This window comes from Sarcophilus harrisii, chromosome 3, assembly GCF_902635505.1.
Source record: "Sarcophilus harrisii chromosome 3, mSarHar1.11, whole genome shotgun sequence".
NCBI lineage: Eukaryota > Metazoa > Chordata > Mammalia > Dasyuromorphia > Dasyuridae > Sarcophilus > Sarcophilus harrisii.
The window spans coordinates 316675176-316747264 of record NC_045428.1 but is presented as its reverse complement, the minus strand read 5'-3'; the positions used below and the strand labels follow the sequence as shown (position 1 = coordinate 316747264).

Here is a 72089-nt window from a genome sequence, read left to right as displayed (position 1 = left end):
CTCTCTCCATCTCTCTCTCCCTCCCTGCTTCTCTTTCTTTCTTTCTTTCTTTCTTTCTTTCTTTCTTTCTTTCTTTCTTTCTTTCTTTCCCTCTCTCTTTCTTTCTTTATTTCTCTCTCTCTCTCTCTCTCTCTGTCTCTCTCTCCCTCCCTCCTTTTATCCTTACTTTTAAATTGGAGCCCTGCTTTTCAGGTAGGAGGACTACTCTTTCAGGTTTCTTCTCCTGGATGCTACGAGCCCTCATTGTTTATCTAGTGTTGTACTCATGTCATATTGAGGTACATTAGGTACCCATGTGTATGGTTTTGGCTTAAGGGCTTGGGTGAGAGATTGTTAGCCATTATGGAGACTATAGGGGTCTGGGAGCTTACCTGGTGCTAAGCTGGTGTCCTAGTGGTAGTATCTGGCATATGCTGAGACTAGATGGTGTGTTTCTATGCTTCTTCAGAACGATATTGAAGAAAGGGTGGTTTTGCCCTCTGGGAGATGCCCATTTGCTTAAGGCTATGCTGAAGCGTTTGGGCATCTGGCAGTTGCTGGATTGCTCTTGGCTGAACAGACGATATGGAGGTCTGCCTGCTTCTATTTGACCTGGGTTATACCAGAGCACATGGTGATTCCAAACTCTGCCCATCTCCTCATAAACAAGACAAAACAGCACCTGAGAGCAAATGTAAGGTTGTCAAAACTAACAAGAGCTGAGGCTGAATAATGCTCCTCCTAGGCTAATAACCAGGGAAGACCTAAAGATTCTAGGATGGAAGTTTGGCCTGTTTAATGTGTAAACAACTCCAGGCTATTTCCTCTGAAACAGCAAAAGTGAGTCCTGGAGTTTTTCTGGGTTGGAAAATAGTCCTGGCCCCTGTCACATGAATTTTTACTTCCTAGAGAGTGTGGGAAATCCTTTTGAATCAAGGAAGATTGAAAGAACCTCTGCCTCTGAGGAACCTCAAGCCCAACTGTGCTACTCAGATGCAGCTCTAGGTAAGAAGGAATCAACACAAGCTTGGTGAGTGCAGAAGTTGTGGGGTAAGATGCCACTTGTTGCAGACATTTACAGGAAAGTAGAGTCCTTGGTTCCTAATCTGAGGAGAAAACTGAAGGAAAACCTGTGGCCAAAGACACTGTCCTACCATACCTCTGCATTAGAGGTACTTAAATTAATAACCACTTATTAAAAACATGAACAAATAATAAACAAACAAAAAAGAAACAAACAAATAAAAACAAGAAATAAAGGAGAAAAAAATCCAACAGCAGAAAGTAACTATGGAAAAAGAGAAGGGCAAGGGTCAACTTCAGAAAAGATTGAAGCAAAAAAAAAAAAAAAAGGCTTCTTCTACCTGAAAGAGTAACATTAGTAACATGAAATGGTCACCTGCTCAACAAGAATTCAAAATAGACCTTTACAACTAAATGAGAGATTGTGATGGAAAATACAACCCAAGAAAAATTAGAAGATTATGTAAAGAAAGTCACCGAAGTAGAAAATAAGATCCAGAATATTAAAGAAGAAAATAATTCCTTGGAAACTAGAATTGGGCAAGAAAAAAATCCAACAAAGTTTTGAGAGACTAAAACAAAATTTTAAAAATGAGAAAATAGAACAGAATGTGAGATCCTAGGATAACAGTTTGAACCTTGTGAAATATAAATACCTTAACTCCAGCTGAAACAATAATTGGGAAGCACTGGAGCTAGCTGGGTTGGGAGGTACCTCAGCCCCAACCACAGGATGTTTTATTTCCCAGAGAGTTTGAGTCTAGGAAGATAGAAGGGTCTCTGCCAATAAGGAATACAAAGCACACTGTGCTACTGAGAGTCCCTGGGTGAGAAAGAACAACACACACCCAGAGAGTGCAAAAGCAATGGGGTGAGGATGCTGCTGGCTGTGGGCACTTACAGGAGGATGGAGTTTTTAAGTTCCAATGCCAGGTCAGAGAGAAAAACTGAAGAAAGATCTGAGGCAGAAGCCCCATCCCCATACCTCAGGATTAAAAGTAATTGCATCAAAATTTGCTGCTAATAAAAAAATGAATAGGTAAAGGAGAAAGAACCAAGAAGGGACAAAAAAAAAAAGAGATACTCAAAAACAAGATAATAATAAAGATCAGGAGTAGCATTTATTAGGTTAAAAAAGTAGGCATAATAATCATGACGTTAAACTAAAACAGATTTGATCAAAAGAGAAAAACTAGGAAAATCACTATATATCATGCATACTATTCAATATTTTAGGCTATTTAAAATAACTAGACAATATATAAAGTTGAAATGTTGCCATAACATAGGAAATGATGAGTTAGTGGGTTTAGAAAAATATGGAAAGACTAATAGTTATAAAGGAAGATGTCATCCACCTTCAGAGAAACAGAGAACAAACAAACAGGCATGTTATGGTCACATGCATATATATACCTATATGTGATTATAGATATCTATCAATTAATCTGTTTTAGATAGATAGATAGATAGATAGATAGATAGATATGTTTTTATCCATGCTTAATTGTGGTTTTCTTGGGGTAGACAATGTAATAGCTTTCTGATTAGTCTGCCTTACTAATGTTTCTACCCTATTCAATCCCTTCTCCATTTAGCTGTCAAAACTGGCTTTTTTTTCTTTGTAACTCCCACGATCTAGCCTAAGGTCTTGTACATCATTGGATGCAATCTATGGTTTCATTATTATAGAGAACTCCTTTGAGAGAAATTCTCTTTATCCATGCAAATTCTTATTGACCCTGAAAGTTATAGCCTTGCAGAATTATCTGGGGACACTGAGATTAAATAAGTTTCCCAGAGTTACAGATCCAATATGACTCAGAGTGATAACTAAGTCATGCTGACCTGAAGTTATGCTTTCTTTCCACTACAGTGTAATTCAAATTATACTGCTCCTCATGCCTTTCCCATAGATAAATGTTTGTTGACATGATCTTGAATGTTATTAATGAAATTCTTGAAATGATTGAAGAAAACTCAGAGAACTGAGTAAAACTAGGGGCTAAGATTAAGTATCATGAAAGTTCTACTTTACCGGTATAACTTTATCTTCAGGGCAAAGAGGAATGAATAGTTGAGGCAGTTATCTGAGCCATTGAATACAGATGTGTTTTAATCAACCTATCAATCAATCTGCAACTACTTATTAAGCAATTCCTACGGATGCAGCCCTGTATCTCTAATCTTAAGTGGAAATGGAAACATGATCTGTAAATTAAGAAAACTTTTAATTTATACATGGAAAATTTAATTAACATAAATGGCATAGAAAGTAATATATATATACATATTTGTAATCATATACTTTATTCACTGGCTTCAATGACTGACACAGTATTGTATCTATTATGATAGATGCAAAATATTTACTGAATGAAAGACTAAAGTACCTATGTCATTCAGATTGGACGGTTCATTTAGTGGTTGCCATAAGAAATCAGAAAAAGGATAAATGCAGGATGAATTGGTCAAGAATACCTTCATAAAGCAGTTGCATATTAAACTTAGAATTTGTATATGACTTGGGTTAGTGGGAAGGATAGATGCTCATTTAAGTGGGTAAGAAACAAAGAAATAGGAATTAAAAACCAGAGGTCAATTAAAAGGTCTATCTGACAGATAATGAAGGTAGTATCTTCAAGAAGTAATGACAAATAAATGATATATCATACTTCATAACTCACCTCTGATCTCTATTTTTGGACTGCTCAACTTGAAATGGGTGGTGATATTCATTCTTTTCAATGCACTTGCCATTTTTTACCCTTTTCCCCATTAAAATATCCAATTCTATCAATCACAGATATTATATTGTCACAATACAGACTCCATTAATTTTCTATGTGTCATATATAGTTTAAGAGAGGAAAAAATTATTGAAAATGACAATTCTGGAAAGAAAGAACACAAAGAAGTTTTTCTCCTGTATATCTAGGCTTTTATTCTCTTTTGTCAGTTACTCCTTTGAATAGAGTGCATTCAATTGCCTCCTTTCCTTTTGAAATAATTTCCTGCTTTTAACAAGGTGCATCAAAGCACATTTGATATTAGATATCTATTAGCTTCATGCAATTGCTAAACTTCTATCCAAGCCTTGACCTACCTCTATCTCACAAATTTATCATTCCCCTTTACCAGTCTCTTACCATTCAATGTGATCTTTAGGATCCTTTACTTCCTTCAGGATATAGCTCAAGCATCACCATCTACATTAAATCTTTCCTGATCTTATGAACTGCTATGCCATGCCTCTCAAACCTTCATAGTGTATTATACATAATAGGCACTTAAACATTTGTTGATTGACTGAGGGGCTCTTACCAATTAATAAGAAAGAACTTGAGTCCACATCTACCCATGTATTTTCCATACTTCTCCTGTATCTATCAGAAAGAACACAGGGCTCAGCAGATTTGGGTACAGATTTCTGCTTAGCAAATCCCTTGCTTGTGGCCATTAATGAGTTCACCTATCTGTGAGATATTTTCCACAGATGTAAGATGAGGAAAATAATACTTGCCTCACTTAGCTAACAGAATGGTCTTTAGGATAAAGTGAAATAACAATTATGAGCTTTAAAAAACAGTATTTTACAAATGAATGATTGTGATAATTGAATATTGCCTGATATTCTTCATAATTTTATAATGATTTTAATGAAATTCTAATGAATTTGAATTCTAGGAGTATAGGGATTTAGAATAAGTTTCCCTACTTTTAGGATTTTCTTGAATCCCTTAAGTTTTTAATCTATTAAGTGTAGCCTCTTTTTCAACTTCTTTATATATATTATTTCACTTGATATTCACAATTACCATAGAAGTAGATGCCATTATTAATCCTGTTTTTCAGTTGAGGAAACATATACAGAGAAGTGTACTTAGCCAAGGTCACAAGCAAGTAGTGTTTATGTAAGAATTAGTATTCTCATCACAACTCTGGGAGGAAGATGCTATTATTATTCTCATTTTACTATTGAGAAAACTGGGGCAGACAAATTAAATGACTGCCCTAAGTCACAGAGCTAATAAGCATTTGAAACCGGATTTAAAGTCAGTTTTTCTTGATCCTAGACCCAGCACTCTAACCATTGTACCAACTTGCTATAGTATCCAAAAAAAGGACTCAACTTTATCTCTTAAATTATTTTGCATATCTTATTTTCATGTTATTTGGAAAATTAAGAAGCTAGAGGATAAATTAAAGTTGAGCTCTAATAACTACTCTATGTTTATTTCTATAGCAAAAAGCTGTTCTATAAGTTTAGTTCATTCTTGACTCAGTGTAATAACAAATCCTCACCATGTGTCCTTTTTTTCCTACTGGCCACTTTTTCCCCAGATAAGAATTTTCAATTTCTGTTAATCCAGGGAAGCATCATCCATCTTTGGCTAAAATGTGTACTGGCTTCTAATTCTTGATTTCTGGACATTTCTAAGGGAAATTATTCAAAAGAATATAAAACTATTGTTCCTGGTAACCTGATAACATGTTAAATCATATTTGTGTTTACAGTTTGCTTCTCATGACTAATTATGTAAATATAAAATAACATTTTGATATTCAAAAATGCAAAATATCAGAAGTAGCCATCAGTAGGTTGCTGGAAATAAAAGTGCCCAAACAAACAGAATTTACTATTTTTGAAAATTATAGTTAATTTTTTTAGCCCTAAAATATGTTAGATGTTTCTTTCAATCTAATCATGAGCCAGCTTTTTTTTGCTTCTGATAAGTGGATGTAGGTGTTAGCTGTTTAGCGTTGAACATATGACTAAGCACAGAAATCCAAATCAGATCTTCTGGATTATTCTATCTGCTTAATTTACATATTTGATAATGAGGAAGTTGGGGCAGCCAAGTAAAGATACAATTTCTCTCAAGATTATAATTGGACAAAATAACAGAAAAAATAAATTGAGGATCCATATCCTGAATTTCCAACCAAGTATATGTTGTCCAGAAAACAGTCTTACTCTCACCAAAGAATACTTAAAATATTGTTTAATTGCACAAATAAGGATTTGCTCAAAGTTGATATAAAATGGTTACTCCAAAATATAATTGATTTTCTGGCAATCATTCTTTTCATTGGATGTCTTGGAATATGTCTGTTCTCAGATAGTTACTTCTCTATTATAGATTCACCATGCCTATAGCATGGGTAAGCCTTGGTGTAAAGGGAAAAAGAACCTCACCAATATCTTTAGGACGAAGCCAAGAAAAATAGATCATGATTCAAACACATCCCAATTCACAGTCCTTCCCCAAAAAAACATTTTCCCCTAAGATATACAAAATTGGTTTAAAAAGATAATTTATCTTTTGGCCAAAACTCTTTTGAGAATTAACCCATTCTTGGATTTTTTTTTAAATTCCCATAATTCTACATCTCTGACAGCCTAATAATTAGGATCTTTGGAGAAATCATATGTTCCTTGTAAAGTTTACTAAGGGGAATTAGAAATTGGTTGGTGGTAAATAACAGGTTACTGTTTCATGGTTGCTGAGTTTTTCTCAGGAAAATAGAAAAGGAAAGCCAGACAGGAGGTTGAATATATATAGGCCAATGAATGTCATTAGACCAAAGGTTAATAGAATCCATTGAGCATTAGGGAGTTTTATTCTCTTAAGGAAGAAAATATTGTATTGTGTCTTTTTCTTTAAATGACACACAATTGTTACACTTTCTAAACTATAAGTATGCCTTAAATTTTCTATTCTCAATTCCCTCATCCCCATCAGTAGTGAATACAAAAAGAAAATAAAGGAAAAAGAAAGGCACTACAGGCTTTCTTTTGATCTTTTTATCCTTCTCCATGTACATAAAAACTTTTGAGTAGGTCTGAATTGCTTAAGATCATCTAAACATCCCCTTTCTGTTTCTTAGCCTCTCATAGTGTCCCTCTTCTTTCACTGTCACTCTCTGGTTATAAAGCTCAAACTGCCAGGTAAAGGAGTCAATCTCATTCAGATTTATCCAACAATATTTATTAAATCTCAGCTATGTGAAATTCACTGTTTTAATCACTTGAGATATGAAGACAAAATGCAAAATTGTATTATTATTGCTGCCATTCAGGAGGCATATACTCTATGGGACAGATACAAAATATAACTACATAACAATATTATATTATTAAATTTTATGATAACTTGAGCATGACACCTTGATTAAGTAGAAAACTCTGACATGAAGGTGGTCATGGGAAATGTTTTCTACAAGAAGCCTCCTATTACCTAGAGGTAGCACAGGGATTGAGCCTTCAAGGAAATTTGCCATCCTGAGGAAGAAAGGAGAAATTATTCATTCCATTCTAGGCAAGGAAAACCACATTTGCAAAAGCACAAACCTAAGATATGAAGGCTACATTAAGGAAGCAGGAAGGCTATATTGCCAGGACAATAGAATGAATAAAAGGAAAAAAATCTCTACAAATCTGTAAAGGTAGGCTCAGATCAGCTTGTTAAGGTTTTCAACTACTGAGGGGAGAATTTTGTATCTTCTCCTCAAGGCAAGAGAGAGTCAAAGAAGTTTCTTGAGTAAGTGGGTGATATTGGAGACACATAAGAGAGCTGTGTGGAAGAAGAATTATAGAGGAGAGAGTCCTAAGAAAAGAAATCTAATTATGAGACTGTTGCGATAGCAAAACAAGACAAAGAAAACCTGAATTAGGGCAATTATTTTGCAAAAAGTATAAAAAGAGAAAGGATTCTGGGAAGTAGCGCACTAAATTTGAAACTCTCCAGATTTCATACATACATAAAGTTGCATTTCAAGGTCCAGAATCAAGAGAACTTGGGGCAGAAAAGGGTTTCAGCTGTTAAAACCCAAGAAGAGATGAAGAGCCCAGTGTGAAGTACAAACGTCTTCAGGCTAGCTCCACAGAAATACCAAGTGGGGAATATTATATTCTGTATTAAAGTCAATATCATGAGAGATCTTTAAAGGAGCTGTTTATTAGAGTGGTGAAGATTGAATTCGGATTAAATAATAGTAGATGTAATGTTCTGGTTAGCTTTCTAGAGGGCCTTGGGACCAGCCTTGGTCTCAGCAGAATAATCACCACGAGAACAGTCAGGAATAAAGTCCAAAGTCTTTATTGTCCCCTTCACAGTCTGTGTCTGTCATAGTCTGACCTAGTCTTCTCTGCCAATCTGCCGGTCTGCCAGTCTGATCTTAGTTCAGGAGGCAGGAGATCCATCACAAGGAAGGTTAAAAATAGAATGTCTGTGGTTGACTTTGTCCTCAGTTTAAATACCCAATTACAATTACATCAATTGTAGAATTATTACATCAAAGGCTAAGTACTAAGTATATGTAAACTAGCTAACCATTGTCTCATCAATTCGACTGAGTTAACACCTTGTTTCAAGTATACTTCTTTCAACAATACTTCTCCAAAGTTCTGCCTTCTACAAGTAGATAGTGTGGAAATAGAGGAGATAGAGGAGAAAAAAGAAACACCTCATCTAATCCAGCTTCAGACATTTTAGTAGTTGCATGACAAAGAGCAAATCACTTTGTCATTGTTTTTCTTAATTTCCTCATCTATAAAATGGGAATAATATCTAATTATCAAGATTATTATGAGAATTAAATGAGATAATACTTGTACAATGCTTAGCACAGTGCCTGGGTGGTAGATGAATGTTGGCTATTATTTTAAGGTATCAAATATAGATCACAATGAAGTGATGGACAAACATATAGGCAAATAGCCTGAAGAAGTATCAAGTTCCATGGATGTTTTCTTTTTTTCCTCCTAGGAAAAGGAAGTCTTTCCCATAGCTATAAACTAAAGAAGATGGGGAGTAAATAAAGAAAATAGATTGAAAAGGGGAGAAGGAGAGTTAGGCAGACATACTGACTAACATACAGACAAAGAAATATAAAGAAAAATAGAGATACAGAGAAAGAAAGAGACAGAGACAGAAAAAGAGAGAGTCACAAAGGAAGAGACAATGCAAGAGATGATGACAGAGATACAGTACAAGAAAGGTTAAAAAGACATAGAATGAGATTTAAGTAAATAGTTTAAGTTCACAAGCATTAGAGTTAATCTTGGCAAATTTGTAGACCATGAAATGCTCTGAGACTACAAGGAAAAAGCAGAGATTTAAGGACATAGTGAGGTTTTGAATATGGAGAGAAAATAAAGGCTTATATGATGACCTTGAGGGATGAGTAATCTCAAAATGACAGTTGAAAAATAAATGCATTTAGAAATATTTGGAGACATGCCAGGTAGAAATATTATTGCATAACATATGAAATGATGGCGTTTAGTATGTAATTGAGCTGGAGAAGTATTCCATATGGAAATATGGGTAACAAGATAGAAAAGGCCAGAAAGTGATGATCAAGAGTATGCTGATAGATACCACAGGTCAAATTGGCATACTGTTAATATAGTTAGGTCAAAGTTTATTTTGTTTTTTAGTATAGACACTATAGATCAAAATAATCCAGATTTTGGAAATTCTTTAAAGGAGAGAGAAGCATATATACAACTGTGTGTTTAGATAAGCAAAGATTTGAGACTGGGAAAATCAACAAAAACAGAAAAGAATAAAGTAGTCAACAAAAATTACTTGAATAAATTTGACAGGAACAGAATATCTTCTGTCTTTTTTTATACTTCCTGCTACATAGAGGTGGATAATAACACAATGGTGTAAGTTTGTAGTCAATCAAAGAAAAGTGTTGGTAGGCCTTGATTCTAGTGAGAACAGCATGGGATTGGAGTTTCCAGGGTTTTTTAAAAGACCTAATTACCTTTTCCACCATTTTTACTCTATTCCACAAATTGACAATCAAAAAGTCTGTAAATAAGATTTATATGTATCACATAATCTGAGAGGTAGCTACCAACTTGGAGGTCAAATTCAACATTTCTATAATACCCCTTTAAGTGGTCATTTAACGAATGGTTGAAGCCCTCAAATAAGAGGAGTTCTATTGAATTATTTTGTTCTTCCTTATTAGTTAATTCTACAATCATTTATCAAGCACTTACTATGCATGACACTTTTCTAGTATTTGGTGAACACAATATAAAAGTTAAACAATCCCTGTCCTTAAGGGTCTCACATTCTGAAGGATAAATGTAAAAAATGCTTTAATCAGTTAATATAAAACATACATGAAATAATTATTTAGGAAGGATTTTATCTTGGTTGGTTGTTGTTGTCTTTATCACTCTTTTTTTTTTAATTTTTTTTATTTAATAGCCTTTTATTTACAGGATATATACATGGGTAACTTTACAGCATTAACAATTGCCAAACCTCTTGTTCCAATTTTTCACCTCTTACCCCTCCACCCCCTCCCCTAAATGTCAGGATGACCAGTAGATGTTAAAATATATTAAAATATAACTTAGATACACAATGTCTTTATCACTCTTAAGATGACTTGTCTATAGCTAATTTTGCCTTCCCTTTAAAAGATTTTCAGAATCATGATAACTATCAAGCAATAAATTAATCTTTTCTCTTTTTTTCAGAGAAAAATTTATAATTACCAAATGTTAAAAGTTAAATAATGTAGGAGTTACTTGAGGACATAAAGAAACTTGCATTTATATCATATCACATTGGTTTTTTTAGGCTGTGAGTAGAGGTTGAAAATAACTGCATTTATCTGGCTCCCATTTCAGAGCACCTGTGGTTAAGATAGAAGCACCCAGAAAATCTATAGTGGATCTATTTATTTCATTTTTCTTCAAGATTCTGCATTTCCATTCATAATAGAGAGTTTTATTTTAGTCAACTCAGTTTATATGGGTTCGTTCTCCCTCCCCCCCCCCCCGCCCCGCCATTTGATGGCTTCATCAGAACACTATGAGAAAAGTGACATTTAAATTTCTCTGATTTTTCACTTAGTAGAAAGTGTCTTTGAGGAGTTTTTGCCAGAGGTCTTTCCTTTTCTAAAGGTGTTATTAAGGGCTTTTTTGTTGTTTTCTCAAGATTTCCTATCCAGTTTCTATCTTTCTCACTACTTAATTCCAAATACAGAGTATACTAGATGCAGACCACTATAATCTGTGTCTATATCTCCAATTTTACTGAAGACAAATTCTAGGACAAAGACCATAAGGCTTAACTATGACAAAGCAATGAAGTTAAGGGCCAAGTGAGGCCATAGCAAATAATTAAATCTAGGACAGAATTAAAAGTTCACTCTAGGAGTTGTCAAAACTTAGATGTAAAACACAAAACACAAAGCAGGAATCAGAGTAAAATAAAAGCCATAGGAAACTTATCCTGACTAAAGACAGTAGGAATAAACACATAATACTTGGATATACTTTTAAAAAACAGCTCTTAAAAATGTTTTCACAGATCCAAGATAATTACAAAATACTCAAGATGAAAAATACTATCTTCAGAGAGAAAAAACTGATGAACTCTGAGAGCAATCTGAAGTATATTTATATATATACTTCATATATATATTTATATATATATATATATATATATATATATTTATATAGTTCATTTTCTTTTTGCAACATGGCTAATAAGGAAATATGTTCCTCATGATTTCACATGTACAATTGATATTATATTGTTTGAATTCTCGATAGATTGAGTAAGAACTAAAAGAAAAGAATTGGGAACTCAGAATTTAAAAAAAAAAAAAAGAATGTTAAAATTAAATAAATAATAAGTTTATTTTAATTTTTAAAAAAGTTTTCATATCCACAGTTTCATTTGATCCTATCCATATCTTTTGAAGGCACATTAGGCAGATAGATGAACTGATACTCAAAGATCACAAATCACTTATATTAATTCTTTGAAATATCCTAATGAATCTATGCTCTTCTCTTCAGTTATGTAAATTGAATTCTATCAAACACTTGCTGCTATTTGAGTAAGTTTTGTAGGGTGTCCATGCAAATGTATCTTAAAATGTAGACTATACACATTTTTACATTTATATCTTGTTTTTTTCTGTGTTGATGTATAGACTGATTTCCTTTGAGTGGTCACTGATGCTTTTCCTAGAAGCTCTAAAATATTACTGAAATATTCAGCACAATATATTTTAAAAACAGGAACATTCTAATAATAAATTAGGACCAAATATAGTATCCCAGACATATATGATTCTTGTGACTAGAGTCTGGATCTGGTTAATTGATCAAGTTTGGAGTTCTGAGCTAATAGCTTGTGTTTTTATAGTATTTCAAAGTTTGCAAAGCACTTTAAACCTGAACAGCCACCTTAAAAGTACAGATTACTATTCTCATTTTACATCTGAAGAAATTAAGGCATATAGAGGTTAAGTGACTTGCCCAGAATCACACAAATTGTGTCTAATAAAAGATTTGAACTCAGGCGTTATCTATCATGCTACCTACCATCAGTATGTTAAGGCATTTATTTAATTAATAAATCCAAAATAGTAATCTCAGGAGAGATGAGGGGCGGAGCTGAGCTGCTTAAGGAAAGTTAAATTAGCTCAAGTTGAAAATAGAATTGTTAAGAGCTCCAGTGCTGATTGGTCAATAAACATTTTTTTTTTTTAGTCAACCACCTTCAATATGTTAGTACTATGCTAAGCACTGAAACAGCACTGTGGTTCAGTGTTCAGGGAAAACTAGTATTTCTGGTGTTGAAGGCTGCTCATGATTTTTTAGGGCTGCTTTCCACATTAGCCATGTTGTAAGATAGACAATGAAGAAGAGTACAAAAAATTAAAGTGATAGAAAATATGATTTAATCTGTACTAAGTGTTCATTAGTTCTTTCTCTAGAGTTGGATATTTTTCATCATGTGCCTATATGAATTGCAAATCATTGTACTGATCAGAATAGTTAAGTCTTTCGCAGTTGATCATCATTATAATATTGTTCTCTCTGTGTAATGTTCTTCTGGTTTATTTTGCATCAACTTTCAAGATTTTGCTTTTTCTTAAACCACATACTTAATCATTTTTTCTAACTCAATATTATTCTATCTCATTCATATTCCACAAATTGTTTAGCTAAACATTTTCCAATTGATAGGTATCACTTCACTTTCCAATACTTTGTCCCTATAAAAAGGACTGCTCCAAATAATTTTGTATAACTAGATGTTTATTTTTCTTTTTATTCAACCTCTTTAGGATATAGATTTAGTAGTGGTATTCCTGGATCTGAAAATAATTTTATAGCCTTTTACACATTCAAAATTGTTCTACAAAACAATTAGACCAGTTCATAATTCCCACAACAAGGCTTTTCTATATTTCAAAATTCAATTATTCCACATCCTTTTCAGCACTTGTCATTTTATTTTTCAGTTATGTTAAAAGCATATCTGTGATGTGGGTAGCTGAGAGTTGTTTTACTTTGCATTTATTTATTAATTTTCTTTAATTATTAGTAATTTGTAGCATTTTTTCATATGACAAATAATTTTCCTCCAAAAATTTCCTATTCATGTCCTTGGCTATTTATCAGTTAGAAAATGAATATTTTTAATAAAGCTAATGTTGTGCCACAGTTCCCTTTTATTGTCCTAACTCGGTTTTCCCAAATGTCCTGCCTTGGTTTCCCTGAATTGTTCTGCCTTGGTTCCTAATTGTTCTGTTCAATCCTGCAACTCCATCCTTCCCTCCTAATCACATGATCCAGATAAAGAGAAAGATTTTCTCTTCTATCTTAGACATCATCAGAATATCCAATGCCTCTCCCCATTATGTCATCCCAATTTATTAGAATGTCCCATGCCTCACCCCACCCTGTCAGAACTGGACTGATAGTCCTATTCCTGCCCTCAGTGCTCTGACTTCACTCCTGCCTCAGTCTACCCTTGTAGCTGAACCACCTGCATATATATGTCATTGAGAACTCACATTGGTTGCTGGATTCTTGGAGACGATAGTCTCATTCAACCCTGGGACCAAATCATGGATCCATTTTCAAATCAAATATTAAAAATTCTCTAATCTCTATCTTGCCTCATTTTCTCCAGCTTCACATTATCTTAGTTCCAGAAATATTTGAGAAATAAGACCTTTATCAGAGAAAATTTCTTTCTCTCTTTCCCCCCTCTCTCCATCTCCTCTCTCTTTATTAATAATAAATTCTCTTAATGGCCCAGATTAAAATCTGGGTACTAGTGAAGAAACAGAAAAGTTTAGAGCAAACCTGGGTGACTTCTGTGATGGAGATTAAACAAAACTAAGACAACGATTTATATGACTTGAGCAACATTACAAAGAATCATAATTTTGAAACATTTTAGAACTCTATCAATGTAATTAGAGGATTAAAGATGAAACATGCTACCAATTTTCTATTAGACAGGGGATAGAAATAAAATGCAGAATGAGATATATATGTTTAGACATTGCCAATATGGAACTTTATTTTATCCTGTTATGAAATTTTTATTTTTATTTTTTATTGTTTTTCAGATAAGGAAATAGTGGAAAGAAGAGATAACAAATGCTAATAAAATATTTTTAAAAAATATAGGTGACAAAAATAAAGTTGTCTCCCTCTCAACCACTATTATTTCTCTTTTACTCTGAATCTAAGTATCAAGATATTTGGAGACATCCTGTTTTCCAAGACCCAGAAAGCAAGACAAGCCCTGGGTTTAGCATAACAAAAATCTTTTATGCTTACCCTCTTGATGATCTCATTAAGACAAAATGGATTTTTTGACCAGCACCAGGTATTCACTGGGATGCTTGTGATTTTCATATTAAATGTTAACTATTTAAATTTTATGGAGTGTTCCTCTTTTCCAGGAGATTCTGGAGCTATAGCTGTTATGCTATAGCCAAAATGATCAATCACATCTCCTGATGCTCTGAAGAATTGCTGGGCTTAGTACTGCTAAGTGAACTAAACTGCATACTGTATGCCTCTTCCAAACAAGCTAACTCTGGTTCTATGCCCTGCTGAATGATCACAAGATTCAATTCCTCTTAATATATACATATATATATATATATATATATATATATACATATATATATATATATATATATATATAACTTTTTTGTTGACAGTACATATGCATGGGTAATTTTTATAGCATTATCTTTTGCACTCACTTCTGTTCCAACTTTTTCCTTCCCTCTCTCCACCCCCTCCCATAGATGGCAGGCAGTCTTATACATGTTAAATATGTTATAGTATAACCTAGATACAAAATATGTGTGCAGAACGGAACAGTTCTCTTATTGCACAGAAAGAATTAGATTCAGAAAGTAAAAATAACCTGGGAAGAAAAACAAAAATGTAAACAGTTTACACTCATTTCCCAGTGTTCCTTCTCTGGGTGTAGCTAATTCTGTCCATCATTGATCAATTGGAATGGAATTAGATCTTCTCTTTGTCGAAGAAATCCATTTCCATCATAACATCCTCATATAGTTTTGTTGTTGAAATATATAATGATCTCCTGGTCCTGCTCATTTCACTTAGCATCATTTCATGTAAGTCTCTCCAATCCTGCTATTTTTCAATGTAGGATAAGCAGACAACTTAGAAGGTCAGCAGGAAAATTCTATTGAATGAATGTAGTATAGAAGTACAGGCTAAGCCAGCACATCCCTAGCCCCAGCAAACCAGGAGTGGACATTGGGGTCTCTGAATCAGTTGCAACAGTGGTGGTTTCCAAACCCCCAACACCAAGAATGACTTGAAAGGTCATCAGAAAAAGTTTGTATGAGAGGAGCCCCTAGAAATCAGGAGCAACTACTACCACTCAGTAGTAGTAGCATCAGCATCAGCAGTAGCAACAATAACAACAATAGAAGCAGTGGTGGTGTCAGCAGCTTCCAGAGGTCTCAGCCTGAAGACAGTAAAAGGGTCAGATAGCTGGTCAGGAGATTATGGGGATTCCTTTGCTAGCACTGAGGCAGGACTCAGATCTGGGTTGTAGTGATGGTTCACCTACTTGGAAGAACTGAAAACTTATAGGTCCCTAAAATGATCTCTGAAAACAGCTGCACCATTCATCCTGAAAACATCCCAACTTTTAAAAAGAGCTAAAAGCTGAGTAATACACTGAAGAAATGAGCAAACAAGAAAGAGGGATTCTGACCATAGAAAGTTATCATGATTACAAGGAAGATAAAAACACATTCAGAAAACAACGAAGTCAAAGCTCCTACATCCAAAGCCTCCAAGAAAAAGAAGAATTAGTCTCAAGTCATGGAAGGGCTCAAAAGGGATTTTGAAAACCAAGTAAGAGAGGTAGAGGAAAACTTGAAAAGAGAAATAAGGGTGTTATAAAAAAAAATGCAAAAATGCTAATAAGATGAAGAATGTCTTTAAAAGCAAAATTGGCTTAATGGAAAAGAAAGTAAAAAAGTTAACTGAGGAAAATACCTTAAAAATTAGAACTGAGAAAATCGAAGTTAATGACTTTTTGAGAAATCAAAATTCAATAAAATAAAACAAAAAAGGGAAAAAAGTAAACAATGTGTGGGAAATAAATCCAAGAGAGATGTTAAAATTAAAAGAACTGGAACATCATCTTTCAAGAAATTATCAAGGAAAACTCCCCTGATATTCTAGAAGCAGAGGATAAAATAGAAATTGAGAGATTCCATTGATTACCTTTTGAAAGAAATTCCAAGATGAAAATTCCCAAGAATATTATAGCCAGATTTCAGAACTCCCAAGTCAAGGAGAAAATATTGTAAGCAAAAAGAAAGAAATAATTCAATCATGATGGATCCACGAGATATAGTAGCTTCTTCTACATTAAAGGATAAAAGTGCTTGGAATATGATATTCCAGAGAGCAGTGGAGCTAGGATTACAACCAAGAATCATCAAACCAAAAAAATTGAGTATAATCCTTCAGAGCAAAAGGTGGATACTCAATGAAATAGAAGAGTCTTATAGAAGAAAAGATTACAGGTAACTAGAAAATTTGACTTTTAAATATAGGACTCTGGAGAAGCATAAAGGAGTAACAAGGAAAGGGAAATCATAAAGATCTTAATCAGGTTAATCTATTTACATTCCTACAGGAAATGATGATACTTGTAACTCATAATAACTTTCTCATTATTAGGCCAGTTAGATGGAGTATATATAGACAGAGTGCATAGGTTTGAATTGAATATGAAGAGAGAGGTGGAATAATATAAATTATCTGCCATAAAAGAGGCAAGAAAAAGTTTTTACAACGGAGGGAAAGAGAGAGGAAAGAGGAGAAATGAGTGAATCTTACTCTCATCAGCATTGGCTTAAAAATTAAATAACATACACATTCAATATGGGTACAGGAATCTAAATTATCCCAAGGAAGTAAAAGGGAAAGAGATACAGGAAGGGGGAGGATGATTGAAGACAGGGCATATTGGAGGAAGGGGTGGTCAGAAAAAAAAAAACACTTTTGAAGAGGAACAAGGATAAAAAGAAAGAGAATAAATGGGGGAAAATACAGTTAGTGATAGTAATTGTGTAAAGAATTGTGAAGTAAGTTTCTCTGATGAAGGAGTCATTTGTCAAATGTATAGGGAACTCTGTCAAATTTATAAAAAGTTAAGAGCCACTTCCCAGTTGATAAATGATTAAATGATATAAACTATGGCCAGTAGGCTATAAAATTATGCATACCCTTTGACCTGACAATAGCTCTACTAGGTATATATCCCAAAAGATATTTTTTAATGAAAAGTAACTATATATACAAAAATATTTATATCAGCTCTTTTCTTAGGGCAAGGAATTGGAATTTTAGGGGATGCTGATCAATTGGGAAGTAGTTGAATAAATTGTGATATGTAGTATTATGGAATAGTATTTTTCTATAAGAAATGATGAGCAGGATGCTCTCAGAAAAACCTAGAAAATTTTCCATGTGTACATGAAAAGTGAAATGTACTGTTTACAAAGTAATAGCAACATGGTGGAATAAACATCTGTGAATGACTTTGCTATTCTCAGCAAGACAATGATCCAAAACTACTATGAAAGGCGTGATGAAGAATGCTATTCATACCCAAAGAAATACCTGATTATATCTGAATACAGATTAAAGCTTTTTTTTTTCTTTTGGAGGCTTTTATAGGTGGAAGGGGGGAAGGCAAAATCTATTTCTTTTGCAACATGAATTTTATGTTTTGAATTACTTCAAATGTGCCTTATCAATGGGTGGGGAGGGAAGAAGGGAAAGAATCTGGAAATCAAAGTTTAGAAAAAAACAAATATAAAAAAATTTTACATGTAATTGAGGGAAAATAAAATATTAAATTAAATTTTTAAAGAATCAGTTGAATAACCTGGGAATGGTTAAGATAAAGAAGAGAGGCCTCAATGGAAATATTACATCTTCACATATTTGAAAAGCTGCCTTGTAGCTACAGAAGTGTATTTATTTTATTTTATTTTATTTTTTGTCTACAGAGATCCAAAGGCATAACATGGGAAAGCAGCATAAAGATAAATTACTATGCTACAATTCATGATAGAAAAGAAGAAAGCTAGATAGAATTCATTGTATACCTTCAGTACAGATAGAGAAGGTTTCAGAATTCAGGAAAAAAAGAACAGTTAGGATACAATAGTTTAAAATTCTATAGGAAAAGGCAATGAAAGGGGAATGTGATACAGTCAAGGAAAAAATTTTGATGCTGCAAACACTAATCTCTTCTATGAGAAAAATGAAGGAGGGGTAGGGAATTTTATAAAGACATTTGACATAGCTACACATTCATCGACCAACTCAGATTTAGAAGACATATACAGAAGATGAAAGAAAGGGCAAGTAATAGATGGTGAATACAAAAGAGTCTTGTAAGGATAATGTCAAGAACTCTAAAACTCAAAATAGGCTATGGCTTGCTCTGAATGTTAAGGACAACAAAAGGACTTTATAAAATTTGATAACAGCTGAGTAAAATCAAAGAAATTGTCTGGCTACTACTTGATATAGCTGGAATGATGATATATACAATTATGACTGAACTACTTATATTTTGCTTCTGCAAACTCTGCTAAACACAATTATCCTAAGATTGTGAAGTATGACACAAAATGATTAACAGATTTCTAATTCAAGAATAGTGAAAAATTTGTAAAAAAAAAAAAAAAAATACAGCTGTCCTCAATTCAAGTTGAAAGATCTAATTAAATTGTATCCCAATGCAATAATAATCACAGGTAGTATTTATATAATACATTGATGCTTTAAACTATTATTTAATAGATCCTATCTTAGCCCTTCACATACTCAGAAACATTCATTTCTCTGTGAGTCTTCTCTTTTACAGGCCAAATATGCAAGTTCATTAAATCCTTCTTTTGAAATAATGGCCTCAAAAGCTTTCCCCTTTTTCATTACCTTTTCTAGTCTCTAGATTATTTTTTTTCTTGAATCAAGTGCCCAAAACTAAATGCAATATTTTGGACATGGTCTGAATAGAGCAGAACACACATATGTTACCAGTTCCTTTACTCCTGAAAGCTATGCCTCTTTAGTGCAGACCAAAAACACATTCGATTTTCTGGGTGCTACATCACAATGCTAATATATATTGAATTTTGTATTCAATGGAACCCCAATTTTTTAATTATGCAGAACAATATTTTTCTCATTTTATAATTCAAAAGGTGATTTTAATACATAATGTTTAGCCTTCCCTTAAACTCTGCAGTGATTTGATATGATATGAAATTATATATGATATGAACTCATATGTTCCAAGACAAAACTATTCTAGAGCTTCTACAGATTTCTACATTAAATGTTTTTTGCCTTAATTTGAACAACACAATTAATGAAGTTAAACCTTTAGACATCATAAGAGAGGAAGTAAATGAAGGGAGCAAAAAAGTTTCCAAGAAAAAAGTTCCAATTAAAGGCATATAGGACATATAAGGGCAATAGAATTTTATAGTTAAAGATCCTAGTTAGTAAAGGAGAAATGTTTTCTAGCCACCGAAATTTAGGGAAGGGTGAAAAACAAGAGACATTTTAATCCTTTTCTGGATACAATCTGGCTTGTTTATGATATTTCTAAAATGAAATGACCCAAACTGAGCATAGTGTTACAGATATAGTTAGATAAGAAGAGAATTCAGCAAGACTATAAGTTTACTTGCTCTGGAAACCACTTTTCCCCCCTTAATATAGTTTACTACTACTCTTTCAGTTTTCTTTTTATTTCTTCTTTTTATTGTCTTCTATTTCTTCTTTGTTGTCATTTTATTATCTTTTACATCTTTTTCATCTTCTTTTTCTTCATTATCATCATTATCTTCTTTGTCATCATCTTTTTTTGCTTTTTTCATCATCATGTTATCTTTTTATCATCATTTTCTTCTCCTTGTCCTTTTTCTCCTTTCACTTCTATTACTTCTCCTCTTCCTCCTCCTTTCATTTTTTCTCCCTCACCTTCTTTTCCTTCTTCCATCATTACATGCATTACATCATTACACCCAACATTACATCCATACATTACATTACATTACATCATTACACATTACAAGTGGACCTTCTGTCCACATAGGAGATCATACACTTATATGTAATAATGATTAATTGTAAATGACTTAAATATTCTGGTCAATACAATAAGCCAAGGTAATTCTGAATGATATATAAAGAAAAATGCTATTCATATTCAGAAAAAAACTGGTGAAATTTAAATGTAGACTGAAACATACATTTTTCACTTTCTTTAGTTTTCTTTTCTTTCTTTTTCTGCAATAGAAGTAACTGGAAATAAAATGCTGTATAATTTTATATGTATAATTCACATTTCTTACCTTCAAAATTGGTAATGGTGGGGTAAAAGGGAAAGATAATAATTCAATTTTTTCAAAATAAATGCTAAAATTAAATATGTAATATTTTAAATGAAAGCTTTGATGTTTAAAAATGTGAAAATTTAATTGGGAAAGAGTTCTCTTTCTTATTAGAACTGCTGAGAAAACTTAAGAGGAATTTAACGGAAATCAGGTATAGACTAATATCTTACATTATAAAGAAATCAAAATATATACCTGATCTGCTTTAATATACAGATCAGGTATATAATTTGATTTCTCACACTGTTGAGGTTCAGAAGGAACCTCATAAAGTTTATGGTCACAAATCTGTGTCATGGTGTGCCTCAGAAGAATTTGCAGGCTTGAGCTCATCTCCAGTCAAGGAGCAAAGTTTATTGTAATTGTAATGCCAGTTGGAGCAGGCTAAGTTCCAAAAGAATTTAGCAAAGGACCAAGAGCAAAAAGATAGATATATAGGACAGTTAGACAAGAGCTTCATGTTACTTATTTGTTAATGGTGATCTATTCACTATTGTCTCAAGAACTTGGTTATCACTGACCAATAAATTATTGGTCTGTTGGTCAGTAATGCTTGTAGAATTATTCTAATACCAGAAGACTTTAAAATCATTTACAGGCATATTGTTAGAACAATAGCCCTCTACGGTTGGAGGGAACCTCAAGATCACTAATTCTAAAGCCAGAATATTTAAGAATTATTGACAAATTGTTAGAACAAAAGTACTCTTAGATGGGAGGGGAACCTTCTTACTGCCATTTCCCCTAAAAGCTATATTCCATCAAGACCATTATTTTTCAGGTGAACAGAAACAGATATCTTTTACAGATATGACTAGAAATGAAAGTCTAACCTAAACAAAAATTAAATACTATTGTAAAAAGTAAAATAGATAATTTCAAGGACATAAGATTGAAGATCATATGCACCAACAAATTTAAAACAACTAGAATAATTTTTAAAAATTCTCATTTTGGGTAAAGTTTGTGCACCAAACATCATGAATAAGGGTCTGATAGCTATGCAATATGAGGGCTAATACAAATGCAAGTATATGTAGATAGACATACAGATAGATGACAGATAAATAGATGACAGAAACTACCTAGATAGATAATATATTGGTAGATAATGACATAGATATAAGTATCAAAAGCCATTTTGCAAAGTTATTAAAAGAAAAAATTAAAATTAGGAATTAAATGAAAAATTACTCATAAACACTTTTGATTAGAAAAAGTGAATATAAATAACTCTAATGCTTTTACTCATACAAAGAAAATTGGGAAAGACAAAAGGTAGAAATACTGCCATAAGGGTTGTGTAAAAACAGGGATATTAATACACAGTTGGAAAACAATTTGGAATTGACACAGAGTTGACCAAAATGACTACAGTTTTTGATGCAGAAATCTTATTCCTATATACATATTTGAAAGAAGACTCACATATAAGGAAAAAGCCCTACAGATATCAAAATAATTTAAGTTATACTTTTGATAGTGTCAGCTTACTGGAAACAAAGACACTTGTTTTTGTCTTTTTTTTTTTCTGAGGCAATTGGGGTTAATTGACTTGCTCAGGGTCATACAGCCAGAAAGTGTTAAGTGTCTGAGGCCAAATTTGAACAAAGGTCCTTCTGACTTCAGGACAGGTGCTCTATCTACTATACCAACTAGCTGCCCACACTGGTCATTTGGAAAACAGCTAACAAGTTGAGATTCATAAATGTGATGAAATATTATTGCGATGATAACAATGATGAATATAGAGAATAATAATATTTCCATCACTTGATGGGAAGATTAATATGAGCTAACACAAAATGAACTAAATAAAACTAGGGAAAATATAAATTAATGATTATAACAGTGAAAACAAAAAACAACAATAGTAACTGAAAGCTACATAATTATAATGACCAAGATCCCCCCACTAAAAAAAAGAAGGGATATAAGAATAAGCATCTTCTTTGAAGAGATCTAAGTCTGTAGATAAAAACAGTCATTTACTTACAGATGTGGTTGAAGTTATTGTTAGTTTTGCCAAATTTTCTCTTTTTCTCTTTATTATAAGGGATAGTTTTCTAGCTGAGGGGAAAGAGAAAAACATATTAGACAGTGAAAATGATATAAAACCAATTGTTAGTAATTTTTAATTAATTGTAAGCCAGTCCATATTATAAGTTTGCTCTTTGATCACTAATTATGAATCAGAGAATTTCAGAGACTACAGGTTCTTAGCCACTATCTAGTCCAATCCATTTCTTAACAAGGACTTTTTGTTCAACACATCCAACAAAAGTTTGCCCATTATTTGCTTGAAGAACACTAATAATGAAAATACACCCCCACCAGAGGAAGCTCATTCCACCTTTAGTGATATTTTAATTTAATTTAATATTTAATTTCTGGTACTAAGACTGTATTTTCCTCTTTGTCATTGCTCTTAGTGCTATTCTTTGTGACCATGCCAAATAAGTCTGATTTGTTTTCCAGGAGGTTACCTTGTAAACCCCTAAAAGAAAACTTTTATGCCTGCCTTAAGTCTTTTTTTTTCCTCCAATATTAAAAATACCTTCAACTGATCCTTACTTGGAACAATCTCAAGAACTTTCATTAACCTGGTCACCACTTTCCCTTTTTTCCCTAGCTTATCAATTGCCTTCATAAAATATGATTCTTAAAAACTGAGCATAATACTTCAAATGTGGATTTTTGTAGGAAGAGTGCAATACGAACAATGTCTCCTTATTCCTAGAGACTGTTTCTCTTCCTGAATCCACAAAGGTTATTCACTTTCTTGGCTGTTATATTATACTGTTCCTCCTACAGAACTTGTGATACAATAAAAATCCCAAACTTTTTTTATTCTAGTTCTATGGTGCATTAAGAAACTTGATATCCAAATATTTTTAATTTAATGTGACATAGTAAAATGGGATCTGATTAAAGCCCTAAGAAATGTTTCCATATGGAAAGATTAATATTATCTTTTGATATCTATTTTGGCTGATTATCATATATATATATATATATATATATATATATATACACACATGTACAGATACAGGTATATACTTATATATTAAAATACAGTATATATATATATATATGTGTGTGTGTTTATAAATATATATATATTTATATACAATATATATATTGTATATATACAATACAATATACAAATATATATAGTTCATTCCTGTACTTGATTTCATAGGAAATTATATACCAATTTACATTTTTCCCATCTCATTTTTGTATGTTAATTTTTATATGTGACTTTACACTTATCTCTATTATACTTCATTTTATTATATTAAACCCCAACACTTTGATATCCTTTTGGCTCCTGAATTTTTTCTTTCATTGTTAAGTATTCATCCTGATTTTGTGAGAAAGATGGATCATGTTCTTTTCAAATGTGACTAGTTACCTCTCTACCAGTTTTCTAATCTTGAATTTCCATAGCTAATTTGTTTCTATAAAACAAGCCTCATCTATAAATAACTTGATTTCTCTCTCTCCTCTCTCCCCACCCCCCCCCCCAACAATGCAATGCCCAAATTCTAGATGCATGTTTATTCCATTAACCCAAACCAGTCCCACTAAATCAGAAGACTGGAAAAAACCTACTGCCTTGCTAGCTGTAGAGTGAGGCAGTGTTTGAATAGCAATGTTTACTGTGTGGTTTTAAAATAAGAGGAAGTTTTTAATAGAGCTAAGGAGTAAAGCCTAATAACTCTTTAGCTTACACTAAAAGAAAAAAAAAGACTAGAAATCCAGTGTTTGGGGGGGTAGGGAAAGAGGGGTCTTGGAAGCAGCCCAATTTGCCACCCCATCTTTGATTTCTCAGTTCTCCATTATTTAGGCACTGGGGTTGTAGTCACATTGTGTATGCTTAACAAATAAATGCTTTCAGTGAACATCATTCAATTCCTGCCTCCTGCTAAGGGTTTTGGAAGTGTAATACATCACAGAATCAAAATGACTTTCACTAAAAATTCATGCTGTTTAAATCACACCAAATGTTATATTGAGCTGTAGCATACATAATTCATGTGTCATTAACGGTGCCTACTAGTCCTTAGCTTCATGGCATACCAATGAAGGGGATGCAGAGATATGTTGCTGCTACCTGCCTTCACTTACATTTCTTTTTCCAAAGAAATTTGACACTGAAGACTTGCAGCAATTCAATGAACAGCAACAATAGACTGGCCTGAGGACCTAATCCTTCAGAAATGGCCTGGGAATCTGGAAGCCAGCTGTTGCACAACATGGAAACTTTGTCTTCCCTATTCTACCATATGAAAATGTATGATTTAAAAAAAGGGGCACAAGACAAAACAAAACAAAACAAAAAGGCAGAATCAATACATCTTTTGTTTTGTGAAACTCCATAAAACCTGCATTTAGAATGATGTTTGACAGGAACCCCAGGGGTGTGATATGATGCAATCCATGAAGTCACTGTCTCAGCAAAATTCTTGTTTGTTTAGTTTCATCTCTGGTGCCTTATTTTTCATCATCAGAATACCCCCTGGGGTGTGTTCACTGCTACCAGGGCAGTCAACCTTCTATAATAACTCATATGAGATTGATAGACAATGTAAGAATAGGGTAAGGAAAAAGTCTATTCAGGAATTTATAATGCAACCCATAGTCTATTATGGAAGCTCTGCATTCACACTGACCCAAAGTCAATCTTAGTAATGAAATAATGAAATACTTTCTGTAGCTCATGTCTCTATCCAGAAAATCTTCTGATTGGGACTACTTTGTTTCTTTGTTTTTTAGTTTTTATCTGGCTGTTTCAGTTCCCTTGCAAACGCCAAGGAAACAAAGCATCAAACAAAAAACAAATTAATTTCATAAATCCAATCAATCAAAAAGCATTTACTAGGAATTGGCTATGTATGCCTGGCATCTTAGTATATATTTATTCACAAATACAAAGAAAAAAATCCCTATTTACAGGAACTTTCATTTTAATTGAGCAGTCTATATATACAAAGATGTACGTATGTGTGTGCACATTTATATCTATATATCATAAATATAAAGTGATTGCATATAAATAAGTACAAATTACTTAATATGAAATAATTTGGAAACATGGCAGTGATAGCTAGAGAGTAGAAGGAAAGGGATCAAAAAAGACTTTCTCAATATGATGCTACTTGAACTCTTTCTAATAGGAAATGAGAAACTATGAGAGAGGCAGTGAAAAGATTCTGCTTTCTAGATCTGAGATACAACCATTACAAAGGTATTGAGACAGAAAATAGAAGGTTATGATTGAAGAACAGAGAAAAGAATAGTTCAATTCTATCATAGATTGTGGAAGAAAAAGTACTGCCCAATGAGGTTGGAAAGATGTGTTGGGACCAGATTGTGGTCTGTTTAGCTTACAAGGGAGTGTATTTCATTATCGAGTTTTAAAAAAAAAGCCATTGAACCTGACTGAGCAGGAGAATCATATGATAAGTTCCAAAGTTATGGAAAGTTACTTCGGCAGCACTCTTTATGGTAGACTGGAATAATCAGTGAATGAGGATTTGAATCAGGAGGGCCAAACAGAAGGTTTTTGAAATAATCCTGGGAAGAAATGACGAGAGCTTGAATTAAATTGCTACCTATGTAAATACAGAGAAAAGGTCTGATGTGAGAGATATGTTAGAGGTAAAACCAGCAAGATTTAGAAATTGACATTCCATTGGCACTGACATTTGGCAATTGATATCTCAGATGAGGAATTGAAGATAATGCGAATGTTATGAAATTAGGAGCCTGAAAGAATGATAGTGCCTTTGAAAGAAATTGGGGAATTTGGAAAAGGGTAAAATGTGGAGAAGGGTGATAAAATGAGTTCAATTCAGCTTTGGATATCCTGAATTTCAGATATCTCTGGAACATCTGATTTGAAATAACTAATAAATAACTGGAGTTGCATGAATCTCAGGGGAGATTCAAGTGCTTCATTTGTGGATATGTTTATGATCTGTTTAAAGATGGTAGCTAATTTATGGGAGCTAATGAAGTTGTAGAGAGAACATTGTAGAAGGAAGAGAGAGGAGGGTCCAGGACAGAATTTTAGGGAACATCCACAATTAGAAGTGATGAAGATAATGAGCAAGAAAAATTGAGATGGAAAAGAGGGATTAGGCAGATAGCAGGAGAATCACAAAACAAAAATGAAAAGAATATCTAGAAGAACATAGCCAATAGTGTTAAATGCAGGTGAAAAGAGAAGAAGACTGAGAGGGAAAGAATTAGATTTGGTAATTAAGAGATCATTGATAACTTTGGGAAGATCTATTTCAGTTTAATGAGTTTAGAGTCAAATTCCAAAGGATTGAGGAGTAAGAGAAGAAAAGGAGAAAGTAGAGGTAGTGAGTATAAAAATATTTCTCTGGCAGTTAACCTGAGAAATGGAGAGACATAGAATGCACAACATATAAAGCCATAGATAGTCAAGAATACTTTTCTTTTTAGTAAACTCACCTACTAAAGTTTTTCATCTAAACTTATTCATTGCTGTTAATGTCACCATGATGACATTCAGAGCCTCACTCTTAATGAGAGAAGTAATAAAGGGCCACTTAAAGAGTCTAGACATCAAGTTCTCTGGTGTGTTATACTTTCCTATAAGAAACTGTTTAGCCACTCCCAATTTATGGCATCAACTTACCAAATAAGGAAAGAATTCAAGGTGGATAAAAATTTGACTTTCTCTCATATCTATTTAGCTCACATGAATGAAAGTACTACTTGTATACAAAATATAGTTTTCTCATCATAAACCTGTGCCTCATTGTTCCTACATCTTAGTCTCTACGGTTCCCAATTTCAATAAGATTTTTAGCTTAGTCTAAGAATACCTCCATAATTAATTCTGTTTCATTCATCTATTGCCAGAAAACATTCCTATAGTTTCTGACTTTGTCCAAGAGAACTCCTAGTTCCTCTTTGATTTCTACTGTGTCTAGCATATTTGGCCTCTATCAAAAGTACTCCCATCATGACTACTATTGCTTCCTGCCATTGCTTCTAGAGCTACTTAGAAAAGTATTGGAGCTCTGGGAAATTATGGTTATTATTGCTTTTGTTTGCTTCATTTTTGAAGAGGACCACTGATATCACTTGGCTATGTCTTAACTTCCATATGAATCAGATTTAAATGAAAATGGCAAGGACTTAACAGAAATAAAGGGGATTAAGAAGTGGCAAAACTACACACACACACACACACACACACACACACACACACACAAACTATGGAGAAAAGGTCTTAAACATTACAACTAACCAAAGTGGTAGGGATTGTGATCTAGAGAGTCAGATATCCTAGAGAATAAATTCAAGTGGGCCTTAGGAAACAGGACTAGCAATAAGGTTAGTGGATGTGATAAAATTCTAGCTGCACTAAATATCATAAAATATGTTTTTATAGTGCTACACTCAGCAAGTCAGAAAATCTGAGAATCTCAATAGTGTCTATTAGATTAGAAAAAGATCATTTTGTTCTGATCTTAAAGAAGGTCATTGCCAAGAAATGTTAAAATTTCCAAATTTAACAATTAACAATTAACCAAACAATTGAACTCACATGCCAGCTTATGTTTTAGCTTCTGTAAAAACAAAACAAAACAAAACAAACTTTAGCAATATGTGAATCAAGAATTCCTAGAATAGCAGAATAATTTTTGTCATTATTTTTATTGAAGCTTTTTATATTCCAAATATATACATAAATAATTTTCAAATTCATCCTTCCAAAACCTTGTGTTCAAAATTTTTCCCTCCCTTCCCTTCACCCCCTCCCTTAGATGGCAAGGAGTCTAATATATGTTAACCATATGCAATTCTTCTATATATATTTCCACAATTATCATACTGCACAAGAAAAATCAAATCAAAAAGAAAAAATTAGAAAACAAAATGCAAGCAAACAAAAAGAGTGAAAATATTATGCTGTGATCCACACTCAGTCCCCACAGTCCTCTCTCAGGGTGCAGATGGCTCCCTTCAGCATAAGACCATTAGAAATGGCCTGAATCATCTCATTGTTGAAAAGAGCTGTGTCCATCAGAATTGATGATAGTATAATCTTGCTGTTGCTATATATAATGATCTCCTGATTCTGCTCACTTCACTTAGCATCAGTTCATATTAGTCACTCCAGGACTTTCTGAAATCATCTTGCTGATTGTTTCTTATAGAAAAATAATATTCCATAACATTCATATGTAATAACTTATTCAGTCATTCTCCAACTGATGGGCATCCACTCAGTTTCCAGTTTCTTATCACTACAAAAAGGGCTGCCACAAACATGTTTGGACATGTGAGTAACTCTCCCTCCTTGATGATCTCTTTGGGATATAGGGCTAGTAAAGAAAGTGGTGGATCAAAAGGGCACAGTATGCCCTTTGGGCATAGTTACAAATTGCTGCCCAGAATGGTTGAATAAGTTCACAACTCCTCCAACAATACATTAGTGTCCCAATTTTCCCACATCCCCTGCAACACTCATCATTATTAACTCAGAGCTGTCTTAATTTCCATTTCTCTGATCAATAGTGATTTAAAGGATCTTTTCTTGTGACTAGAAATGGTTTCAATTTCTTCATCTGAAAATAGTCTGTTCATATCCTTTGAACATTTACCAACTGGAGACTGGCTTGAATTCTTACACATTTGAGATAATTCTCCTTGAAAATTAAATCTTTCCCCAGTTTATTGCTTCCCTTCTAATCTTGTCTGCATTGGTTTTGTTTGTACAAAAATTCCTAACTTAATATAATCAAAACAACACATTTTTCATTTCATAATGTACTCCAGTTCTTCTTTGGCTACAAATTCCTTCCTTCTCCACAGATTTGAGAGGTAGATTATACTTTGTTCTTCTAATTTGCTTAGAACGTCACTCTTTATGTCTAAATTATGAACCCATTTTGACTTTATCTTGGTATAGGGTGTTAGATGTGAGTCAATACCTAGTTTCTACCATAATGTTTTTCAATTTTCTCAACATTTTTTGTCAGATAGTGAGTTTTTACCCCAGAAGCTAGAGTCTTTGGGCTTATCAAACACTAGATTGCTAAAGTAATTGACTATGGTATCTTGTTTCTTTGCTAGTACAAAATCATTTTGATGACCACTGCTTTTTAATATATTTTTAGGTATGGTACAGCTAGGCCACTTAAATTTGTTTTTTTTTTTTTTTCATTAATACCCCTGAATTTCTTGACCTTTTGTACTTCCAGATAAATTTAGTTATTATTTTTTTCCAACTCCTTTGTAAAATAATTTCTTGAGAGTTTGATTGGTATGGCACTAAATAAGTAGATTAATTTAAATAAAATTATCATTTTTATTCTATCAGTTCAGCCTACACATGAGCACTTCATATTTTTTCAATTGATTAGATCTGACTTTATTTGTATGGAAAGTGTTTTATAATTATGTTTATATAGTTCCTGACTTTTCTTTGGAAGGTAGACTCCCAAATGTGTTATATTACCTACACGTGTTTTAAATGGAATTTCTCTTTGTATCTCTTGCTGTTGGACTTTGTTGGTTTCTGCTAGTTTGCTCAGGGTTGGTTGCTAATGATTTATATGGATTTATTTTGTATCCTTTAACTTTTTCTAAAGTTGTAAATTGTTTCTAATAGTTTTTTTAGTTGATTTTCTAGGATTCCGTAAGTATGACATCATATCATCTGCAAAGAGTGATAATTTGGTTTCCTCATTACCTAGTCTAATTCATTTAATCTCTTTTCCTTCTCTTATTACAAAAGCTAATACAATATTGAGTAGTAATGGTAACAGTGGGCAACGTTATTTTACCCCTATCTTATTGGGAATGGTTCTAGTTTGTCCTCATTACATATGATTCTTGCTGATAATTTTAAATAGATGTTATTAATTATTTTAAGGAAAACTCCATTTCTTCTTATACTTTCTAGTGCTTTTTATAAGAATGTGTATTGGATTTCATCAAATGTTTTTTTTTTGCATCTATTGAGATAATCACATGATTTTTGTTAGTTTGGTTATTGATATAGTCAAAAATACTAAGAGTTTTTGCAATATTGAATAAGTCCTTCCTTCCTAGAATTCCTAAATCCTACTTAGTCATAGTGTATTATCCTGGGGATAATTTTTTGCTATCTTTTTGCCAATATTTTATGTAAGATTTTTGCATCAATATGCATTAGGGAAATTAGCCTATAATTTTCTTTTTCTGTTTTGACCCTACTTGGTTTAGGTATCAGCACTATATCTGTGTCATAAAAGAATTTGGAGAACTCCTTCTTTCCCTATTTTTCCAAATAGTTTGCATAATATTTTAATTAATCATTCTTTAAATGTTTGGTAGAATTCACATATAAATCCATCTGGCCCTGGGGATTTTTTTTAAGAATTTGATTAATAGCTTGTTATATTTTTGTTAAATGAGAGTATTTAAATAACTTATTTCATCTTCTGTCAATCTGTACAATCTATGTAAGTATTTATCAATTTCACTTAGATTATAAGATTTATTGAAATATAATTGGACAAAACAGCTCTTAATTATAACTCCAATTTCCTTTTCATTGATGGAAAGTTTTCTGTTGAGGGCCACAGATAGTAGGGAACTCTGGAAGAGGCATAAAACCTTTTCATCCAGTAAGGAAACCTGCTGACACGTCTGATTTGGCTCCCCATTTTCTGAAAATGGGGTGTGACAAGTTATATTATATTTGAAGCAGAGTTTTGCTGATGTGACAAGGAAACTTTTGCACATAATAGCAAGTTGTTTGTGTGGTCACACATATACAATATATTATAGTTGGTGCATGTGCAGTGTCCTATAGTTGGCACATGCACATGTGCAGTATCCTATTGTTATGTAAGCACATCACATGGGCATAAGATATATAGGGTTTAGGGTTTCCTTAAGTAAATAGGCTCCTGCTTGAATAGCCTCCTGAGTCCTACATCTTCACTCTTCACCCAAAATCAGGGCTCAGGCTATTATTGAAGTCCTCCTATGAGCAGATCTGGACATGTCATGCCCAATGTGGGGCATGAAGCAGTTTGACTGATGTGAAGAGTGTGAGTTTGGGTGGGGAATCCCCAGTAGCCAGAAACAAGGTAAGTATAAATAGGCAGTGAGAAAATGTGGCACATGTCTCTGTGGCTCCCTAAGGAGTGGATGTTGGAGCCAGAGAAGTGGGAGATAGTGGAGAATAACTAACTGAATACTATGGACCCTAGCTCAATCTCTGAGCACACATTCCTTATGCACAAGGTAAAAAAAATTTCTTTGAGAGATCTTACATATTATCAAGAAAAGAGGGTTTTTAGTATAGGGTGCCAAACAAAGTAGGATAAAGAAAAGAAACATAAACATGGTGCCAGAAACTTTAAAGAGTGTGGCATGTCAAACAAAGACAAAGACAAAGATGGCACTAGGACATGGAATTTTCCTATTTCTCAACCTGCCTCCACTTGACCCTATGCTTGTGCCCTGGTATATCCCCCACTTCCTGACCCATTACTTTTTCATCCTCCTCCACTGACTCCACATTCAAGGGCAAGAGAAGGAAAAACAGGAAGAATGGTGGTACCATCAACACTGCTGGCACCACCATCTTATCGTCCTCCCATGTCTTGATTACAGGAGGCCCTGGTTAAGGCAAGGGAGGAAGAATGGAATACATTTGAATTGAGAATGGAAGCATACTTTGTAATTGAAGAATCAGACCTTAATGGGCCCCCAGGTCTAATCAGGAGAAGACATATCCCTTTTGATCTAGAAGTTATCAAAAATCTGAAAAAGGCTTGCACTCTCTATGGGCCTACATCACCTTATGTTAGAATGCTGTTAAAGAATTTGGCTTATGAAATTCTAACCCCTAATAGAAAAAGTATTTTTACAACCTGGACAGATCCTGTTGAGACTTTCTGAGTATAGTGCGTTCTGTAGAGCAGAAATCCAAGGAAATAGGCAGCCTGGAATCCTTATGCAGACACTTTAATGCAGACTAATTACCCTCCGGCAGTATATGAGCAAATTACTTCTGCTGCTACCAAAGCATTGGGCACTCTCCCAGGAAAACAAGATAAAGGGGAAACATTCATGAAAATAGTGCAAGGTCCCAACAAATACTTTGGCTGACTGTGTTTTATCCACATTACTGTGGATACCATCTTAGGATTTACTTTTGTAGTACCTGCAGCAAAAGAGGCAACCCAGGTGGCCACTGAATTCCTTACACAGACCTTTGCAGTTAAGGGACCAGATAAGTTAACAGCTTGGGGAAGAGGGTTTCCTTGTATCTCTACAGATGAAGAAGGAATCTTATGGGTGCTGACATACATAACCACCTTGTCCATTGGAGAGAGATGGAAAAACAGAAGACCCAGGAAATATCATGTGGTTCCATCTTTGACTATGGCCACTACTTTAAAAGTAAGGCTGTTAACCCTAGATGTATAACAATTGAACTTCAAACCTGCAGAAATTATTGGATTCCATGGCACATGAAGTAATAGACAATAGATTGACTTTGGGCTATTTTTTGGATGCTAGAAGAGGTATATGTGTGGTTGTGAATTCCTCTTGTATGTATATCAATAACTAGTAACAGGTGACCAAAAAATATATACCACCTAAATGAGGCAGCTCAGTGGATGAGAGACACAAGACAATAATTATTTCCTATACCTTCCTTCTGGGACTCTTCAAAGTCCCAGAAGGGGACTCTTGGAATTTATATCATCTTATTTATTCATATTGTTTGTTATATTACTACTTGCCTGTGTGATCCCCCCATTCTGAAATTTGGTTTCTGCTGTTTCATGGATTTAACCATTGACAGATACCTGCTCCAATTAAAACAAAAGAAAGGGAGAGATGTTGAGGGCCACAGATAGTGGGGAACCCTGGGCAAGGCATGAAAGTCCAGTAAGAGTTTGTGTCTCATTTGGTGCCCCTTCCCCCTAACAGTGTCTCGGTCTTTAAGTCAAGGGGCATGACAATCTGTATTGTACTTAAATCAGGGTTATGCTGATGTGACAAGGAAACATCTGCACATGATAGTAAATATTTATATGGTCACACAAGCACAGCATCTTTTGGTTGGCACATGCATGGTATTCTATAGCTAGTGCATGAGCAGTATCCTATGGTTATATAGGTGTATTAATGGGCATAGGGTATATAAGGTTGAGAATTTTCTTGAATAAATGGATTCCTGCTTGAATATCCTTCTGAGTCCCACCACTTCACTCCTCAACAAAGATCAGGGCTCAGGCTGGTACCAAAGTATTCCCATGAGCAGATCTGGACAGTTTTCCCTTTTCATTATTGATACTAACAATTTTAATTTCTTCTTTCCTTTTTCTAATCAAATTAATTAAAGGTTTATATTGTTGTTTTTTTCATGAAACTAATGCTTAGTTTTGTCTATTAATTCAATAGTTATATTCCTTTCAATTTTATTAATCTCCCCTTTCATTTTCAGAATTTCAAATTTGTTAAATCTGGAGACTTTTAATTTCTTCTTTGTCTACCTATTTTAGTTGCATGCCCAATCCATTGATCTTCTCTTTCTCTATTTTATGTAAGTAAATATTTAGACATGTAAAACTTCCCCTAAAACTGCTTTGGCTGCATCCCATAAAGTTTTTGTATGCAGTCTCAATATTGTCATTGTTTTGAATGAAATTATTGATTGTGTCTATGATTTGTTGTTTTGCCCACTCATTCTTTAAAATAAGATTATATAGTTTCCAATTAATTTTTGATTTATTTCCCCCTGACCTTTTATTGCATGTAACTTTTATTGCATCATGATCTGCAAAAGAAGCATTTACTATTTCTGCCTTTCTTCATTTGATTGCAAGGTTGTTATACCCCAATACATAGTGGCTTTTACACAATACAATATGGTGGCTTTTAGTATGCTGTTGCTCAGTTTATTGATAGAGATGATTTGGTTTATGGTATCTGGGGAGGTTGAGGTGGTTACAGCTGTTGAGTTGTTTGATTCATTGGGTAATTATTGTGTAGGTCAGTATTGGAATGGGGTGTCTTTGTTGTATGGTTGTGGAGGTTGGGCTATGGTAGTATTAGGTTGGATTTTATTTATTACTATTTTAGTAGTTTTAGAAGTTATTCATGTTCTTTAGTTATAGGATTAGGAGGATTAGTGTTATAGAGATTATAAAGGAAAAGAAGTAAGATTTAATAAGTCCTTTTTGAATAGAAGTAATAGCGGAAGATATGGAACTATGTAAGTTAGCTTGGCCTTTTGGTCTGGTTTTTTCATATCATCCTAGATGAATTAGTATGGTAGCGATGTGTTGACCTATTTGTAGACTTGCCAGGGGGTTTAGTCGGTGGAAAATGTGTGTGAAATATCCAAGTATATTTGAGAAGTTGTGGGTATGGATTAGAGGTACGATTGGCATTTTATTAGTTAGCATGTTTAGTTCAATTGAGATTAGGATGCCTGCAATAGTTACTATTAGGGCTGAGATTTTTGTTAAGGTGGGTATTGTTATGGGAATTATTGTGGTAGGAGAGATGTTCATTGTGAGTAGGAAGCCTGTGAAGATACTCCCGAGGGCTAGTCGTATAATAGGATTGGTTATGTTAGGGTTGTTTTCGGCTATTGGAGAAAGAGGTAGGAATCGTGGCTCATTTAGGAGGGCAAAGTGAACTACACGTATGCTGTAGAAGGCTGTAAGTATAGTGGCAATGAGTGTTAAGCACAGGGCTCAGGTGTTTACGTCAATTTCTGTATAGGTTCCATGTACTGCCAAGAAAAAAACATATTCCTTTCTGTCTCCATTCAGTTTTCTCCAAAGGTCTATCATGCCTAACTTTTCTAGAATTCTATTCACCTTCTTAACTTCTTTTTCATTTATTTTGTTTTGATTTATCTAATTCTGAGAGAGCAAAATTGAGATTCTCCACTAGTATAGTTTTGCTATCTAGTTCTTTTTGCAGCTCTCTTAAGTTCTCCTCTAGGAATTTGGATGCTATAGCATTTGGTGCATATGTGTGTGTGTGTGTGTGTGTGTGTGAATGTGTGTGTATTTATAAACACATATACATATGTATATACATATATGTATATGAAGTATAATATTACTTCATTATCTATGGTACTCTTTAGATTTAATTAATTAATTAGATTATTTAATTAATTAACTAGATTAATTAAGAGAAATTAGTGTAATTTCTCTTGTCTTTTAATTAGATCTCCTTTTGCTTTTGCTTGATCTGAGATCAGAATTGCTATAACCCTGCTTTTTCACTTCAGCTGAAGTATAATAAATTCTGCTCCAGCCTTTTACCTTTATTCTGAATATATCACTCTGCTTTACATGTGTTTCTTGTAAACAACACATTGTAGAGTTCTAGCTTTTAATCCAGTCTGCTATCTGATTCCATTTTATGGAAAAGTTTGTGTCATTCACATTCACAGTTAAAATTTCAAACCCTGTATTTCCTCTCATTTTGTTTTCCTCCAGTTATACTTTTCTCTTTCCTTCTCCCTTTTCCTCCTCCCCAGTATTTTGCTTCTTACCACTCCCTTTCTCAAACCACCCTCACCTTTTACAGCCCCTCCCCCTTTCTTATACCTTTCCCCTTCTATTTCTTTTCTCCTTTCTATTAGCCTCCCCCTTTCCTTTCCCTTTTCCCTTTTCCTTCCTTCTTTTCTAAAGGGTGAGACAAGCTTCTCTGTGAAGTTTAATGTGTTTGATATTTTCTCTTTGAGCCAAATCTGATGAGAATAAGATTCATACAGCACTTATCCCCCTCTCTTCTTTCCCTTGATTGTAATAGATGTTTTTTGCCTCTTCATGAGATGTGATTTACTATATTTTAACTCCATTTTCCTCCTCTCCCAGTACAATCCCCTTTCCTCTTCTAGTGTTTTTTTTTTTGTATCATCACATAAAATCAAATTATAAGTGTAAAACAGATACAAATCTCAAGAACTAAACATATCATTTTTCCATAATAGGGAAATAACCTTTTTAACTTTTAAAAGAAACAGTTTTATCTTTCCTTTTTACCTTTATATGCTTCTCTTAACTTTTGTATTTAAAGATCAAATTTTTCTTTCAGTTCTGGTCTTTTCATAAGAAATAAATGAAATTCCCCTATTTTATTGAATCTCTATCTTTTTTCCTAAAAGATAATGCTTAATTTTGCTAGATAGTTGATAGTTGATTCTGTAATCCACGTTCCTTTGTCTTTCAGAATGTCAGATTTCATGTTCTTCGATCCTTTAAATTGGAATCTGCTAAGTGTGGAGTAATCCTGATTGTGGCCTTTCCATATTAGAATTCTTTCTTTCTAGCTGCTTGCAAAATTTTCTCCTTGAATTCTGAAATTTAGCTGTGATAGACCTTTGAGTTTTCATTTTGGGGTCTCTTTCAAGAAGTGATTGGTAAATTCTTTCAATGGCTATGTTACCTTTTGATTCTAGGACATCAGGGCAGTTTTCTTTAACAATTTCCTGAAATGTCTAGGCTCTTTTTTTCAATCATGCTTTTCAGGTAGTCCAATAATTTTTAGACTGTCTCTCTTGGATCTATTTTCCAAGTTAGTTGTTTTTCCAATAAGGCATTTTACATTTTTCTCTATTTTTCATTTTTTTTTTGGTTTTGTTTTACAGATTCTTGATATCTTATTAAGTCATTTACTTCCATTTGTTCAATTCTAATTTATGCGGAAGTTATTTTCTTCAGTTTGCCTTTTTATCTCCTTTTGCAACTTTTATTGAGTTGTTTTGCTCATTGGATTTTTTTCCATTTCACTAATTCTGTTTTTGAACAATTTGGTTTCTTTTTCAAATCAATTTTGTAAGGGAATATGCTTTTTCCATTTCCTCAAATCTATTTTGTAAGGAGTTATATGATTTTTCTATTTCACTAACTCTGTTTTTAAGGAGTTTTCTTCAGTTAATTTCTGTTTCCTTTTCCAAAATCTCCTGGAAAATTCTCACTTTCTTTTCACATTTTTCCTCCAAATCTCTTTTAAGATCCTTTTTGAATTCTTCCAAGATTGTCTTGGGTAATGGAGACCAACTCATATCACCCTTTGCATCTTCATCTGGAGATGCTTTGCCTTTGGTATCTTCAGGATTTGAGGACTCTCCATAAAAACTATCTATGATCAGAGTTGTTTTTGCTTTTTTGCTCATTTTTAAAAGATTGAGGTCTGCTCTTAGGGCAAAGGGAGATTGCCCCAAGGTTCCTCTACAGATGACAACAACTTTATGCTGCTCTGGGCTGGTGCTGCTAATTCTTTCTGGTACTGGGTAGGCTTGGCTAAGTACCTTATTACTAAGGGGTTCAGAGGCTCCCTGTTTTCCTTTTATATTTGTTTTGGTTGACTGACAGCTAATCTGCTGATCCACTGGCTTATGAATTTGTACAGAGTAGCCAACACTGTTATATTTTGGTTAAGAATCTCCTGGTAGATTTCTTGGTGGCATTCTGTTCTCAGCTGCCTCCTCCCAATCCCCAATCCCCACCCAATTGAAACAGACCCTTTGCTGAAGTTCTTGCAAAATATCTTATGCTGGAAATTCATTACACTCCAAATTTGTTACATTTGTGGGTTCTGTCAATCCAAACCCAGTTCAGAGGCTTGATCTGGTGTTGATCTGAGGGATGGAAAGAAAAGCTCAGATTAAGATATGTCTACTTTCCACCATCTTGCCTCAGACCTGCAGGCTGATTTTCAATGAGGCAGAGAACTGGAAACCAAACTGCCAGTATTTGATGGATTGTGGAGAAAATAAGGGTATTCCAGAAAAAAAATATCAACTTTTGCAAAATTGACTACATTAAAACTTTTGTGTAGATCACAATACCAGATCATTTTACTTGTTTTTTGAGGATTCTGTATACAGGCCAAGAAGTTAGAACCAAATGTTGAACAACTGATTGGTTTAAGATTGGGAAAGATATAGAAGATTTTATATTGTCACCTTATCTATTTAAATTATATGCAGATTACATCTTGAAAAATGCCAAGCTGGATGAATTAAAACCAGAATTAAGGTTTCCCAGAGAAACATGAACAATCTTAGATATTCAGATATCATTCTGATGGCAGAAAATGAAGATGATTTAAGAAAACTTTTGATCAAGGTGAAAGAGAAAGTGCAAAATCTATCTTGAAGATTAACATTAAAAAAACAAGATCTTAGTGAATGATCCCATAACTTCTTGGAAAATAAAAAGATAATAAATGAAAGAAGTGTCTGATTTTATATTCTTGGGCTCAAAGATCACTGAAAGCAGGAAAAGCTAAATAAAAGATGTTTACCCTGGGAGGAAATCTATGGCAAATTTGGATAGCATATTAAAAATCAAAGATGTCACCTTTCTGACAAAGATCTATGTAGTCAAAGCTTTGGTTTTGCTAGTGGCAGTGTATGGCAATGAGAGTTGAACTATATAGAAAGCTAAGTGCCACAGAATCTATGTTTGAATTGTGCTGCTGGAAAAGACTTTTAAGAGTTCCTTGAACAACAAGGAGATCAAAATAATCAATATTTAAATTAATTCAGGCTATTTCCAAGAAGGTCAAATAATGAAGCTGAAGCTCATAGGGAAAGACTCTGATGTTGAGAAACATTAAAGGTAAAAGAAAAAGAGGATGGAAGATAGATAGTCTCATGGAAACAATGAAAATTAACTTGGACAGATTTTGAGAGACATTGGAAAATATGCTTTGGTCTATGAGATCAAAAAGAGACAGACATGACTGAAACAACAACCACAACAACAAAGAGTCGCCCAAATTTTTCAGCCTCACTTTTTCTTCCAGATTCATCAAAGTCTAAGATCAAGAGAAAAATCAAAATAATTGGTGATGGTCCAGGATGCAGTGGATGACCCCAGTATTAACATTATTGAAAATTATATAAACCAAGTAAATATGCCTTAGAGCTATTTAGCACTTTTTTTTTCAAATCTTATGAAAGAGCCTAATCAGACAACTATGATAATTTACCATTTATCTTTCTCAAATCATATTCAAAGATTTGTATCTGAAAGTCAAGAATGAATTTCATTTACTTCTCTCTTATTTTAAGTACTAGAGATATGTGGTCTTTCCTTTCTCATATAATCAGCAATACCTGCTGAGTCTTTTTGGTTGTCATTTTCTCACAGTCCTTTCCAGTTACTATCCTTCTCTCTAAAAGATGCAATTGAGAGTTAGAAATTCCTTCCAGCAAGCCTGTGGCAATAGTACCTGTTTATGTCCCTATCTGCACTATATGGTATACTAGAAAGAGTGCCACACCCAGAAGCAGGAAAACTTATCTGTCTATGTTCAAATCTTGTTTAGACACTTACTAACTGAATGACCCTGTTTAATATCCAAACTAGCTGCCTGGAGGGCCTCAGGATCAGTCAGAGTCAGGATAAATCAAAATTATTGGTCTTTAGAGGGAGAAGTGAAGGAAGCAGGCAAGCTGCCACGTGGCTTGCCAAACATGTATCCTGGATTCTGGAGTCCGGATTATCCAGCCTCTCTCCTCCCTGTCTTGCAGCCAAGTGGCTCTGACCTCTTTCCCTCAGCCCTCCAATCCTTGCCTAGGATTATCTCACTACCCCATCACATTACCATATCATCTAAGTATATGCTTGTGAGCCATTATCTCACATCCAATAGATAATTAGCCTTCAGTGATCTGCTGTCTGATTCAAACATACTTTTTCAGAGTTTCAGCCCTCTACAGGGGTAGGGAAAGGAGGGATTTTACATCTATGGGCTCTGATAAAGACCTCGTTTCTAAAATATACAGAAAATTGACTCAGATTTATAAGAATTCAAGCCAATTCTCCAATTGATAAGTGGTCAAAAGATATCACACACACGCCTCCTTCAGCAATGAAGAGATAGTCCAAAACCAATCTATTGTCTATTACTTCACATGTCAGGGAACCCAATGATCCTTGCAAGTTTTTAAAGTTCTGCAACAGTCTTACAGAATCCAATGATTCCTGCAGATTTTGAAGTCTTGCAATGGTCTTATCATGTCTCAGGGAATCCAATGATTCCTGGGGCATTTCAAGGTGAACAATTTTTGATGTCCATGAGTCAACTGCCATGCTCTTTCAGTGGTGGACACAATCAGTTATGGAACCACCCAATGTTTCTTGGATCTTCTCCTTATTTCAAGGGTCTTCTCCATCTTTCCAATTCACAAGGTGAATATGGCTCATTGACACCCATCTGATTCTCTCTCAATTTGTAGAGATAAAAGCAAACCCTCTTCCCCAAGCAGTTAACCTATCTGGTCCCTTCCGTTCACCACTTTCTGGATCTCTCCACATCACCTGGAGATTATCTAAAGATAGTGAAGCTGCTCGCACTGGGCACAGCCCTTCCAGTGGGTTATAAAACCTGTCTATTGAAGCCAGTGCATCTTTATCAAAAATCAAGAAGTTAACTGTATAAAGAGCTAAATTTAGAAGTTCTCTAGGGTTACCTGTGGCTCCCCCTTTCTTTTGTAGTTGGTGGAGTGTCTTGATGTCTCTGTTTCTCCTCTCTACTATTGCCTATCCTTAAGAATTAAAGGGTATGCCAGTGGTGTGTAGAATCTTATACTGTGTACAAAAGTGTGCAAAATGTTTAGAAGTATATGCATGTCCATTATCTGTTTTTATTGCTAGTGGCACATCCATAATTGCAAATGCTTATATAAGGAATTCAATGACAACTCAGGCTGTCTCTTTTGCTGCTGGTATTGCAAAGGTGAATCCTGAAAAGGTGTCTACTACAACATGGATAAAAGACAGACAACCAAAAGATTTATAATGGGTGACATCCATTTGGCAAATTTCATTGGGTCTCAAACCAGGAGGGTTCTTCCCTGGAGGAAGCATAGGAACGTGGGAAGGAAGGCAAGCTATACAGGCTTTTACTATGCTCCTAGCATCCTCTTTTGTTATCCCAAATTGTAAACATAAAGCTCTAGCTGCCTGATGATATTTAGAATGAGATTCTTGGGCTGCCTGAAATAAAGGAGTATTGGCCAACATGGTTAGAAGGCTATCTGCCTTTGAATTACCATCAAAAATAGGACCTGGAAGTCCACTATGTGAATGGACATGCAAGATATAAATCTTACCTGGATGCTTTCTCACTTGCTCTTGAAGTTCCTTAAAGAGCTGAAAAATATTAGAAGCTACAAATTTTATTTGGGCTGTGGCAAATCTTTGTACCACACCTACTGAATAGGCCGAATCAGATATTATATTTATATCTTCTGGATAATAAGTATTATCTTGCTGTCTTGCTTTCCTGGAAGGGTTCCCCATACTTTGATAACAGCAGAAGCAATTTGCTCATATGCTACTATGGGGTAATTAGTCTGTGCTGAAGTGTCTGCATAACAACCTACACCTGTTAGCTGGTCACAGGTGATTTGCATATTAACTCCAGTTTGCCTATTTAGTTGGGCTTGTATCCTATAGAGTTTACTATGCTCAGAAAGCCACAAAAAATTTTGTTCCGGTTATAAACATGTCCTTGCTATAAATTCCCAGTCACTTGGGGCTAAAATAAAATGACATCTTAACATAAGATAATGGAGACCCATAAAGAGTACAAGCCTTTTTCAGATCTTTGATAATTTCTAGATTAAAAGGAGTGTTATCTTCTTTTGTCTTGACCTGAAGAGTTAAGCTGTTCAATCCACAGGATAAATTTCTATTCTTAAATCAGCTGTATTCTGTTTTTCCTCTTTGGCTTTAAGTAGCACCTTTTGCAATCAAGAGTTATAGGGGTGGTAGTTGCCCGAGGGGGAGATGTTGGTAATATCACTGCCCTTCCCACTCCTTCTCCTCCCTCCACCCAGGAAGGTGAAGTTGATGGGGGAGGTTCAAGAGCCTGCTCTTTTGTAGGTGGAGACGAAGGTGGGCTACTGTGAGAGTGAAAATCATCACTCTTTAAGTTCATTTAACTCCCCATGCCTTTTGGTGATATTTTAATTGCCCTCTCCCTCCTCTTCCTCTTTCTTTTTTCTAGAATTTGAGGGATTCTTTAATGCCAATTGTATTATGTTGTATCTATAGAATGTTTCCTTAGAAAATGAATCAAGACCAATATCATTGTAATATTTACATACTTGATCTCCTACTAGTTTCTAATTATCTGAAGAACCAAGGAGAACTGCATTCGAATTTTTCCAAGAGTCCACCAATCTGCTCCCAAGTTACAAGCAAACCTTGCCTAATTATTAGTCTAAGTATGCTTTCCATAGAGCTCCCTCATGGTAGGGGTAGGGGAGAATTTTTTCCTAATATCTGCCCCATTTCAGCTAGACCTTGGCAAAGTTCCCTGTTTGTCTATTTTAATACTCACCCTATTTCCTGATCACAGGGATTTCTTCACTGAAATTATGGTCCTTGGTCCACATTGGGATGCCAAATTTAATGTCTGAGCTAGGGCCTCAGGATCAGTCAGAGTCAGGATAAATCAAACTTCTTGGTCTTTAGAGGGAAAAGTGAAGGAGGCAGGCAAGCTGCCATATAGCTTGCCAAAGATGTGTTCTGGATTCTGGAGGCTGGAGTCTCCAGTCTCTTTCCTCATCCTGCACCTAAGTGAGACTCACCTCTCTCCCTCAACCCTCCAGTCCTTGCCTATGATTACCTCACTACTACCCATTCAGCAGGCACCAGTGGTGAAGAGAGCCATGGCATTACTATATCATCTAAGTATATGCTTATAGACCCATTATCTCTCATCCAATGGATAATTATCCTTAAGTGTTCTGATTAAAGCATACCTTTTCAGAGTTTCAGCCCTCTACAACCCTCTATGCTTTTTTCTCATCTATAAAATGAGCTGAGAAGGAAAAAGCAAATGACTCCAATTTTTTTGCCAAGAAAACTCTCAAATGGTTTCACAAAAAGTGAACTGAAACCAACTGAACAACAATTGGACAATAGAATCTGGGAAGAATTTTCTAAAAGAAAGTTGGCCCTTAGACTAGCATAAGCTTTTGCATATCTGTTTCTGATCCACAATGTTTTATTTCCAATGAATCCATTAATAAACTTAACTATAGACTCTACATTGCCATCTTTTTTCTCTCTACATTGTGTCCCTATATCCCTATCTCCCTATCTCCCTTAGGTGGGCTTCTCTCTTCCCTACCCTGAGAACTACCAGTAGCTTCTACATAAAGGCTACAAAGGTCTGACAATATTAGAAACTAGATATTTTATTAGTTTTCAAATAATTTAGAATGTGACACATTGGTATGAGTCATCCTCACTTTTGTGTAAGTGATTTAAACTTTTAGCATTATAACAACTCTGTAAGATAAGTAGAGTGAACATTATTATAGTGATTGTGCAGATAAAGACACTCAGGTTCAGATAAAATGCCACTCCTCAATAAGTCTTTTTTAAAAACCATCAAACCCTATGCTCATTTTTATAAACATTTTGAAAATCTTAAATTATTACTTTAAAAACTACAGAATACCAAGAAACACTATTTTGGGGAGAAAATAATATAAAAGGATACTGAAACGCTTCATTTCTTTTACCTGCTACTTCATCTGCCCCATTTGGCTGAATCATTTCACCAAATAATCTTTAACCATTCTAAAACCCACTTCTCTGGCTTTTTTTCCTCAGTTAAAAAAAACTAGTTTTTATTTTTGGACTGCCTCAGCTGTATTCATGATTTCCACCACAAACCCTCCCTTGTGAATCTCTAGTATTCTTTCTGCTGAAGTCCCTAGTCTTTTCTCTTCCTCTAATTTCTCTAAAATCTGATGTTTTCTCTGGAAAAAACCTTGGATTCAAGCATATGTTGATGCTTAAAATATTTATTACTTAAAATGATGGCACTAAGCATAGTCTCTACATAGTAAGTGTTCAATAAATATTTATTAAATTATTTACTGATTGGTGAAAGATTTGCATTCTAACATTTACTATCCTAAATATCCTCTCCTTGTTTTTACATGTTTTATACATTCTCATACATTCTTTCTATATCCACAGGCCTATGCATTCCAAAAGGCAGCTGGGAGCTCACCAGGGATATACAGGTTGATGTTTAACAACTGGAATACAAAACACACTTTTAAGTGTAATCTCCATTATTGACATTTTAATCGCAGATTTCTTTGGTCTAGACAATCAACAAAATAATAAATCAAGGCTTGATATGTAGGATTTAGAAGTTATAAATGCTCATACTGAATATTTAAGGATCTCTATTCCCTAGTTAGCTTCTCACTATTTCTTGTGATCTACATAGCACATTTTCCCCTTTCCTTTTTAAGAGACCCCCTAGTTCCTTTTCCCAGAGTCAGGGATATGCACTTAATTCTCTAGAATGTTTCTATCTTCACTATCCCACTGCCACCCAGTATTTCAATTCAATAGAATAGATTAGTCTTAATTGTCAGGGGTGGAATTCTGATCCTTCTTGTTAAATAAATTCAGAATAGTGACTCCAGTGTAAATTATACATTTCACAGTATTAAAATGAATAGTCTTTGCCTGCAAGAAGCTTAGGTTCTAGGAGGAAGAAAACAACATGCATGCAGCTAATTAACAACCATATAAAAGACTGCTTTAATTTAATTAAAATAAGAGAAATGCACATCAAAACTTCTCTGAAGCTTCCAAAGATGACTATGGAAAGTATAGAAATATTCAGTGTTGGTGAGCTTCCAAAAATAAAGGCATACCAAAATGCTGGTGGTGAAACTGTGAATTGTTCTAGCCAATCTGGAAAGTAATTTGAAATTATACTTTGAAAATAAAAGGTACATTATTTGTCTCAGAGTTCCCACAATTAGACATAAAACCAAAAGAGACAAAAAAACCAAACAAATAGAAAGTTCTCATTTCCATGAATATATCTATAGAAGTATTTTTTTTTTATTTATAGTACCAAAGGATTAGAAACAAAATAAATTCCCATCATTTGGGGAATGGCTAAACAAATTGTGGTTCATGAAAGTAATATATTACAATACCATGAGGAGGAAAAAAGTATGAAGAATTTAGAGAAATATGAAATGATTGAAGATGAAGTAAATACAATTAGGAAAACTGTATACACACTCATGAAAACTGTAACTGTATAACCATAAATGGAAATTACCCCTTTCCTCTCCACACCAAAACACACACACATAGTTTAATGCTTTATAATTATAATGACCAAGCTTTGTCCTGCACAAAAGATGAAAATCATTTTTTTCTTTATTTCTTTACAGAAGTGGGAAGCTATGGAATACTTCATATTCCATCAAACTTGGTTGATGTATTTGTATTGCTGACTGGATTTCTGTTTCTTTTTATTTTTTATTCTTTGTGATAAGGGATGGTTCATTGGATAAGAAAAGAAGAAAAATCTATATCTATCTACAGATATATATCTATATAAATTGTGTATATGTGAGTATATGTGTACATATATGTGTATATACAGTTAAATAAAGAGAAAGGAGGGAAAATGATTATGCAAATTTTGTATTTTAAAAATAATTCAAAGGAGGAGATGATAGAAACAAAGGAAAATGTAAAAAAATTTTTCTAGGAAAATTTGGGGGAGAAAATATTAATGTTCATTTTTATAAGCTAACAGGCAATACTGGATCAATAAATTCTTCCAGTGGGATATACATATGTATATACATGCACACACATATATATGCGTTTCAAGTTCTGGCTCATAACATCTCCCACTTTCTTTTGATTTAGAACATAAGGTAGTCATGACCTCCCTGACTTCTCAAGGAGGTGAGAACCCCAAAAAGAAGATGATCACGCCTTCCCTGACTGCTCAAAAAAGAAGTGAAAACACCATAAAAAGAAGGTGGTCATGCCCTCCCTGACATCTCAGGAAGGGAGATGAAAACACCAAAGGAAATAGGAAATCAAATCAGATTAGTGGGTTTCTAAAGGGGTTCACTTGAAACGGGTATACATAAATCCATCCATATAGAAGGTATTACACATAATTACATAAAATACATAAGCACATAGCAATATAACATAGGCTAGTAGTAATGTAACAAATAACATGAATCAACATGAGAATTTATATATGTCCATAAGTCCTAGAAATAGTCCAAAAGGAATCCACTGTCCATTAGTTCATGTGCCAGGAATCCAATAATTCCTGTAAACTCTGAAATACTGTAATAGTCTCATCAACAATTTTTCATCTCAAGGAATCCAATGATTCCTGAAAATTTTAAAAGTTCTTTTAACAGTCTCATTGTCAGCCATGCTCTTTCAGTGTCAGATGTTCCTTAAATCTTCTCTTTTGTTTTGAGGTTTTTCTTTTTTTCTATTTCTCTCTGATGGACAAGGTGATGGACAAGGGGCTCATTGGCACCCATCTGATTCCTTCTCCACCTGTAGAGATACAAGCAAACCCTCTTCCCCAAGCAGTTAACTTGTCTGGTCCCTTCCATTCACCACTTAATGGATCTCTCCACATCACCTGGCAATTACATTGGAGCTATTTGCACTGGACACTGCCCTGTGGGGTAAAAAGGCCTGTATTCTCCCCAGCCCTTGATGCTATCTCATTGCTTTTCTGTTGGTTGATCATGTAATCTCTTTGTGCAATGTACATAAATATAGAGATAGATATAGAGAAACAGATATATATTAATGCTAAATGAAATGATCAAAATCAGGAGATTATTATACATGGTAAAGATTATACAATGATCAACTCTGATGGACGTGGCTCTCTTCAGCAATGAAATGATTCAAACTAGTCCCAATTGCTCAGTAATCAAGAGAATCAGTTACACCCAGAGGGAGAACTATGGGAAATGAGTGTGGACCACAACACAGCATTTACACTCTTTCTGTTATTGTTTGCTTGCATTTTTGTTTTTTTCTCAGGTTTTTTTTTCTTTCTTTCTTGATCCTATTTTTCTTGTGCAGCAAGATAACTGTATAAATATGTATACATATATTGGATTTAACATATACTTTAACATATTTAACATGTATTGGACCTGCCATTTAGAGGAAGGGGTGGGGGGAAGCAGGGGAAAAGATGGAACAGAAGTTTTGTAAGGGTCAATGTTGAACAATTACCCATGCAAATGTTTTGTAAATAAAAAGCTATAATAATAACAAAATCATTATTAAGAAGTCACAGTAACAGTTTAAAAAGTACAAAACATTTAAAAATAAATCTGATAAAACTGATGCAAACAGAGCCAAGAAAATAAAATACATGACTACACCAATGTAAATGAAAAGAAAAAGCACCACAAAACAATAAAAATGAATGCTGCAAAATCAAAAAATAAAAATAGCTTGCTGCAAAAGCAGAAAATTTAAAAATCACTTCTTCCCTTTCCTTTGCTTGTGTCTCATTGGACAAGTATGAAATGTTGAATATTTTATCAGATTTTTTTCAATACATTAGCCAGCTTTATTTACTCTTCCCTTTTTAAAAAAATCTTTGTTTTAATGATGGTCCTCTGAAAGGATGGAAATGGGGGAGGGGAATTAAGCAATATAATGATGAAATATATTTTAAAAATTTACTTTTCAAAAGAAATATAATCTTTTATACTTTTTTGGCAAGGAGACAGGCTGTCTCTTCTCTAGAAATAGGGAAGAAAAAGATAAGACTATATGAATTATGCTGTAGTAACTTTATAGCTGTAGAGAAAAGAATAAACTTACAATGTAGTTTAGACCATTTTCCTCTAACAATTTCAATACTTTCATTTTTGCTGGTTTTCCAAAATCTAGTTTGTATCCACTCCAACCCATTATATACATGACTGAATGTGAATTTTCTAAATACCCAGTTATCACTCAGCAGTTCAAAAAAAACTTTCAATAATTTGCTTATCATGTATTTGTTGCTTTAAACCTGAAAGGTCTTGAATTGATTAATGGAAGAGAAAGTCAATTGAGCATGATTTGAGAAAAGAAATAAAGTTATCCATGTAGATTTTATAGACTATCTCACTTCTCCTCTAATGACAGAATAGGAGGAATGTGTTTAAACCAGGCCACCAAAAAAGTAGAGTTAAGTCAGTGTTAAGTTGAAGAAAATCATTGTTATGACTATATAAATGAAAATATTTGCTTTTTTCTTGGCAAGAAAAATCTTTATTTTTTGTATTTGATTACGATCATCATTACGTCCCTCTGCTTCATAATTGCTCTGATCTTTTTTCCTAGGAAAGAAGAATCTAGTCAAGCACATTCTATATAAAATTTCTTCAAGATACTTCTAATGATGGGTTAGGAGATGGAAATATCAAGACAAAACATAGCTTCCAACAGAAAAATATATTTGCATCTGTTTAAACATAGATTGTGGTTAGATAAGAGGTATTTATTTCTCTCAGCAGTATATTATTTTTGTTTTTATTGATGATTTTTATTACTATATTATATTAATTTCCAAAAATATTGCCTTCTTCCTCTCTCCAGGGAACCATCCCTTATAAGAAAGCTGAAAACTAAAAGAAAGGGGGAAAGGGGGAACAATTCGCAAAAAAACATCTAGTGCACCAACTATGTTTGATGATATATGTAATATTCCACATCCATGGACTCTCTTCTACTTCTTCAAAGAAGGGAATTAGGAATATCTTTCCAATTTTTGTCTAGGGACAAATTTGATCCTCATAATTACACAATGTTCAACTTTAACTGTGAGAGCTGCCATTTAAATGCACTGAGCTTTACTTTCTCCTATTCTCCTTATCCTCCATTTCCTACCTCCTCTTGAAGATATAAATAGTTAACATAGATTTATTAAGTCAGATGTACTATTTTCTGTGAATGCAAAATACAATTCTTTTTTTTTCCAGTTTTGAAGAGCAACAATCTTTGCCTATGAGTCATATGTTCTCTGACATTTGGTTAAAAAAAAATAGGGCAATGGAATATTATGCTAACACCAGGGGACCAGGTTTCAAAGTGGCGCCCGAAGATTTAGCTATGCCATTTCTATTAACATCAATGACAGGCCATGTGGCTAAATCCCCTCATGCTGTGCTTCAAATTTTCCCACAGAGCCTATGTGGGGGTGGGAACTGGACAAGTGAGACTGTCATTCATTATGTATAAAGCATTAAGGGTTTATGGAGTTATTTCTCCAGAGTGGATCTCAAGCCAGTCTGGGGGATTATATTGCTTGGCATTAAACCTCCGTTGGTATTACATTGATTTGATTATCTAGTAAATAGAGATTGAAGACTCTTTCTAAAGATTTCATAGCTCTTCAGAGTCAGTGCCTCACACTAATCTGAGCACATAGTAGGTGCTCAATAAAGGCTTATTGATTATCAATTGAGTAGACTTCTGATAGAAAAAGTGAACATTCTAAACTTTTTATATCCTATGCAGTTTGGAGCCCATTTGCTACTGGAGAATCCAACTCCAGCCACATAGCTCCAGAAAACTGCTATTTACTCTGAGAAATTGTCATTTTATTGAAATTGATCTTTTTTCCAATTAAAAAAAAATCTGTTTTCTTTCTTTCCCTCTTCCTTAAATTACAAATGTGAGTAACTCGATATTGTCTACCATTTTAATGAAATGTAATTTTTTTAAAGATTTCGTTATTACTAGCAAAGGAAAATCAAAATTATCTCTGGCTAGGGACTCGCAGACATCAGAGTGAATAAGGAAGAGCCCACTGTTAAATTTTCATGTGGAATATTTACACTTTGGAAATTCTCAAAAGCTATAAAAACAGGGCTTTACTTTACTATTTTGTTGTTTGTCTAGACAAAAAAATGGTGGAGAAAATGTAGATGTGCCAATTTGTAGAAGTTTGTATAAATTCTTGAATGTATAGGAATTACAGATTAAACTTAAAAGTATGCCAGGAAAACATCCCCCCAGGAGCCAGTTGCTAAACATTTACCACAACATCTCTGATAAGGGTCCAATATAGTTTTCATAGGGGAAAGAAGGTTTTGTTTTTCACTAATCTGGACATATTGGATCCTAATATAATATACCTCTACAAAACTTCTGCAGCGTGGCCTCAGAACTGAGCTGATTTAAACCCTTTGAAAATTAAGTGGCTACATTTAAGATTAAATTTGAAACAAGGACTTATGTATCAAAGAAATGTGGTAAGTATGGTTTCCTGATAAAGAATTTTAAAGTATTTCAAAATCTATTATACTTTATTCCAACTTTTCTAAAGCAAAAATTACAACAAAATGGTAGAGTTCATATTTAAGTCAATAAATTTGATTGTTTTACCCTGCCCCAATTAATTTGCACAAAATCTTGTCTATAGTTATAGTCCTTGAGCTCTAGACTTGTTTAAGGCAATAAGTGGAAGAAAGAGAAGTGTGGTATAGTAAAAAGGGGTCTTAGATTGGTTTCAGTAGGCCAGGCTTTTAATCTTGTCTTTGTTTCTAACATATAATGGAATAATACATAATTAGTTAATTTTTTCAGCTCTAAGGCAATCTCCTGATTGCCCAGGATATCTCACAAAATTTATAGGAGAGTCAGAAAAAATGTGAAAGTAGATATGGCAGTGCAATGATTGAAATTGCTTTGAAACAAAATATTAAACATAAATTTAATAGAATAGGATGATCCATTTTTATGCACAATAATGTTCTTATGGAAGGAAGGAAAATTACATTCACTTCACTAAGGGTTATGCTTCAGAAAATCCCATGGATGCTTTTTTTTTTTTTTCCTTTTCACTCTAGAAACAGAATTAATGCAGGAAAGTGAGTACCAACTAAGGGACAAAACTTCAATCTTGAGTGAAGAAGTGATTGGATACAAGAATTTTTTTTTAACATTCTCCTCCCCTATCTTTCTACTCCATTTTCTTAATTTGTTATAACTCTGTTTATCAGAAGAGATGTTTGGGTATAAACTAAAAGAAAAACACCATTCCTTTCCTAGCAATAATTACAAAAACAAGGAATCAAATACTAGTGTTTCTTTCTTTGTATCTGTCATCATTTTTTTCATTTCACATTCTGGGTGATTTTGTCTGTACTATTTCCTTGCTCAACAGGGTTCTTCACATTTAAGAAAGAGAGGACTTTGGGAGGAAATAGAATAATGATTGCTATAATCAAATGAAATATTCTAAATGACACATTGATTGCTGCTCTATAATAAAATTTTTCTACTCAATTATATAGCAATTTGACCTTGTAGTCCTGAAAAAAGGAGCAAGGGAATTCTTTATGCTTGCATACTTGTATGATCTACAAAACAGTACTCGGGAACTTTTTTTAATACATGTGTTATTGTATCTCTGAGAATCAGGTGATGATAATGATGGTGGGAATAGTGATAACTTGAAGATAGTTTACACACAAAAAAAAAAATACTTCATGGTTAAAGAAATATATATATATATATACACATATATGCAGAAAAAGTGAGAGACAGAGAGAGAGAGACAGAGACAGACAGACAGACAGACAGAGAGACAGAGAGAAAATGTGTCTCAGACCACTGGGTGACACAATGCATAGACTGCTAGATCTGTACTGAGGAAGACTTGAGTCTAATTTAACCTCAGATATATGCTTGATTCTAAGCAAGTCACTTAACTTTTCAACTTCACTGTCAAATGGAAATAAGAGACGCACCTGCCATCCAGGTAATTATGTGAATCAAATGAGAACATATATAATGTACTTTACAAACCTTAAAAGTTCTGCATAAATACTCTACCTATTTGAATGCTGATGCAATGTGTGTGTGTGTGTGTGTGTGTGTGTGTGTGTGTGTGTGTTGATGATGTTATTGCTATATGCTAGGCTAAGAGCCACATTCAATAGTTTCAACTACTACACACCATCCTTGGCTCGTATCTGTGTTTATTCTCCCTCTGGGTTCAGTGGCTATTAAAAGGCATATTTTGTGATACTTTCAAAAATTAGCTCAAATTGTAAGGCCTTCTCTGTCTCGATCTCTCTGTCTCTTCCTTCTCTCTCCTTCCCTTCCTCCCTTCCCCCATCTCCCTTCCTCCCCCTCCTCCTCCTCCTTCTTCTCTTACTCCTCCTCCTCTTCTTCTCTTTCTTATCTTCCTCTTCCTCCTCCTCCTTTTTTCCTCCTTCTCTTACTCCTCCTCTTCTTCTTCTCCTTCTTATCTTCCTCTTCCTCCTCCTTATCTTCCTCCTCCTTTCCTACTCCTTCTTCTCTTAATCCTTCTCCTCTTCTTCTCCTTCTCCTCCTCCTCCTCCTCTTCCTCTTCCTTCTCCTCCTCTTCTTCCTCTCTCCTACTCCCTCTCTTCCCCTCTCTCTTTTTCTCTCCCTTCTACCCCCCTCCCCCTCCCCCCTTTTCCTCTCCCTCCTTTAATATTCCTGCCCTCTCCTCTCCCTCCTCCCTTCCTCCTCCCCTCTATCTCTCACTTACACAGGGATCTCATTGCTAGTAATTGTGTTAAACTAGATTTGAATTCAGGTCCTTTTGACTTCAGAGAAGTCACCATTATGACCCCCACCTGGCTCTCAGAGATACAAAAACATGTGTGTGAAGAAAAGTTCCTGGATACTCTTTCATAAATCATACAAATATGCAAATACAAAATAGGCATAGAAAATAAATATAACAAATAATAGATTGAAATATTGGGTATTGATTATTTTTCCTCTTTCCTACCCACCCATTCTTCCAGTTATTCTGAGGGCAACAGAAGTAAAGGGGATTAAGATTTTAAATTTGAGTTAGGATTTTCTCAGTAAGACACTGAGAAAACAGAAGAATGTATTGTATTCTGTCTGTTCTCAACAAATGTTGCTACAAGTCAGCAGTCTTACCTGCTCCTGAGATCTTCACCCTCTTCAATTGTCTTCAGCCCACTTCTGTTCTAATAAGTACCTTTTTCTGTAATCAGTATTCTTGTCTCCTCTTAATATCCTTACAGAGGCCAATGCAAGTCATTGTTCCTCACTCTTGTTCCTTACCTCTAAGTCAAAAGATTAGGATAGAAGTCTCTTCAAGTCCAAAGGCACAGTAAGCTCAATGACAGTAGAAAAATGTAGGCCCATATATATTTCAATTCACCAAATCTCTGGGATTCTCAATCCTTCAATATCTCTCTGACCTTTTACCCTCAAAAGACTTTATGCTACCAGAAAATCTACATCTGGAAATATACTGCATAATTCCTGAGTCTTGACATTATAATTTGGGTCATCTAAGAATTTGACTTTTCACATGGTAAATACATCTATTAAGTTTAGTAAACATTATTAAGCAATAAATTTGTACAGAGCACTGTGTTAGGTGTTCAAGTTGATAAAATGTTTAGGTAAGGCATCATCTCTGCCCTCATGGAGATTTAAATCTAATATGGATACTTACCACATTCATAAATAACTTTAGTACTTTCAATCCTTTAAGGATCCATTATTTTATTGATACAGGCTCACTGCCTTCCATAACCACTACCCATGTAGAATATATACTATCCAATGACTTTGTACTTGAAACTGAATGTTCCACTAAATATTTCTCTTAACCTCTCTCAGTCTCAGTTTCCTAATCTGTAAATAGGTATTCCAACAATGGTTAACACATATTTATTCAGCACCTGCTATGGCATCTGTGCTAGGTATTTTGGTGGATAAAAAAAAATAAAGTAGGAATCCTTGAACTATCTACCTTAAATCAAAATAGATAATGTGCATCAATTACTTTGAATAGTATGAAGTGTTATACAAATATGGACCATTATTACTATCATAAACATTAATTCCACTTCTGGCAGTATTTTCTTCCCTCTCCTCTTCACATTTGACCTTAATTTCAACATCTAAAACTTTCCATGACTACATAGAAAGAGTAAGTCAGTTTTGTTCCTTTTCTTCCCTCTTCCCTCTATCTCTTTATTTTAATTTGCTCTTTTTCTAGCTTTTTTAGTTGCAAGCCTAATTCATTGACCTTCTAATTTATGCAAGTAAGCCTCTAGAAATTTAAAATTTCTTCGTACATTTTGGTATGATGTCTCATTATGTCATTCTCTTGAGTGAAATTATTAATTGTTTCTATGATTTGCTATTTCACCCAATCATTCTTTAGGATGAGATTATTTGGTTTCCAATTATTTATTGGTCTATTTTCCCCTGTCTTTTTATTGAATATAATTTTCATTGCACTGTGATCTGAAAAGGATGCATTTACTATTCCTGCCTTTCTGCATTTGAATTTGAGGTCTTTATGTCATAATATATGGTCAGTTTTTGTATAGGTTCCATGAACTGACCAAAAGAAAATGTATTCCTTTCTGTTTCCATTTAGTTTTTTCCAATGATCTATCATACCCAACTTTTCTAGTATTCTATTTCCCTCTTTAATTGCTTTCTTATTTATTTTGTGGTTTGATTTATCTAGTTCTGAGAGTGCCAGGTTGAGATCTCCCACTATTATAGTTTTGCTATTTCTTCTTGCAGCTCTATTAACTTCTTCTTTAAGAATTTAGATGCTACACCACTTGGTGCATATATGTTTAATATTTATATTGCTTCATTATCTATGTTATCCTTTAGCAATATATAGTACCCTTCCTTAACTCTTTTAATTAGATCAATTTTTGCTTTTGCTTGATCTGAGATCAGGATAGCTACTCCTACTTTTTTGATTTCACCTGAAGCACAATAGATTCTGCTCCAGCCTTTTACTTTTACTCTGTATGGATCATGCTTCTTCAAATGTGTTTCTGTAAACAACATATTGTAGGATTCTGACTTTTAATCTAGTCTGCTATCTGCCTCCATTTTATGATGGAGTTTACTCCATTCACATTTATGGTTAAAATGACTAATTCTGTATTTCCTGCCATCTTATTAACCCCCGATTATGATTTTCTCTTTTCTTTCTCCCTTACCCCCCTCTCCAGTATTAAACTTGCACCACTTGCCTCACACAGCCCTCTCTCCTTAGGATCCCTCCCTTTCCCCCACTTTAGAGTCTCTCCCATTTACTTAAACCTTTTCCTTACAATTTCTGTATTATTTTCTATTTAGCTTACTCCTTCCCTTTTCACTTTTCCCCTCCCACTTTTCAATGACATGGGAGAAGTTTCTCTGTACATCAAATATGTCTAATATTATTCTCTTTAAGCCAATTCTGATGAGAGTAAGATACATGCTATGTTCATCCCCCTCCCTTCTTTCCCTCAGATACAGTAGGTTTTCTTTGCCTCTTCGTGAGATGTAGTACCCCCACTTTACCCTCTTTTTGATACAATTTCCTTTCCACCTCTAGTTTCTATATTATATTTTTATATTATAACAATAAAACCAAATTATACATGTATTCTTTGTGTATACTCATAACAGAAATATAGTTCCCAAATTGTTTTACCTTTTTATGTTTCTCTTGAGTTCTATATTTAGAGGTCAAACTTTTTGTTTAGTTTTGGTTTTTTCATCAGAAATAGATGGAATTCACCTATTTCATTGAATGTCCATCTTATGCCCTGGAAAAAAATGCTCATTTTGGCTGGGTAAGTTATTCTCGGCTGCATACCAAATTCCTTAGCCTTTCAGAATATCAGATTCCAGGCCTTTTGATTCTTTAATGTTGATGCTGCTAGCCTGAGTAATCCTTATTGTGGCTCCTTTGTATTTGAATTGTTTTTTCCTAGATGCTTGTAGTACTTTTTCCTTGGTCTGATAGTTCTAGAATTTAGCCACAATATTTCTTGGAGCTTTGATTTTGGAGTCTCTTTCAGTAGGCAATCAATGAATTCTTTCAATGTCTATTTTATCCTCTATTTCTATAACATCTGGGCAGTTCTCTTTGATGATTTCCTTAAAACAAATAGTGTCTAGGCTCTTTTTTTCATCATCATTTTCAGGAAGTCCAATAATCCTCAGATTATCTCTCCTAGATCCATTTTCCAGGTCTGTTGTTTTCTCAAGTAGGTATTTAACATTTTTTCTATTTTTTTTTCATTTTGTGGTTTTGCTTGATTGATTCTTGATGTCTCCTTGAGTCATTCATTTCCATTTCTTCCATTCTGATTTTTAATGAATTATTTTCTTCATTTTTTATTTCTTTCTGTAATTGTCCAATTGAGTTTTTAAATGAGTTGTTTTGTTCTGTGGATTTTTTTTCCATTTCACCAATTTTATTTTTTAGAGAGCTATTTTCTTTTTTCCAATTCACTAATTCTGTTTTTCAAGAAGTCGATTTCTTTATCCCCCTCTATCTTTTAATGAGTAGGATGACTTATCCAGACTCTCTTGCAAAGCTTCTCTTTCCTTTACCCATTTTTCTTCTAGCTCTCTTGTAAGAACCTTCATAATTTCTTCTATGAGAGCCTTGTATGGTGGGGATCAGATCATATCCCTCTTTGGAGTTTCATCTAGAGACAATCTGTTTTTAATTTCCTCAGGGCTTGAAGTCTGCTCTCTATCAGTTTAGAAGCTATCTATCTTTAGAGTCCACATTAACTTTTTACTCATTTTGACCAAAAAGAAACAAAAAAGCAAAACAAAACAAATAAACAAACAAACAAAAAACCTGCAGTCTGCTTTGGGGGCAGTGTGGTATTACCAAGCTTCCTCTATAGACCACAGGAAGTAGCAAGGCTCTGTGATCAGTGGTTGCACTCTGAGATCATGCTGAGTCACTCTGAATGTTGGGTGTGTGTGGCCAGGTCTTGAAAGACTCTAGTGTTTTGGGGTTATAGTCTTTACTCCCTGCATTTATATCTTCTCTGCTGATCTGCTGGCTTGCTGCCAGAACAAAGTAGCTATACTGTGGTAGAGTTCTCCCCACAATTTTTCCAAGACTGAGACCACACCCTGCCCCCTTCCAGTCTGCTCAGTGTGAGCTGCCTTCTGTGCTCTCACTGCCCACTTGCCTGATGCTGTGCCTTGTCTAATGATCCCCACTCATAAGCAAAAACAGACCTTTTCCGGCGAATTTCGAGAATATCTTCTGTTGGTAATGTGTTGTACTCCCAATATTGGTGGGTTTTGACAGTCAAGCATTAATTCCAAGACCTTTCATAAAAGAAGTAGTCTGAGGTTAAGGAAGAGCTTATGGACACATGTGTCTTCTCTGCCATCTTGCTGTCCCCATCTCCTTATTTTAATAGGAACTTGGTAACCTCTATATAATTTTGCTTCCTGTATTGCCCTCCACCACAGGAGGTTTTTCAGATTTTTTTCAGGTCAATGAGCAAAGAAGAGTTAGCCTATTTGTTACTATCCATTGCCATCTCCAGACTATTGATGCAATTCAATCATCATTATTCTTATTTTCTATTGGAGCCCATCTCAACTATTTAAAGAACCTTTTCTATGAATGAACTTGAAATCCATTGCACTGATTTAAACTTTCTTCTTCATTCTCATTGGCATTGTCTATTGTCTTCTTTGGTTCATACCCATTTTACTAATTGATATCAATGATAGTTCATCATTTTCCTTTTTTTTTTTTTGAAGACTTTAATATCCACATTGATGAACTTCAATTCTGAGATCTTCACCATCTTCTCGCCTCCATTACTCCTTACTCCATAGCCTTCTCATTTTATTTGTTGGGAATTGAAATAACCAGTGATCTGGTAAGTAATTCTGAAAGCTTCATATACATATTTCAGTCTCTGGTGATATCCTGTCATCTCTCTCCATTATAGAATGTATTAGCTGGATTCTAGGTATTGGATATAGTGAATACTATGTTTTGTAAAGTGTCTGATGCCAGATGGGTAAGAGGATAATATGTCTATGAGTATTTGAAGTTTCTATAACATAAAATACTATCAATTATTCTTTACATTATACAAAAATTTGAAATATGGTGAATAATATGGATCACTTGACTTTTATTTCTGTCCTAGGCAATGCTCAGTAATTCCACATTACTAAGGTGTATTGCTGTGTACCCCATAGTTAGAAACTCCAGGACATAGGATGACTGATATTACAAATATTCCTGCTGTGTATCCTTTTGATCTACTTAATAAATCATACTAATGAACCTGCTGTGATAAGTGTCATGGTGATTTCTTCAACACAAATCCCAGAATCAGAAAACAATCAGCTTGACTGATCCAAGACATAGGCTCAGAGATAGAGGGCTGATAGAGAGTTTAGAGTCAATCCTATCCATTTTAGAGAGGAAGAATATGTGGCCTATAGAGAATAGATAACTTGTAAACACAAGTAATAAGTGGCACAGTCTGAATTTGACCCCAGATACTCTGATTTTAAAGACAGCATTCTTTCCACTGCACCATGTTACACTCACTTTGATCTAGGAGTTCTGCTTTTGAAAGACTAACAATAAAGACATATTCTTTGGTTACTATCTCTATTATCTGTTATAAGCCCCTCATTTTCCATAGAAGAACCTGTTATCCAAGACTGTTTAATCATTTCCCCAATATAAAAATTATTAAAAATCAAAGTCGTGATAAGAATTTTCTGAGTCCATTGATTCTTCAACTCCACTGTGCTTTGGAGACTAACAGTGTCCAAAGGGACTGTGGTTCCTTGGGAAGCCATGGTCTGATTCTAAAGAGCCTGTGGACTAACCCTAAAACTGTGTATAGCCAACCATTTAGAGAGTAAGAAGATGGATGATATCTCACTTTGCCCACAAGCATCTTTAATACGTCTTGTCTTCAATGCAATCACATCTTATCTTCTCCCCCTAAACTATCTTAATCCTATGCCTTCTTCTCCTATACAACTTCTCAATGTTCCCTATGCAACTCAGTATCATCCCATCAGGGCAGTTTTATAACAGCAGCTATATTATTATTATAGAAAAGAACATATTACTTGTCCAAGTATATCTGTTTTCTGCCCCCCCACCATATATTAAACTGAGGCACTAGCAAGAATTTATTAGAAGGTTGAATTAAGGGGCAAGGACTGGTGAGTGAAAGTCCTTCTCACCTCCCATCCCCATAGGATGAATAGGCAAAGATGAAGCATGAACTTCATCAAGGATTTTAATATTTTAACTTTACCCCAAAATACATCTTTCTTCCAAACCACCCTGTTACTGTTGAGGGTATCATCAGCTTTCTAGTAATACAAGTTTATAAGCTCTAACCACATATATCCAGTTCACTGTCAAATCTTAACATCTACACTACATTTTTCACATTGTTTCCCTTCTTTCTTCTCATATGGCAACTGCAACAGTTACGGCTATCATCAGTTCTCACCTGGATAATTCAATAACCTCTTCATCAGTCCCTTGATTCATCTCTCCTTTAATCTATTTTCTTTTTTTATTATTATAGCTTTTTATTGATAGAACATATGCATGGGTAATTTTTCAACATTGTCCCTTGCACTCACTTCTGTTCTAACTTTTCCCCTTCCCTCCCCTAGAGAGCAGGCAGTCTCACACATGTCAAACATGTTAAAGCATATCTTAAATACAATATATGTAGACAGATTGTAGACAGATCCATACAGTTCTCTTGTGCAACAAGAAAAATCATATTCAGAAGGTAAAAATAACCTGGGAAGAAAAATAAAAATGAAAGTAGTCCACATTCAATTACCAGTGTTGTTTCTTGGGGTTTAGCTGATTCTGTCGATCATTGATCAATTGGAACTGAATTAGATCTTCTCATTGTCAAAGATATGCACTTCCATCAGAATATATCCTCATATAGCATTGTTATTGAAGTGTATAGAAGTGTTCTCCTGGTTCTGCTCATTTCACTTAGTATCAGTTCATGTAAGTCTCTCCAAGCTTCTCTGTATTCATCCTGCTGGTCATTTCTTGCAGAACAATAATATTCCATAGCATTCATATACCACAATTTACCCAATCATTCTCCGCTTGATGGGCATCCATTCAATTTCCAGTTTCTAGTCACTACAAAAAAGGCTGCCACAAACATTTTGGAAAATACATGTCCCTTTCCCTTCTTTAATATCTCTTTGGGATATAAGCCCAGTAGTAACACTACTGGATCAAAGGGTATACACAGTTTGATAAATTTGGGGACATAATTCCAGATTGCTTTCCAGAATGGTTGGATCCATTCACAACTCCAGCAACACTGCATCAGTGTCCCAGTCCCTCATCCCCTTCAACATTTGTCATTATATTTTCCTATCATTTTAGCCAATCTGAGAGGTGTGTAGTGTTCTCTCAAAGTTGTCTTAGTTTGCATTTCTCTGATCAATAGTGATTTGGAACACCCTTTCTTATGAGTAGAAATAATTTCAATTTCATCATCTGAAAATTGTCTGTTCATATCCTTTGACCATTAATCAATTAGAGCATGGCTTGATTTCTTATAAATTAGAGTCAATTCTCTATATATTTTGGATATGAGGCCTTTATCAGAACCTTTGAATATAAAAATGTTTTCCCAGTTTATTGCTTCCCTTCTAATCTTGTCTGCATTAGTTTTGTTTGTACAAAAACTTTTTAATTTAATATAATCAATATTTTCTATTTTATGATCAATAATGATTTCTAGTTCTTCTTTGATCACAAATTCCTTCCTCCTCCACAGGTCTGAGAGGTAAACAAACCTATGTTCTTCTAATTTATTTGTATTCTCATTCTTTATGTCTAGATCATGAACCCGTTTTGACCTTATCTTGGTATATGGTGTTAAGTGTGGGTCAATACTTAGTTTCTGTCATACTAGTTTCCAATTTTCCCAGCAGTTTTTGTCAAACAGTGAATTCTTATCTCAAAAGTTGGGATATTTGGGTTTGTCAAACACTAGTTTGACTAGTTTGACTATTTTGTCATTTAAACCTAACCTATTCCACTGATCAGCTAGTCTATTTTTTAGCCAATACCAAATGGTTTTGGTGACCACTGCTTTATAATATAGTTTTAGATCAGGTACATCTAGGTCACCTTCGTTTTATTTTTTTCATTAGTTCCCTTGAAATTCTTGACATTTTGTTCTTCCAGATGAATTTTGTTGTTATTTTTTTCTAGGTCATTAAAATAGTTTCTTGAGAGCACTAAATAAATAGATTAGGTTAGGTAGTATTGTCATCTTTATTATATTCACTTGGCCTATCAAAGAGCACTTAATATTTTTCCAATTGTTTAAATCTGACTTTATTTGTGTGGAAAGTGTTTTGCAGTTTTGCTCATATAGTTCCTGACTTTCCTTTGGCAAATAGATTCCCAAATATTTTCTGCTATCGACAGTTATTTTAAATGGAATTTCTCTTTGTATCTCCTACTGTTGGATTTTGCTGGTGACACATAAAAATGCTGAGGATTTATGTGAATTTATTTTGTATCCTGCAACTTTGGTAAAGTTGTGAATTATTTCTAATAGCTTTTTAGTAGAATCTCTAGGGTTCTCTAAGAATGCTATCATATCATCTGCAAAGAGTGATCATTTGGTTTCCTCATTACTTACTCTAATTCCTTTTATCTCTTTCACAACTCTTATTGCCGAAACTCGCATTTCTAATACAGTATTGAATAGTAATAGTTTAGTGGGCAACCTTGTTTCACTCCTGATCGTACTGGGAATGGTTCCAGTTTATCCCCATTACATATGATGATTACTAATGGTTTTAAATAGATGCTCCTGACTATTTTAAGGAAAAGTCCATTTATTCCTATACCTTCAAGTCTTTTTAAAAGGAATGGATGTTAGATTTTATCAAATGCTGTTTCTCCATCTATTGAGATGATCATTTTTTTTGTTAATTTGGTTATTGATATAGTCAATTATGCTAATAGTTTTCCTAATATTGAACCTGGTATAAATCCTACTTCGTCATGGTGTATTATCCTGGGGATGATTTTCTATAATGTTTTTGCTAATATTTTATTTAAGATTTTTGCATCAATATTAATTAGGGAATCTGGTGTATAATTTTCTTTCTTGGTTTTCAACCTACCTGATTTAGGTATCAGGACCATATGGGTCTGTGTCATAAAAGGAATTTGGTAGTATTCCTTCAATCACTATTTTTTCAAAAAGCTTATATAGCATTGGAGTTATTTGTTCTTTAAATATATGGTAGAATTGACATGTAAACCCATCTGGTCCTGGGGATTTTTTCTTAGGGAGTTCATTAATAGCTTGTTCTATTTCTTTTTCTAAAATGGGACTGTTTACTTCCTCCTCTGTTAATCTGGGCAAGCTATATTTTTGAAGTTATTCTTGCATTTCATTTAAATTATAGAATTTATTGGCATAAATTTGGGCAAAGTAACTCCTAATTACTTCTGTAATTTCTTCTTCATTAGTGGCAAGTTTTCCCTTTTCATTTTTAAGACAATCAGTGTGATTTCCCCCTTTCCTTTTTCTAATTAAAATTTACTAGGGATTTATCTATTTGTTAATCTCTCCTTTTAGTTTTAAAATTTCAAGTTTAATGTTTGACTAGGGGGTTTTAATTTGCTCCTTTTCTAGCTTTTTTTGCTTGCAAGCCCAATTCATTGATCTTCTCTTTTTCTAATTTATGCAAGTAGGCCTCTAGAGATATAAAATTTCCCCTTATTACCACTTTGGCTACATCCCGCACATTTTGGTATGATGCCTCGGTATTGTCATTTTCTTGGGTGAAATTATTAATTATGTCTATGATTTGCTGTTTCACCCAATCATTCTTTAGGATGAGATTATATAATTTCCAATTTGTTTTTGGTCTATTTTCCCCTGGCTTTTTGTTGAATGTAATTTTCATTGCACTGTGATCTGAAAAGGATGCATTTACTATTTCTGCCTTTCTGCATTTGAATCTGAGTTCTTTATGTCATAATATATGGTCAAATTTTGTATAGGTTCTGTAATGGGCTGAGGCTTGAGCTGATGCACTGAGGTCCCAAGCACGTGAGGCTAAATAGTAATTGGACTATACTCTATTAATATATATGCTTAGAGAAAGAATAGCCCCCGCCCACTCTCTGTGCAAGTCCGGATGTGTTGTATAGGAAATGATGATTTTGGTGGGTGGAGGTACAGGGGCAAAAAGAGAGGCTGGAGAGATTGCTGGCTGGGTTCAGTTCTGGTGGCTGCTGTCTTGTGGCTTCTGGTCTGGCTAGCTTCTTGACTCAGTTCCCTTTTACCTCTGATCCCCTTCTACCTCTGATTCTTCTTCATCTCTACTGAGAATAAAAGATTGAAGATTTTCCCCTAAACTGAATTCCTGACTCTGGCTGATTTTAAAATGCGTGATCTTCACAAGGTTCCATGAACTGCTGAGAAGAAAGTATACTCCTTTCTGTCTCCATATAGTTTTCTCCAAAGAGCTATCATATCTAACTTTTATATTATTTTATTTACCTCTTTGACTTCTTTCTTATTTATTTTGTGGGTTGATTTATCTAATTCTGAGAGTGCCAGGTTGAGGTATCCCACTATTATAGTTTTGCTGTCTATTTCTTCTTACAGCTTTCTTAATTTCTCCTTTAAGAATTTAGATGCTACATCACTTGATGTATATATGTTTAATATTGATATTGCTTCATTATCTATGCCACCCTTTAGAAAGATATAGTGTCCTTCCTTATCTCTTTTAATTAGATCAATTTTTGCTTTTGCTTGATCTGAGATCAGGACAGCTACCCCTGCTTTTTTGACTTTACCTGAATCACAAAAGATTCTGCTCCAACCCTTTACCTTTACTCTGTATGTATTGCCCTGTTTCAAGTGTGTTTGCTGTAAACAACATATTGTAGGATTGTGGTTTTTGATCCAGTCTGCTACCTACCGCCGCTTTATGGAGGGCATTACCCCATTCACATTTATGGTTAAAATTACTAATTCTGTATTTCCTGTCATCTTCTTAACCCCAGCTTTTGCTTTTCTCCTTTCCTTCACTGTTACTCCCCCCCCCCACATTAAACTTGTTAGCACCACTTGCTTCTTCCCTTTTTAGGATCCCTTCCCCCCCACCCTAGAATTCCTTCTTTTTTCTTACCCCTTTTCCTCACACTTAGCTTCTTTCCACTTAGCTTACTCTTTCCCTTTTCACTTTTCCCCTCTGACTTTTCAATGACGTGGGAGAAGTTTCTCTGTAAATCAAATATATCTAATATTTTTCTCTTTAAGTTAATTCTGATGACAGTAAGATATACACTATGTTCATCCCCCTTCCTTCTTTCCCTCAGATATAATAGGTTTCCTTTGCCTCTCCATGAGATATAACACCCCCACTTTACCTTTTTTCTGGTACAATTTCCTTTCTACCTCTAGTTTCTTTTTTATATTATAATAGTAAAACCAAATTATACATGTATTCTTTATGTATACTCCTAACAGAAATATAGTTCCCAAGATTTCTTTTTATGTTTTTATGTTTCTTTTGAGTCCTGTATTTGGACATCAAACTTTTTGTTTAGTTCTGATTTTTTTCATCAGAAATAGATGAAATTCATCTATCTCATTGAATGTCCATTTTCTTCCCTAGAAAAAATGCTATTTTTGGCTTGTAGTGTTTTCTCCTTGGTTTGATAGTTCTGGAATTTAGCCACAATATTTCTTGGAGTTTTGATTTTGGGATCTCTTTCAGTAGGTGATTGATGAATTCTTTAAATAGCTATTTTACCCTCTGTTTCTATAACATCTGGGCAGTTCTCTTTAGTGATTTCCTTAAAAATAGTGTCTAAGCTCTTTTTTTCATCATCATTTTCAGGAAGTCCAATAATCCTCAGATTATCTTTCCTAGATCTATTTTCCAGATGTGTTGTTTTCCCAAGTCGGTATTTAACATTTTTTTTCAAATTTTTCATTTTTCATTTTTTTTGGTTTTGCTTGACTGATTCTTGATGTCTCCTTGAGTCATTCATTTCCATTTGTTCAACTCTGATTTTTAATGAATTATTTTCTTCATTTACTTTTTTATTTCTTTTTGTAATTGTCCAAATGAGTTTTTAAGTGAGGTGTTTTGTATGGAATTTTTTTTCCATTTTGCCAATTTTATTTTTAGAGAGCCATTTTCTTTTCCCAATTCACTAATTCTGTCTTCCTTGGAATTGTTTGCCTTTGCCAATTCACTAATTCTGTTTTTCAGGGATTTGATTTCTTTATCCACTCTATCTTTTAATGAGTGTGATGACTTATCCAGAACTTCTGGCCAAGCTTCCCTTTCCTTTCCCCATTTTTTTTTCTAGCTCTATTTTAAGAACCTTTTTAATTTCTTCTAGGAGAGCCTTGTGTGGTGGGGCTCAGATCATATTCCCCTTTAGAATTTCATCTAGAGATAATCTGTTTTTAGTCTCTTTGGGGTTTGAAGTCTGCTCTCTATCCATACAGAAGCTATCTATAGTTAGAGCCCACTTTTGACAAAAAAGAAACAAAGCAGACAAACCAACAACAACAAAAAAAAGCAAATGTGGTCTGCTTTTTGGGCAGTATGGTATTACCAAGATTCCTCTACAGACTACAGGATGTAGCCATGAAGCAGCAGCAGGATAACAATGGCTGTGCTGCATCTGTGCTCTGAGACTCTGACAGTGTGTGGAGCACTCCTGGTGCTAGGTGGCTGTGGCCAGGTCCCAAGAGACCCTAGTGTTTTGGGATTAAGCTCTTTACCCCCTATGTTTATACCTTTTCTGCTGATCTACTGGCTTGCTGTCAGGGCAAAGTAGGTCACATGGTGGTTAAGTTCTCCCCGCAAATTTTCTGCCAGCTGAGATCACACCCCACTTCCCTCCAGTCTGCTCAGTATTAGCTGCCTTCCGTGCTCTCATTGCTTGTCTGAGGTTTGTATCTGGTCCCTGCCCACGAACAGAAACTTACGTTTCTGGTGAATTTCAAGGATATCTTCTGTTGGTAATGTGCTGTATTCCCAATATTTGTGGGTTTTTTTCAGTCGAGCACTAATTCTGAGGCCATATCATGAAAAATGTAATCTGAGGGCAAGGAAGAGCTTAGATAGATGCATGTGTCCTCTCCACCTTCTTGGCTCCACCCCTCTTTTAATCTATTTTCCATTCTCCAAATGTCAAAGTGATTTCCCTAAATTATAAGTCTTCTCATGACATTCCCTACTCAGTAAACTCTAATGGTTTCCTACTGAGTCTGGGATAAAATGTTGCATTTTATGCTCACCCTTTTAAAATTTCTATTTTTGTGTGTTATTATATAAATAATTATTGATATAGCATATTCCATTTTAAAATATGTAAACAAACATACATTGATTCTATATGCTCAAAAATTTTTTATTTATTAAAAAAGTATGCAATGGAAAAGATTTGGAGACAATTCCCACAGATAAGGGGCAATTATCAGGAAAATGATATGAGATAAATATTTGGAATGATGTTTTGATATAGGATAGATTAGAATACAGACAGACTAGAGGTGAGGAAGGTTGTTAGGAGATCAGTCAGACAGCTAATCATTAGATCAAATGGTGATGTTAATCCACATAAAAATGGTAGAAATAGGAGCAGAAAGAAATGGAAAGGAACTCATAATATAGAATAGGCAGGATTTGGTGACTGACAAAAAGTGAAATTTGAACAAGAAAGAAGAGTCAATAACCATTTTGAGTTTTTAAATGCATGTGCCTGAGAGAATGGTATTAGCATTAACAGAAAAGTCAGTGTGCAAAGATGAATTTGTCTTAAGATACAGAATCATAGAAAGTTGGCATTGTTAAAGGTGTTTGTGATATTCCTAGATGGCTTTCTCCTGGTTGAAATTGTGGTGATAGAATGTAATATTTTGTGTGAAAAAGCAGAGTCGCATCTTGAAGAAAGTACTATGCCTCAGGCTGTGACATAAATGAGGATTCATTTTGAAGTGAGAGGGAGGAAGAAAAGATAAAGAATGTAGGATACCAGCCCAAAGCCAACTTATAAGACAAAGAAAGTGCTTACCTCATTACCCATTCCTCATGCCATCCATGTGCTAAGTTTTGTAGTTGTTGTTTATTTGTTATCAAGGACTACAAACATTCTCTTTAACCTCTGAATTTAAGGCAAAACCATATTTATCCCATCTTAATTATATCTCTACAAAAGAATATTCTTTGAGGTCAGTGGATAGGAAGAAATGCAGAGACTTCTATTTTATTGGAATGGAATAAAAGCAAAGTATTGTGTTCACAAAATTCAAATATATTAATCAACTACAAGTGAAGTCTGATGTATAATGTGGCATTTAAAATAACTAATGAACTCTTATGCTGTATCTACATATTATTCAGAGAAAGGAGAAATGATGGACACACTCTATTGTGTTCTAGTCAAACCATAGTAGTGTGCTCCAATCTGAGTAACACATTTTAGAACATTGACAAATGTCATCAAATTCAGAGGATAGACTGGATGTTAAGGGAACCAGAAACTATGCCAGATAAACATAATTTAAAGTTATGCTATCAAGCTCCAATAAAATGATTCCCTATAATTAATAAATCATAAATTAACATTATTTTTGTTGTATTTTATTTTTATTTGGATAATCATTTTCTATGTACACTTTAATCTTGTTTGAAGCACAGGGAAGTTTTGAGAGCAGCATTGACTGTCAAGTAGACAATTTGACAATTGTGGTATAAAGGATCTAAAGATAAAAGACCTGGAAAAAAGAAAATTGAAGGGTCATGGTAAGTGTGTTTCAGTATTAAATGTCCAATTTTTAATAGGGATCACAAAGAAAACCTCAATCTACTTCTGGCCAAACACATTGACTCAGTGTTATGAGGAAATTGGCACTCTGGATCATGAGGGCTACTGATTCTAGTCATTTGTGACTCAGTACTGAAGGACTTGCTCTTTGAAATGACAGAGTAACCCCCATATTGACCCATGAGCAGGAAAAGATAATAAATGATGTAGTAAACCTGTAAAAGGGGTGTGAGTACAGCCTTGTATCTTTCTGCATTCAACTCTGCCATACTGAAATTCCCTTTAATGAGATGTCCTGTGAGTTGTGGGAGAAAGTATAATTCACTGGTCTCCTCCCTATCTTCCATCCCAACTACCAAGACAGCCTTGAATACAAGGCAATTAAAGCCTGTGTATTGCCCAGGTAAGTTTAATCCTGCATTTTTGGCTAACTTCTGCATTTGTTATTTTTCTTGATCTTAGATTAATGACTATCAGCACTAACATGGTTCCAATTTGGAGGCCAACATGTGAGTTCAATAACTTCAGCTTTCCTAGGACTTCTAGTCAGAGTTATATGGCAACAAATGAAAGTAAACACCACCAACTGCTGTAAAACTCTTGGAGAAGATAGTTATCAATAAGAGGATGAGTCTAAGTTCTTGCTAACTTATCTGAAAATATGGACTGGAAGTTATTTGCACAGTTCAGAGTCAAAAAAAATTTGAAATGTTTGGTCAATAGTTCCACAAATATATTTATGTTTTCATGAATTTTAATTATTAGTTTCTTTGAGACCATAATGGAGTTGTAAGAGACTGAATCCTATTTTATTTCTGTTATGCATAGCAAATAAATACCTGTCCCATTACTATTGGGTCCCATTCATATTGTACATTGAGTACTATTTTTCACTTCCCTCTGAGGAAACCTCAATGTATGATAAAATGTAAACCTTAATTAAAAGGAAGTAAAAATTTGTTTAGTCTCATGAAGTATTCTTAAATTCTACCTTTTGTAGTGCAAGTATTTTTGTTTTCTTTTGTTTTTCTTCTTTCTAGTACACTAGGATGGGAAATATAAAAAAGGCTAAAAAGGAGGGGAAAAAAAGAACATAACTTTATCCATTGGAGCTCGGGCTTCTCAGGACTGAATATGGTCAGATCAAATTAGAAATCCAAGAGCAGAAGGATTACCCTTAATGAAGAATGACAAACCATAAGTGAATTCCTCAGTCCCCTTGAGCACCAAAGCAATTATTTTTTGTTCGATATAGGCCTTCTTCATACAGAAGAACATTTAGATTTGTTCTACTCAGCCCTAGAAGTCAGATCTAAGAATAATGCTTTTTGTTCTTCTGTTAAAAAATAAATAAAATTCCCTCACCATTAGAGCTGTAAGAAACAAAATATCTTACCAAGAACTTCACTGACTCACTGATAAATACAGGAAAGATTTATTTTACATTCTTGAAAGAATGAGTGCCTAGGTTAGCAGACACCTTTGAAATTCCAAAGACAGTATTTTATTTCCTAAAGCACAAGTCCCTCCCCTGATTCTCCATTAATTAATTGGATCTTACAAAAGTTACCAGAAGTGAATCTCCATCTCTCATTACATAGCCAGTCCCTGACCCAAGGAACTTCCATTGTAGACGGGAAAGATAACAATAGAGGACTAGGGGCAAAGAACAAAAGATATTTTTTTTCAAATCTTAGACCACCATCCCTGATAACAAAACCCAGTCCTTGCCCCTAGGAGCTTACATTATATTTTTTGGGGGGGAAGGAGGGATAACTTCCACCATCAATTCTTCTTTGATGTCCTTGTGGGTTTCTATTTTTTTAACTTGTTTCAGTTCTCCAATTTAATTTTCATAACAATGGAAACCAAATAAATGCCCATCCATTTTACAGTTATCCAAAATTTGAAGTCCATATGTCAAAACCAGATTACTGTTGATGATAATGCTGATAGGAAACATGCTTTAATTGAAACTGAACTGAGGAACTCTAAGGCCACTTTGACTAGTATTACATTCAAATAAGTCCCAACTTGAGAGAGTTCAAGTAATTCTTAATGCAAATGATTCTTAATTTTAACAAATAAAAAGGTATTGTTTTTACTACAGAGATATTTTTCTTCACCTTTCTAAAGGATTCACAACACTTTATGTTCTATTAAAATAGAATTTGGTTTGGATATGGTTTTCAAGGGCAAAAGAAAGGCTGTTCTATGGTTTCTGAATTACTTCTAGCACCACCCTCTGGTCACAATTAGGAATATACCTTTTGGCGAGAGGCTCTTTTTCCTCCATGGAATCAATCAAGTGGCTTCTCATTCCTTAAAACCCTCCAGGATATCAAAGATCTTTCTATTACCTTATGTCAGATTCAAGGCATTTTGTTTGGTTTTGTTTTGATTTTCTCTCAAAGATTTTCAGTAGTTGCTATTTTCCCCTCTTCATACTAAAATACCTTGAATTTCATTCTTCCTGCCAAATGGTTCAGCTTAGAATAATAATACTCTTTAAGAGCCCATGGGGAAAGTTAAGACTATAACAATTGCTTTTATTAAAAGCTTCATTCAGCTGAGCTTAAATGAAACTGAACCAATAACTAATCCAGCTAATTCTAGTTCAGTCTGACTCTTTAGAAACCCTACCTGTATTCTTGTGAAGCAGGAGGCTGCAAAAGGAGTAAAGACCTTTAAGAAACTTCACACTGGGGCTTTTAACACACAACTGAACACACAAGAAAGGAAATCTGTTGCTCCAGAGGGCTAGAGGGCTAGTCTCTGAGGCTATGCCAAAAATAAAATTTCAAGAACCCATTTAACGTTCAAATCACTTTTAAAACATTTTGCTAATCATAAAACTGTGAGGTAAATAAGTAAAAATATTATCTCCATTTTACACCAGGAGAAGCTGAAACTCAGAGATGCCATGACTAAATATCACATGTCTGGAATCTTCATTTCCTGACTCTCCAACTAGTGATACTGCCAAGCATATGACAGTGCCTCTTTTATTAGGAGCCAGTTCTATGAAAAAATTAGGAATCCTTCATCTGAAAGCACATTCAAGAGAGATGTATATCAGAAATATCAACTTCATAACCCTCTAGTTTCATGAAAATATAATTGGAAATTAACAAAATACACAAAATATTAGGTATATAATTAATTATAATGTATGTAATATATAATAAAATAATAATATGATGAATTAAAATAAGATATAGATAATGTTATATTTTAAAACTAAGTCAATATATAGCAGTAGGGAAGTTTATATAGAGATTAATATATCCATTTCTATCTGTGTTTGACACCCTTGATCTGCACAATAATCTCATTCAATAACAAGTTTTGACAAAATTCTGATCACTAGACTAATAAGGTTCCCTTGAAGCTTGATTGAAGTAAATTAAGGACAAGTTTTTTTTCTTTAGATAGTGGAGATTCCACATATGGAAATGACTTCTCCAAAAAGTGCAGGAAAATCCATGACTACTACTTTGCTAATTATCCATGTTTGAGGTATTTTCTTAATTTTATAGACAAACACTGAGAAAACCAAAAAGTAGTCCCTTCAACAGTTTCCCCTATTCAGAGATCATCAGAGATGATTTTTAAGCTGGAGGGAAGATGGGACCAAAATATTTTTACTTTTATTTTCTTTATGAGTTAATCCCTATCTAGTACTGCAGATACTGATTTAATGATGCATAGGTACATCATTTTAGATTCAGAGATGAGCA

The 72089-nt window shown here is 34.2% G+C and overlaps 1 long non-coding RNA gene across 1 annotated transcript; it reads left to right on the top strand.

Moving 5' to 3' along the window:
- Positions 1–31744: 31744 nt before the first annotated feature.
- LOC116422069 lies at positions 31745–39034 on the top strand. Its single transcript, XR_004232656.1, has 3 exons — positions 31745–31919; positions 33116–33240; positions 38810–39034. It is a non-coding gene; the product is annotated as an uncharacterized LOC116422069 (long non-coding RNA).
- The last annotated feature ends 33055 nt before the right edge of the window (positions 39035–72089 follow it).